The 63458-nt window shown below is 29.4% G+C and overlaps 1 protein-coding gene and 1 pseudogene across 1 annotated transcript; both read left to right on the top strand.

Moving 5' to 3' along the window:
* Positions 1-22174: 22174 nt before the first annotated feature.
* On the top strand, positions 22175-35704 carry LOC105846238 (uncharacterized). Its single transcript, XM_065804293.1, has 2 exons — positions 22175-22301; positions 34560-35704. The coding sequence occupies exon 2, from the start codon at positions 34564-34566 to the stop codon at positions 35578-35580; it is 1017 nt and encodes a 338-aa protein (XP_065660365.1). The 5' UTR covers positions 22175-22301; positions 34560-34563; the 3' UTR covers positions 35581-35704.
* Positions 35705-38301: 2597 nt separating this feature from the next.
* Positions 38302-40158, top strand: LOC136082989 (histone-lysine N-methyltransferase SETMAR-like; annotated as a pseudogene).
* Positions 40159-63458: the final 23300 nt, after the last annotated feature.

The following is a 63458-nucleotide window of genomic DNA, read 5'->3' as shown; positions in this document are numbered from 1 at the left end:
CAGAGAATTTCTTATAACCTTCACTACATGTTTAAATCATTACATTTTTGCAGGCGATATATATATGTTTTTTTCTACTTTCTAATATACTTGATATTTAGTTATGATTTTAAGTTGCGCGGCTTGTTTCATTTTCTTGCACTTTAGATTGGTTAACAAAATTCGAATGAAGTATCTATGACAACGTTAGAGTTTTTTGAATACTCTATTATGTTTTATTTTATTTTAAAAGGATTTTTAATAGGGTATATTGCCGTTTGATTGTTTTTGGTTTATTTGTGCTGGAAGTACCTATGTGGTTTGAATGGTCTTAGGGAAAATTTATTAGCATTTTCTGTTTACACACTTTAGTTGTTTTTAGTTTTGTTTCTGGCGGTTTTTTTTTTTTTTTTTTATTTGAATTTTAATTTATTGTGCGTAGTTTTTTCTACCGTTGGTATGGTAAGTGATTTATTTAATTATTTTTACTTATATTTTGCAGTAGATTAACAATTTTCATATCATTAAAAAAATATTAGTGCTTTACAAATTTGGGTATGGTTGGGTTTTGGCTATTTGTAGTGAGTCCTTTTTTACTGCAGTATGGAATAGGCGTAAGGCGGGGTAAAGCATAAGTGGCGATGATGTTTGTCTGACGGGATAAACTAGTTATAAGTGCTGATCCTCATCGAAACGCCAGTAATAATAGACGCGACTCTGAGGAGATGTTTATTACTTAATCACTACACAAATTATGTTTACACATTGGCATTAATGTTTTTTTTCCATTCTGAGGCCTTTCATTGTTGTATGCATACTTTTTATTTTTTAATGTATTTTTTGTTTTATTTATTTTTTGTTTGGTGATATGTTTTTTTGTTTATCTTATTTCATATTAGTATTTATATAACAATTTCTTTTTTTATTATTATTATTGTTAGTACTGTTTAGATGCATTGTCTGTCTTATTTTAAATATTCCTCTATTAATCTTTATTTTTGTCTTGACAACTGTCAAAATATGCTTTGTTTGAGGAATAATTCTCCTTTATTCTAATGTATTTCATTTCTTCCCTCAGGCGTTCACTGCTCGTGTGTGACCATTCGGCGAATTTTATATATGTCAGAATTATATATATGCCAAAGTTTATGAATAAACAGTATTTTTACTTATTTAAACAGTATTTTTATTTATTTAAACAGTATTTTTACTTATTTAAACAGTATTTTTATTTATTTAAACAGTATTTTCGCTAATTGAAAAACAATAATAAAAAAGTTAGAATTTTTGATGGTTTCATGAGTCAAGCATAAAGTAGTTTTGTCTAATGGAACTAGACAAAACTACTTTATGCTTATATGATATGATTTGGGCAACGGGTATGGACTTAAATGTTTTAGCAATATCATAATAAAATACACAAGAATTCTAATAAATGCAATTAAATAATTCATTAAATAAAATTTTCAATTTTTTTTATTAAATTACTGTGAAAAACAATAATAAATCTTAGATTATTCTTTATTATTCGTTTGTCTCTAATTTGTAACTATTTTTTAATTTCTTTGTTATTAATATTATTCATAAACTTTGGCATATATATAATTCTGACATATATAAAATTCGCCGAATGGTCACACACGAGCAGTGAACGCCTGAGGGAAGAAATGAAATACATTAGAATAAAGGAGAATTATTCCTCAAACAAAGCATATTTTGACAGTTGTCAAGACAAAAATAAAGATTAATAGAGGAATATTTAAAATAAGACAGACAATGCATCTAAACAGTACTAACAATAATAATAATAAAAAAAGAAATTGTTATATAAATACTAATATGAAATAAGATAAACAAAAAAACATATCACCAAACAAAAAATAAATAAAACAAAAAATACATTAAAAAATAAAAAGTATGCATACAACAATGAAAGGCCTCAGAATGGAAAAAAAACATTAATGCCAATGTGTAAACATAATTTGTGTAGTGATTAAGTAATAAACATCTCCTCAGAGTCGCGTCTATTATTACTGGCGTTTCGATGAGGATCAGCACTTATAACTAGTTTATCCCGTCAGACAAACATCATCGCCACTTATGCTTTACCCCGCCTTACGCCTATTCCATACTGCAGTAAAAAAGGACTCACTACAAATAGCCAAAACCCAACCATACCCAAATTTGTAAAGCACTAATATTTTTTTAATGATATGAAAATTGTTAATCTACTGCAAAATATAAGTAAAAATAATTAAATAAATCACTTACCATACCAACGGTAGAAAAAACTACGCACAATAAATTAAAATTCAAATAAAAAAAAAAAAAAAAAACCGCCAGAAACAAAACTAAAAACAACTAAAGTGTGTAAACAGAAAATGCTAATAAATTTTCCCTAAGACCATTCAAACCACATAGGTACTTCCAGCACAAATAAACCAAAAACAATCAAACGGCAATATACCCTATTAAAAATCCTTTTAAAATAAAATAAAACATAATAGAGTATTCAAAAAACTCTAACGTTGTCATAGATACTTCATTCGAATTTTGTTAACCAATCTAAAGTGCAAGAAAATGAAACAAGCCGCGCAACTTAAAATCATAACTAAATATCAAGTATATTAGAAAGTAGAAAAAAACATATATATATCGCCTGCAAAAATGTAATGATTTAAACATGTAGTGAAGGTTATAAGAAATTCTCTGAATAATAATAAAAGACGAAAATTGCGTCTGTGAAAATTAAAATAAAGCCGAGTAATGAACGCACGATAATATAGCACAAAAACTCCTTGATAACAGCAACAACATGAAAATCAGCGGATAAATTATACACCGAAGAATATTGTAATAAGATCAACTAAATACTAAAATAAGACCAGATAAAATTAAGCCAAATGAGTGGTTAAAAAATTATTTTGGGTGATAAAGCAATGATATTAGTCGTCATATAAAAACGATGCAAGAGGCGGGAAAAATGTTGTTGAAGAAGTCAAGTCTTCTCTACAAAGTACAATTATTGTACAATAATAATAATAATAATAAAGTATTAATAATAATTACAAAGTATTTTTATTATTTTACAGCGGCGGCGCTAGGTAAATCGTGGACGTCGGCGAAATTATCTTTGCGAGATATTTTCTCCTTTATGTAAAAAAAATAATAATAATAAAAACAAACCTTGATTTGGCCGATTCTCCGTGAATTTTTATTGAGCACTATATGTTATTGAAAGTTACAAACACAAGTCAAAGCTGTTATTGTTAATTATTTTAAACATATTTATTTTACACTTAAACTTGGTATATGTATTCACACTTATTTGTTCTTAATATTTAAATATTAGGTTTCAATATAAGTTTAAAACTTTAGATTGAAAAATTTAAGAAGAGCATACAAGTTTTATTGTTAATTATGATATGAATTATTAACAATAATTACACGAACAATCACATATTAAAAAAGACAAACTTTTCGGCTTTTAGCCTCGCTGAATCTTTTTTAAATTGTGTCATAACTAACACCCGCTGCTATTTTAACAAAATGGATAAAGCAGATAGCCTTTTTTGACTCATCTTGCTTCTAAAGAAAATAATTAAGCTTAATCAGTTTCAACTTTGAGAAGCTTCTCTCAGCAAAAGCTGTATTCTGGAGCGGTAACAGTTGAAAGGGGTTTCTCAAAAAATTTCATCATACTGGAACTTACAGCTTGGTGTGATCACTGTTTCAGTCTTTCTTATTCTTTTCGATGCATCAGATTTTCATGTTCTTCCTATATCTCTGACTCTCGTTGGTTTTCCAAACATGATTTTGGACTTATATTTGGACAAATAAAAAAAAATCATTGTTAGGTACTTGCATGAATTTTAAGTTTTGATTTTAATTATTTTTTTATGGTATTAACTTTAGGTCAAGATCATTTTTTATTAACTTTTTAATTTTACGTGTAATTAATTAAACAAAGAAATAAATTTTATTTATTAAAGTTTGTATTATTCACTTACTTCGTTATTGTTTTTTATAATTTTTATAACAGTTTGTAGTCCTAAGCAATAGCTGCACTAAATGCTTAAATAATTGCACTATATTTAATTTTTAAATTATAACTAAATAAACTAAGTTAGTTAGATTATAATAAAAAAAAACTTAAATTTGAATTCGAATTCATTTTCATTTCTCGTGGAATAAAAATGCTGTATTGGAATAAAAAACTTAAATTTGAATTCGAATTCATTTTCATTTCTCGTGCTGTAATGGAATAAAAATGGAATAGAATGAGACAATCAAATTTTTTATAGATCCAGAATCGAATATTAACATTTCTTGTTAGTTATATAGATAACGATATGTAATGCCTCAGAGCCGGTAAACAGTAATAAACAATATTTAGAAATGCATTTATGTTATCAGAAACAGTTAGAATAAGATTGATACTTTGAAAATAATATTTATTTAAAGTTGAAGTAATATAATACCGATGATAAAACCGACAAATAAACATATTTTTGTCCAGCAAAGCAAATTAAGATATGTAAAAGTATCATCAGTTATAATTAAGATGTAATATTTAATCATTTTGGTATATTTTTGCAAGGTCCCTTCACACGCGAGGCCTTCGGCAGTCGCCAACGCCTAACGCCGCCACTGTTATTTTATTATCAAAGTATTATTATTATTGAACAAAGTGGAGACCCAAGGCTACTTCTATCCAGGGACTACTAAAATACCGGGACTCAACAATCTGAAAAATTTTCTTGATTATTTGATATTTTCAGTTGGTCTTCTCTTTTCTTTTTTTTTTACCAGAATTGGTGCTTATAATAAACACGCATAATAAACACGTCAATTGAAGTGTATTATGTGATAAAGTAATCTATAGCCACATTACCGGTAATGTAGCTGTAGATTTACTTTATCAAGTCAACACACATAATTCACTTAAGTTGAAGTGTTTATTATACGTGTTTATTATAAGCACCTATTCTAGTAAAAAAAAAAGAAAAAAGAAGATCTACTAAGAATATCAAATAAAAAGATAATTTACAGATTTATACAAATATTTGTAGAACCAATCTAGTTTTGGATTTATTAATATTTTTGTTTAAGTTATAACAAAATGCAATATTGCTAACCGTCAAAGTCAGCCCTCTCGTCAAATTCACATCGATTTAAAAAGTTGAGTCCCGGTTTTTTATTAGTACCTGGATAGAAGTAGCCTTAGGTCTCCATTTTCTACAATATCAAGTTTGCTTTGTTAAAAAAATGACTCACTGCACTAAATTCAGGTAAGATGATGAAAAGTCTAAAATGAATAGCTTTACTTTTGCCCAAAACTATGGATACTTTTCAACAACTTGAATTCAAAAATTACTCAACCCCATCTTCTGAATAATCATTTTAAACTCTTCATTATTCTGTATTTCAATCAAATCTTCTTGCAACTCTATTTTTTGCTCTTCGTTTCTTGAATTTCTACCAAATCTTTAAACCTGCGTTCAAAGTCTTTCTTGAATGTGTCTAAATGTGTGCAATAAGTTTGTCATTCACTGTCACTAAAGTGTTGTACCGTTGCTCTGGACTGCATATTTGGAAATTGATGGTATTCACTTTGCCTTATGTTTTTTTTTTAATACTTCTAGCTTTTTCATAGATGTCAATACTGCTTTAATTAAGTTGAAATTTGGGTCTTGTATCTTCAGATTTAGTTGGTTCATTTTCTCAAATATATCTGACAAATATGAAACATCACATCTAATAGAATCAATATCTTTTGTCAAATGATCTTCACCTACAGCAAGTAAAAACTGAACAATTGTGTCATACAGACTGAAAAATCTTTTGAGACATGACCCTTTTGACAGACGTCGAACCTCTGTATGTAAAAGCAGTCCTTTAAATTGTTTATCGTTTTCATTACATAATTGTCTAAACAGCCTTGTATTCAGTGCCGGAGCAGTGTTTCTATTTTGTTTACCACACGTATAACCAAAATAAGACTGTCTGATAATTTCCCATTGAGGTTTTTTTGACAAAGATGAAGAGCGCAGTGTATTGAATAACACAGTGTATTGCAAAAAAGTTTGGTCTTTCTTCTTTAATACAACTCACAAGTCCTTTACGACAATCTATCATACTTGGAGCTCCATCTGTAGCACTGGAAATTATATTTGCAATAGGTATGCCTTTTAAATTCAAATAGTCTTTGAAATTTAAAAATATATTTTCTCCTTTGCAAAATTTTTCCACTTGATGACAAAAAACATTTCTACCTTGATTTTTTTATCCTTTACAAACCGAACATAAGCTATCAACAGTGGCTGATTTTTACAGATAGTGGGCTCATTAAGCTGAATACTAAATTCCGTTTCTTGAAATTTTGGGCGTACTTGAGACTCAATATAATCACTCATCTCAATAATGCGGCGTAATACAGTGTTATTTCTGAGAGGTACTAGTATTTATACCGTTGACATTATTTCAGACATTACTGGTAAAATTACCTGCTTACCAATTATATGTGTCTTACTACATTTTCTTATTAACTTAGAAACTCTGTAGGAAGCAATGAGACTGTTTTTAATATGATTGTTTGCTTTTTGAGCTAACACTGGCAGTGTCATACGCTTTTCAAAAATGTCTTTCATTTTCTGGAATGCAGCAATCGTCCAGTTGACCTTAACTGGATTTTTTTTAGCACGCTTTATTTGTGGCACAAATCCATACTGTAAATATGTCACATCATACTGGCGTAGGTCATGTTTACGTTATGTCATGCTTTTATTTTTTTTTGTAAGTCGAAAATCGCTGTCAGTATCTTGTTCATTTTTAACCATTTGATAAAGTTTAAATGTATTTTTAAAAACACAAAACTCAATTATCAACCTTACAGCGTTCCCGGTTTTTTTGTATTCTACAACCTGCATTTACTGTCATGTGTTTTGTTTGCAACCGAATCCAAAAACGATGAATTAAATGACAACCATAATATCCTAAAATAGGACGCTTGCTAATTTGTTATCGCTCCTTTTAGACTTGGTTACTTTCGAAATTGCGGAAATGATCTATTTAATTAAAAAAGCTGTAAACGCAAGCACCACTCTTTTTCTTGTAAATATCGCACGGTAATAAGGATTTAGCGCCTATCTATTTTAAAAATATTTCTACCGCCCACTAAATCAGCCCCAACGCTCACCTAGTAGGCGCTGTGAACCAGGATGGGAATTACTGTACTATAACAAATAAAGGGGCGAGAGTTTTTTAATAATCTTTAAATTTCTATAAACATCAAACTAGAAATTAGTTTTTACATTAGTGGAAACATTTTTCGTCTATGTCGCGATAGAGATACTTATGTTTTTAATGGTGCGTAAGTAAGTCCGCGCGTTTAACGCATAAGGCGTTAAACGCGCGGACTTACTTACGCACCATTAAAACTTTTTTTTGTTTAAGGAAAAAAGATTTTACATTCAAACTTTTAATTTGAATATGCTTTAAAAACTAATTAAAAAAGGGCGAGGGTCCCATTATGCTGCATATAGTCTAAAAAAATTTAATAAAAACTTAATAGACGCTTAGTAAAGAAGTCTGCTGTCTTTTTTTTATAGAAGTTTGCAATTTTACAATAAGAAGTTATAAAGGATTGAACATTAAACGTTAACTCAAAACAAAGATTATAAAGGTTTTTAATTTTCTACGATTTACTTAAGGTGGTAGCCCTATAAAAAATGATGAAAAAAATATTTTTTTGAAATGAAATTTTATTATTAAAACAGCATCATGTATACCACTACTTTCATTCCCAAAAAAAGTTAAATCACCTACCATACCTTTTATGTCAGTTTTGATAACTTTTTAGACTATCTTTATTTGGAAATTTACATAGCAACGCCCTTAGTTACGGTTCAAAATAATTATGGTCTAATATAATCCCTTCGTATGGTTCTTTAAACTCTTTTTTTTTCCAGGTAAAACATCCACTTTGCTCTACTCAAATATAGTTCTAAAAAGTATATTTTAAAACTACAAACAGCATGTGGAAGTTACATCGAAATTCATTACATAGTAGTCATACTTTTATAGCTTCATATATATGTTTACTATTTTGTTTGGTGCATCCTTTATGTATTTATTAGTATATGCATGTGTGTCTTTATACATATAGATAATATTTTTTAGATTTTAAATATTAATAGAATGCCAAATAAACAAAATTCCATAGTTAAAAAAAGAGAAAGTGGAATGGTGCAACTGCAAATAAAAAAAACATTGGGGATTCATCTGTTCTTGGTACTTGTTCTAGTCAAAGGAAATTAAATATGAATAATGAAATGTCTGCATCTATAGTAAAAAATCCTCTTGATAATGACTATTTTATGTTGGTACATTTTGCAATGCTTGAAAATATATTTTGTGAATTAATGTGTCCGAATTGTGGTAGTAACATCATATTATAAGACGAAAACTTAAAACCCGGAGGGTATTCACACTTTATTAGTGTCAAATGTTCCAATTGTGACTGGATTAAAACCTCATATACATCTCCTGAAACAAAACCAAAGGAAATTAAAAAGATTCAGGGTTGCAGAGCCTTTGACATAAATGTACGAGCTGTTGTTGCATTTCGTGAAATTGGATGTGGTTTTAGTGCTATGGATACCTTTTCTTCGGTAATGAACTTAAAATGTTTAACTAAAGGTCCATTCATCCAACTTAATAAAGTTGTTAAAGATTGTTACTAAAAAGTAGCTGAGTTTAGTATGAAAACTGCTGCTGGAGAGGTTGTCCATATTGACACTGTTAATAATATACCATGCACTCGTAATTCTGTTGATGGGACGTGGCAGAAACGCGGCCATTCTTCACTACATGGAGTAGTAACAGCCATTTCAGGTGACAACTGTCTAAATGTGGAAATAAAGTCAAGGCATTGCTTTGGTTGCAAAATGTGGGAAAACAAGCATAGTACCTCTGATTACCAAATTTGGAAACTTAACCACATATGTAAAATTAATCATACAAAATCCTCAGGTGCAATGGAATCAGCTGGTGTTGTTGACATTTTTTCCCGATCATTACTAAATTATGGCCTGATTTATAAAGAATACTTGGGAGATGGAGACACCAGTTCGTTTAATGATGTTCTAAAATCTAATCCATATAAAGATCATAATGTAACCCCAATCAAGCTCGAGTGTATTGGTCACGTACAGAGGCGCCTTGGGACTCGTTTGCGCAATCTTGTGAAATCATATAAAAACACTAAAACACCTTTATCTGGTAAGGGAAAACTTACCAACAAGTGCAATGACTCTATGCAAAATTATTATGGTCTGGCCATTTGTAATAATATTGGAAATTTATATGCTATGAAGAAGGCAATATTATCGATCCTTTTTCATTTTACTGACCTACCAGATCCTTTCGATTGTCATAAATTTTGCCCACGAGATGCTGGAAGTTGGTGCAAGTATTGGTCAAAAGAAAATAAGTCATATAGGTCACTAAATTCAATTCCTATGTGGATAAAAAATCTCATCTTTCTAACTTTTAAGGCTTTAATGGAAGATGAGCGATTGGAAAAGTGTATGCATGGCAAAACACAAAATGCAAACGAGGCTTTGAATGCAATCATATGGTCTCGTGTACCAAAATCTATATTTGTTGGAAGAGAAACCATAGAAATGGGTACCTATTCAGCTGTCATACATTTTAATAATGGCAGGAACGGAATCCTTGGCATATTAGAATATTTCGGATTGAAAGGAATAGTTTTGCACCAAATTGCAAAGAAACTGGATATATCACGTGAAAAATGCATGACCCAAAAAGCTACTGACAATGTAAAAAAGCGAAGAAAATCCATCAGAGCAAAGCAGAAGGGTTACTGTGACATTTTAAAAGAAAAAGAACCCATAGACTCTTATGCAACAGGAAATTATTAGGATTTAAAAAAAATATTTGTTGAGATTTTTACTATTCAAACTTTCTTTTGTATTTTTCTCAGCTTCGCGTTTTGAATGTTTCTTGAAAACTTAAAAGATGATAACTTATTATTGGATAGAGTATTTGCTTTCAAATTTTCAGGATATGTTCACAATATATATGCACTCCATTTAATCGTCAGAATTTTTATGAATCACTCTAAATATTGATTTATAGACCTAAACGTTTCCAATCATACCACAAAACTATTGAAAATCGATAGGTCCATCCAAAAAAGTTAATAACTTTTTTAATATTCTGATTTAGGAAAAATCTGGCGGTTAAATGGAGTATCTAGGTGTACTGCAGAACGTTTTAAAATTTATTTGAAAACAGATAAAGACAAACTGACTTAGAGCATTTTGAAATGTGATCAATTTCGCTGATTTTATGACACTTTTCCCCCATTATGGATCAACCAAATGTAATTTTTTTTTTTTTTTTTTTTTTTTTGAATCAACCTAATTCTCTCTAAGAAACTCTATAAACACTTAAATATGGTAGATTTCTTTTTATTTGTCAAAATCACCTTTTTTATAGGGCTACCACCTTAAAATTGTCGAATTAAAACGATTATATAAAGAATAAGTATTGAAATGGTGTGGAATAGACCATGATCCCTATTATACGGGTGATGTCAAGTTTTAATTTCACATATCTTAATGTCTAATTCCAAATGTTTTTAAAACTTTTTATACCGATTGTAAATAATCACAAATTTCAAGCGGGTATTCTAAATATTATTTAGAGTACCCGCTTCGCGTACTAATATAGTAGCGCAACGACTACTGAAGCGTTAAAAAGTTTTTAAAGTTAGTTTAACTAGAAATTATAATATAAATATATATTATAATTTTTTTTATTTGTTCATAACTTTAAAAGGTAGACAATATGTATAGTTTTTCTACCGCTGACTAAAAAATATTGAAGTATGGAATAAGTGTAGAAGTGGTCGGTGTAAAATTGACTTACCAAACCCGCATTTTACGGGTTTGGATAGCAAGTATGTTCATAAAAAAAATAATAATAAATAAATAAAAAATAAAAATCATTAATAAAATTTTTTTATGAAACATTTTTTAAGTTATTGCAATATATGTGATGAAAAAAGTTACACATACCTTTTTTTTTACTGCCGTATTTATTCAATGGGCCGAAATTATTGAATCGCCTACTGTGCAGTAAGTAATTTAAACCAAGTATTTTCTAGTAATATCAAAAATTTTCTTTATAAATAAAGATTCCTTAAAAACGTTAAATGCTGCAAAAAATTTTAAAACAAAATCTCTTTAACTGTCTGAATAAAAAAGTTTCAAAATGTATTCAAAAAAAGAAAGGAAAAAAGTTTTTTCTTTTCTTAGTGTATATATTTTGATAATCTATCGCTGAAAGTCGATAATCTTTCCCTGAACGTTGATAAAAATCTTAAAAATGAGTTTTAAGGTTTAGCATAAACTAATATTTTTTTTTTTTTAAAAAAAGTACAACTTTCTGAAACTTAAACAAAAACTTATTAACGATATTAATGACTTAAATTCTTTTTAAGATTTTTTAATCTTTATTTTTTTATTTAATTTTAAGTTGTTTTTTCTTAACAACTATCTTATTAACTTGTCTCTAATTTAAATTTTTGTTAAATTTTCGTATCTTTAGTTTTTAAGTGTGATTATTTTTTATTTTTTTTTTTACGATTTTCTTTTGATTATAGATTAGTAACTGATCTTAACATATTTGTAAATATTTGAATGTAATTTTTAAATAGTACTCGGTGTAGTTAAGGCAATTTTAAAATATTATAGCGTCTGTATGATATATTGTTGACTACAACATATTTCCGTTAAATGATCAGGTCTGTGAATTTTGAAAAGACGAAAAAAAATGAAACGATAAATTTTGCGATATCATAAAAATATAAATGTTTGTAGCGAAAAAACCCGGACCGAAGAATCTTATTTAAAAAAAAATCTTCTTAAAATCCAAATCGCATGTCTAAATTTGAATAGGATTTCAAATAAATACGTTTTTTAGGTAAAATGAACATTATAGTTTAATAATATGATCTGTTCTGATCATTTATTAGCGCTTTTTCTTTATTATAAGCTCTTTCTTGGTCTGAATTCTAGTATTTTTTGTGAAAATTGATAGAAATATTGCATTTTGACAACTATATATAGTTAATATACATCAGAACCAATTAGAACTAGGATCTATAGTGAATTAAGAAACTTTTTCAAAAGATTTTAACTAAATTAATGTTAACACCGATGGGCTAAAGTGGTCTAAAGACTCCAAAATAGTGTTCTTTAGATTTACTATAAGGGGTAGTAAAAAGGTTTTGAAATTATATAAAAAAGATAAAAGTTTCTTCAAATATTAAAAAAACCTAAAGTAAAAAAAGTTATAACATCTTAAGCTTTTGTTTGGACATAATACGCTTATAAAATCATTCTAATTTCAAATAAAAGAATTCAAATAATTTGTAAACCGCCTTAACTTCACCGATTATTTGCATTTTTACCTTTTAATGGTTGTACACGCTTGTTGATGAAAGCACGTCGGGGCGTAGTGATAAGGTAAATATTGTCTTTCTTTAACCCTGATCATGTAGATTTTATTTATATAACACGTTTTAAGCATTGTACTTTTTTTTCTTTTTAATGATGAATTAAAAAGAAAATAATACAATGCTTAAATAGATCCACAGGTATTAGGGAAGCCTAAATACGAAAGATTGCGGTTTTCTATTCATTCCAATTCTGTCAACTGGGATTATTTAGCTTACATAGAACCTCTTTTTTTTTTTTTAATAATTTATTTTGTCATTTTCATAATAAGTTATTTACAAAATATTTTGAGTTAAAATATGACCGGAGTAGGCAGAAGACAAAAGTCTTATCATCTCAACCTCAAACCTTTTGCTTCTGAGGTAGTACTATAACCACTGCGCCACGGCAGCTAAAGTAAAGTTCAAATATATACGTTAAGTTATATTAAGTTTTGTAAATCAGTTTTTGTTAAAGACATGAATTAAATCTTTTGTATAAACATTAACACTAACTGACAAAAAATGATGTTTAAAAAATGGGCCTTATCTTTACTGTTTTCTTCCAAAAGCTCTAACAAAGACACCGTAAATAAACTAAAGCTTTTGGTGTGAATTTTTTAGTTACATTTTTTACCTCTTTGAGAGCCTCTTCTGAGAACCACAGAGTTTGATAAACATTACTATCAGTCAGCCTAAAAACCATTTAACTAAGTTTTTAATCTTAAACCAAAATTAGGAGGTAACAGGTAGATTTTTATAACCACTATTAAGGACAAGCAAAACCCATGAGAAGAGTCAAGAAGATCCATTATTAATCATCCTAGACAGGAAACAATGCAACACAGATTTACATCTACGCAAGCTTAATAGATGAAAAAGAAATGCAAGACTGATCAACAGAATGCTTCTGCTTCCCTCTAAACATTTTTCTAGCATCTGAATGCAATAAAACCTGCCCAAGGTGATTTATTTTATCAACACAATATCTTTAGTATTAATTCAAGAAAAAGCCCGAAGATTTTTGAATTTATGTCAGAGTTTACTATTCTAATACTTGCCTACCCGGAAATTTTCAATGGAAAATCTATGAAAAAAAACCCATGGAATATCCATGGATATTTGAAACACGTTTTCATGGAAAAAACATGGATTTTCCATGAAATATCGATAGTATTTCCATGAAAAAAATCAAGGGTTTTCCATGAAAAAAAGCCATAAGTTTTCAACGAAAAAACAATGAGTTTTCCATGAAAAATCCATGGAAAGTTGTTTTAAATACCCACTGAAGTTCCATGGTTTATCCATGAGTTTCCCATGGTAAAATAGCATGTTTTATTATAAAGGTTTTTGAAATCTAGTGCTATTTTTAATTAAATAAAACCATAAAACGCAAATTTTATCACGCAACTTGCTAATATTAATGAGTTCTTTTAATCTATGGAATTGCTTTCGTGGAATAAAATCAATAAACAAAATAAAATTTATATCTTGTTGAATTCTAAATTTCTTTAATAAAAATAGCTATAACGCACCAAAACATGAAAAATTGACTTCACCACAAATTTAACGCATTCATATGTATAAGCATACTGAAAATAAATAAATTTTTTCAAAAAATTTAACAATGTTTACATGTTTATAATTTTATATAAACTATTTGATAAAAATAGTATATATAAATTTGATTATTATTACCTTTAAGCTTCAAAAGATTAAAAAAAATCATCCATACAACATATTTTAAGAATAGCACATCACCAAATATAAGGATTCCAACACTGTTCATTAAAGATGTTAGTAAACGTCTATTCAACTTGGAAATTAACAATGCTCCAAAGGTCGATAGATTTTACCCTTGGACACTAAAAACATGTCAATTAGAATTTTACAAGCTACTTTTTATGATATCCTCAACTCTTTACATGGAGGAGTTATCCCTGACATGTGAAAATTAGCCAATGCGACACCGTTACGTATGAGCGGTAATTGTTGGAACCCGGCAAACTACCGACCAAGTTCCTCGACTTCAATTCCATGTAAGATTTTGGAATGAATCATAAAAGAAACAGTCATGAAATATCTCAACTTAAACAAATTCATAGCCACACAACAACACGGATTTGTTCGCAATAAAGGTTGTGTTACTAATTTATTGAAAATATTAGATGAAGTTACAACAATACTCTTGAAAAAACAGTGGACTGATGTAGTTTTTTTAGGTTTTGCCAAAGCATTCGACAAAACAGGCAACAACGTGTTGTGCTTGGAGAAATCATTTCAAATTGGGCCGATGTGCTTGGACCACTGTTGTTTATAATCTACATAAACGATCATCCAAATGTCTTAAATTATTATTCCTGTAAGCTTCATGCTAATGACAGTAAATTAATAGCCAAGATATCAAATGAAGAAGATTCCCAAAAATTACAAATAGAAATAAATGAAATTGTAATTTGGAAAGAAACTTGGCTTATGAAACTAAATGTTGATAAATGTAAAGATATGCATTTCGGCTACGGTAACCCTTCATTTAGTTACAATATATCCTATTGTAACTAAATGAAGGGTTCACTGAACACGGAACAACTATTCGTGCTTTAGTATCATCAGAATCTGAATGTGACTATGGTGTGCCAATTACATCTAACCTCAGTTGGAAAACGCGTGCAACATACTTCTAAAGCCAACAGTATCTTGGGATGGAAGAAAAGCGCTTTCCTGAGTAGGGATACAAACCTCTGGAAAAATTTATATATAACCTGCATTTAACCTCATCTAGAGTTTGCTGTGTCTGCATGTAATGCTTACTTAAAAAAAGACATTAAATGCATTAAGCTTGTTCAACAAGAAATTCTCTCACTCGCTTAAAAAGTTTGATTTCGAAAAAAATTAAAAATTTTAACTACTTTGAAGACACGTGCAGATTGCATTCAACATTACAAACTTGAGAATAAATTAGACCATGTTAACTGGTACCCTAACCAGAAACTATTGCTCCACAAAGAGGACATCGTAAACACCAACATTGTAAAAAACTGTGTACATCGACACAACTATTTCACTAACAGAGTTGTCAATTACTGGAATAATTTGGACAATTCGACAGTGTTTTAGAAGAGTGTTGAAAGTTGTAAGAATAGTTTTGACAATCAACCTAAGATAAAATAGTTAACAAAAAACAATCAACCTAAGATAAAATAGTTAACAATGACCGGCACTGAGCCCCTGACCTGCTTATAGCGGAACTTGTACTCATGTTCTGTTCCAGAAGTTCCTTGCAATGTAATAATAATAATAGTTGTAATAATAATATAAATGTTACCAGTATATTGGTAAAATTTATATAGAACAAGGTAGCAACATTCTTTATCTGATCTGAACAACATTATTTATATCGCCAGTCAAACTTGTCGGCTTATAATACAGAAATTTAAATAAAATAATAAAGTAAGAATAAAAAGATTTATACACAAACTATTACTTTATTTACATATTCAAATAATTCTGATATTTAATGGTAAGAGAAAAATATGAATACCCTGATATATCTAGTCACTAACTAAATCCCTACTAGAATGGTCGCGCCAAAAAAATACAAAAACAACTTAACAGAACTGAAATCAGGCACGCCGGAAGGGCCTAGGGGCAGTGGTGGCAAACCAAAACCCAAGGATACTTGTCAAAATATAAACATAATATTATACTATATATAGTAACTAATATAAACAAACCTTTTAATTAACCCTACCGTTCTCCAAAAAATACACAAAAATTGTCACTTTGTCTACTACTTTTATTATTACGAATCGCGTGTACAGTGTCATTAACACTAAAGGTTATATGCTATTAAACAGTCAACTAGATAAATCAACTGTTTCTTAGATACTTTCTAAATGTCAATAATACATTTTATCCTATGCCATTCTTAGCTTAGTTTAAAGTGCATTTGCCGAAATAATTCATTTCATTTTTATTGTCACTCATTTCAACGAACTGTTCGGCAATTTTTTTAATGATAATTTTGTCGATTAATATTTTATGTATCTTAGCAAACATGATGTTGTTCAGGTGATTGCCTCCAGTTTGTAACCTAACCCATGTTTTTACTCTCCTCATTACACTAAAGCTTCTTTTACATGATAATGTTGATGGAGACGTGGTGTAGTAATGCTTCATTAATTTATGTGCTTGTTTATTTGCAACTTTTGCAGTTGGCATGACATTGAAAATATCTGCAATTGTTGCCACTCTGGAAACACACTGTATTTTGATTGATGCAATAGTATTGTACAGGTTAACAATTGTTAGTAGCCCCTTCAACTCAACTTTTAGTTCCAAGATGTCTACATCATTAAAAAATGGCATTCCAAATAAAAATGGTCGGGAATCTAGTTTATTCACAAATGAAATCAAAACTTCATCTATATTTTTTTACAGCTGTTAACCCATCACGTTCAACTTTCTCACTCAAACTGTTCTTAATACCTTCAATTGTTTCAATATAAGATTTTTGCTCTGATTTGACTGGACCAGTCATTGCACCGCCCAACGTAAGCTTCTCAGTAATTATGCTTGCTGTTCAAAAATATTTTTCAGTTTTGCTGCCAAACATTTCATAACTGATGCTCCATCAAAACCAATTCCGGTGACTTTTGCATATTCCAAGTTGCACATCAAAAGGGTATCTTCAATATATGTCACCAAGGCATCTAAAGAAAGACCGTTGACGCATTCATATACTCCGATAAAATCATCATTCACTTTATAGTTGTCACTGCAAATTCTTATATTAAACGACATTTGTTCCTTCTTAGTAATATATGAGGGTTCATTGGTAAGTACCAAATAGAAATATTTATATTTGATCAGTTCAACAATCTGCTTTTGTACTTCTTAGATGAGAAGTTGTTCTTGCTCTTGCAAGATGTCATAAGTTAAATATATGATAAATATAAGATGTCATTAGATGTCATAATGGTTTTCAACCATCAACATTTTCTAATGCCTTTTCGCTTTTACTCTTATCCAAATTAAACTGATAATTATTGAATTCTTCATCATTATCACCTATTATAGCTACAGCCTGTCGAAGCAATGCTTTCAATGTTTCGAAATGAGCTAGCAAGCTTTTTCTTTGAACTGCTTGCTTCTCCATTTGATCAATTTGAACATTAATTGTTGTAAACTTTATATTTTCTTTCTCAATCTTTAGAGCACTTGCAGCCTTATCAACACTGGAGTCCTCGTGATCTTTTAGTGCTGCTGCAGATTTGTTCCATGTTTTGAACCCTACCTCGACTCCATGCTTCAACACTCCACCATGACATGAATAATATTTTGAACGGGTTTCACAAAAGACAGCTTTTAGAGATCGATCATAAAATAACTAACAAAACTCATTAAACCAAGCCTTAATATAAATTCTTCCATTTCTGTCACTGTTCTTTTTTTATCAATTTCTCTGAAATCCTCCGCACAAGATTTTCCGTTAGAATTTCACCATCTTATGCTTCGTTTTTCTGTATTGTCTATTTTTTGACTGCCTATGTCAACTTTATTCTTATTCTGTAGTTCACCGTGAGGGTTCTCTGGCTCCACCTGTTCAGTTGCTTTTTTTTTCAACAAAGTAGTAATTTTGATCTGATAAGGTGATGTTGCTGCTTTTGATAATTCCTTAGTTTTCTTTCTTTTAAAGTCTTTCGGCCTTCGGCATGACTGTTCAGTGGTTAAAACCGTTACATCTAAGTTAAGATTACGATCAAGAAATAAAGTACTAAGAGAAATAAATTTGTACGCAAATAATAGTCGAAAATAATCACCACTCGAAAATAATCATCAAAAATAAAAATACTAATAGAAAAAAACTATTGTTATATTTGTTTTATAACTGTATATTGTCTTTCCAATGTGTTCTTTTTTTTCTCTTTTTCTCTAAAATAAAATTACAAACTCAAAAAACTATTGCATTTTTGCAAAACATCAACTAAAAACATTTGGAAAATATATAAAGAGTTAAAGCGTAATAACAAAAAGTTGTAACCTGTCGATAGCAAAAAGAATAAAATTTAATATGATATATTTTATTTAATTTCGAACTGATTTTTGGAAACATATTAGTTGTAAACGTGATTGCGATTTACAAAAAATTCTTTAACGTCGGTTTATTTATCTAAGTTGTTTCTGAGTTGCGCCACTATTGCTAATTGATTCTGGGCCTTTTTTTTTTCGTCAATAAAATATTTTTTAAAGTTTTGTTTAAATAAATTTTAAACTGTTTTCTCTTTAAAAAATTTGAAAAAAAATTAATCTATTATCTATTACCAGTTCCAGTTGGTAGGTATTGATAATTGATAACAAAATATTGATAATAAAATGTTGGATAACAGTGGCGGATCCAGGTCATTGTCCTAGGGGGAGGGAGGAAGGGGGTAATTTGACCAAAAAAAAAATCCGTTTTTTTTTCTTCTGATAAACCACTTTTTCATTGATTATTTAGAATACTTTTAGAAAAGTTTGCTAATAAATATATTGAATGTATCTGCATATAAATATCTTGAAAAAATCAAACTTTGAAAATAAATATTTAGTCTTTTATAAAGGACGAATTTATACCCTCAAGGGCCCAAGGCAGAAAAAAATGTGGGGGCTCTAAATACTCCTAAATACCACAATTTTTTTTACACGACACCCCATTTAAAAAGTGAGCCCGATAAAATTACGGTGCACAAGCTGCAGTAAATCTAGCTCAGTCTGTAATGTGCAACAAAAGACAAAATAATATCTTTAGTAAATTCTTTATTTCAATAAAGACTTTTATAAACTTAACAAACTACAATATAAAATTGAGCTTTCTAGTTTTCGAGTTTCTAGTTTTCGAAGATGCAAAACTATCAATAATTTTTTCGGCATTTATGATGCAACCTCTATGCAGTTGCAAAATACAGTGGGTTGCATAAATATAGAGTTTGTACTTTGTTTGTGTGAATTTTTTTCTCTCGAAAGCGAAGCAATTCCCGAAGATTGCCATCATTATTTACTGAAGAGTTTTGATTTATTTCAAAGATCTGCCCATCATCGCGATGACCCCGCAAAGCAATATTCTGTTGACAAAGAAATATTATAGATTCAATTATAGGCTTTAATCGTTCTCAATTTTCTTTAGCTTGTTTAAGTCTTCCTTCATTAACTAAATTACATACATCTGTAGACGGACATTCATATGTTCTGATGAAATCTGATGCTGCCAACATAGTAACTTTGTGATACACATTGCAATCATGTAATTTTAAGTCTCCATCCTTACCCAAAAACTTTGAACAACTTTTAAGAGGTAAAGTAACTATCTTGAGTAATTGCACTTGACCGTGTATTCCCCCATCTTTTGCAAAAAAAAAGCAATACTTGCAAAGAATTCCATAAAGGCAATCTGAAATCATTATCCACGGAAATTTATGTATATGTTTCTCGGACAAAAAAGCAATTAACATTCTTACCCTTCTTTAAATGCACAGAATACGGATATTTGTATTTTGGGCAAGGAAACCAATTGCATTTCAATATTCGGTATCTATCTTGTTCAGTTACCTGACGTGTTAAAAATGTCCCAATGTCTATAGGCAAGCAGCTATATCTTTTGTCTTAAATACCACAATTTTTTTTCCACGACACCCCATTTAAAAATTGAGAAAAAGGACTAAATTTCATTGTAATTTGATTATTTTCAGTCCCGCCAATAAATGTACAATTAAATCGTTCGGATGATGACACCGAAGATAAAGGCAAAACGATTGGACCACCATGGTCCTGTAATGGTTGAATTTTTATTCTTTTGACATATTAGTCATCTAAAGAGCTTGTCCTCTTTACCCTGTTGTTCATTGTCGCTAATAAAAATAATTTCATTAAAGATAGTAAAAATCAATTGTCATTTATTTAAAATAGTAACAAATACACTTTTGTTTTCTAAATAAGAAACTAATTCATAAGAAATTTGTTCAGTTACTATTTAAAACAAAATTCTTCGTATCTCACTTAAATATAACTTGAAGTGTATATAAGTGTAATATAAATTGAAGTGTTGCAACTTTAATTGTTGAAAAATAAATACTTTTTTATTGAAATTTTAACTACCAAAAACGGCATCGCGTATATAAATTATACTACAATTTAAATTAAAAATAAATAAAAAATTTACCATTAAAATCAAATCTATATTTTTTTTTTGTAAGTATTTAAAAACAGCTTTTAAAATTTTTAAAAATAGAACGATAGTAATTAAACTGTTTTTTATTGTTACCCTAATTATATAATAGAATGAATTAATGATGATGACGTTCAAATGTTTCGAAACTTTCATCGTTTTCTTCGATATCGAAAAAACGTTAAAAATGCAACAATAGGTTTTTTTTGTAATGCTATGAAATAGTTTTAGTTTTTGTTTTAGTTTAAAAAAAGTAAATAGTTGGCCGCAGAATAATTTTTGTATTTTTTTTTTTTCTATTACAAATTTTTCAATAATATTTTGAAGCGTGACATTTCTTAGGGAAGGGAGGGGGGTAGTTACCCCTCTTACCACTTTCCCCCTTTGTATCCCCCACTACTAACAAACCATTTTAGGGGGAAAATTTTCAAGGAAAGATTATTAAATAACTTAGAGTGATTTAAATAGATATTTTTTCCTGCTGTTTTTGCTGTTTTAACTCCATATTGTTGAACAACGGACTTTGATCGCAGAAAATCTGACATGTTTTTTATAAAATCTGAACAACTTAAAAACTCTTTTACTACATATAAAGATTCAATAAAAATCTTAAACAAATTTTTTTTGTTAAAATTAAAAAAAGGGTTCCTCCCTCACAAATTTAAATATAATTTACCTTAGAAGTTTAAATAAGATAAATTTAAAAATAAATAAATAAATAAGGTTTCAATATAAGAGACATTGTGGTCATGACCAACATGTACGCGTGACCACAACGCTTGTGCCTTTTACGATGCATATAACTAATAGCCTGCTAACTAACCTAATTAAGAAATTAGAAGTTTTAATACTTTTTTTTTTGACAAAATGTTAAATTTTTTAACAAGTTTTTATTAAATTAAGTAAATAGTAAAGCGTTTGAAAATGTTTTAAAATAAGAGACATTAAAATCCTAAAACTAGATTTTGATTCTATGCAGCTACAGTAACTATTTATGGCGCAGCAGTTAGAGAACAGCTTTGAAATCAAGAGGTATAAGGTTCTTTGTCTACTCTGGACTTATATCAATATTGGTAAAAAAAGCAGCTCAAACATTTTTGCAGCTCTTCTTAGACCATCTCAACACACACACACACACACACACACACACACACACACACACACACACACACACACACACACACACACACACACACACACACGCACACACACACACAAAAGCATAGTATCTTTTTTTTTTAATTAATTACAAGGTTATATCTAAAGATTGGTTACATTTTCTATTGATTAGTTAATTATTTCGATGACCATCTTAATGTTAGAGTAGTTCTGTTTATTAAATAAAAATTCAAAAATAAAGTCCTTAATTTAACATTCATGACAGAACAAACAATGAACAAAGCTTCGTCAACTCCACTTAACGTAAGATTATATTTGACAATAATGATTTCGCAATCACAAAATGGGGTTTCCCATATAGTTACGAAACAAAACAAATCAGAAAAGTGTTATAGAATTCTTAGAAAAATTTCAAACAAAAAAATGAATTTCTTAAGAACTTGTTCGAATATAGAAGTCAGCTAAATTAAGGTAAGAAATTAATACAATATCAATTAAATATCAATTATGTAAAACATCATATTTTATCAAATTTAGTGGAAAGTTAGTAAAATTAATAAATATCAATAATTTAAAAAATGTATCATGTTTTATAAAATTTAATTACTATACATTTAACAGTTATATAGAATCTTATATAAACACGCTCGTTTGTTTTTTGCATATTTGTATTTTATCATTTTTATTTGTTTATACATTATTAATATGAGTTGGTTAAATATATTATTATTATATTATATATATTATTTGCGGCGATAACAAAACAAGGAAAATACTAGAATAAAACTTAGCGAAATAAATTTCGATCGAAATCTTTAGTTTTGTAAGAAATAGCAAAAGAAATTGAAAAAAAAAAGTTTATGTCCGTTTGAATAACTTGAATAGAAATATAAAAACATTTACTTCATTCGATGTTTTTTAAAGTGAAGCTCATGATTTACTTTTAGAGCGGGTTGAAGTTAATTTACTTACTGAAAACTCCAATTTTTAAAAACGTGCTTGTGTGATCAAAACATGTTTTTAGGTCATAATTTTTTAAAATATTTAAATTTAAATAAAGACAACGTAGTAAGAAATCCGAGAGCTGTTTGGACAGTCTGAATATTTTGTAACAATTGCGTAAAGAAATTACGCGATTTTTTTCATTGCACAATTTCTAACTAATAGTGATTTTATGATTTTGTAAGTTGCATCCAAAAAAAATCCAGCTTAGTCACGCACGCACACACACGCGTGCGCACACACATTCACACACGCACAAAATCTAATCACTGATTTTTAGTCGTAAAGTTATTTTACTCGCTAATAGTCTTCTTTTGAGAGAAGTATTGTCTTTTAACATTAAAAATAAGTTGCCTTGCATTTTGAACTTATTATTATTTTTAAGTAACAATAAGTTCAAAAAAATATTAGTTATGAGGTTGAGTGATGTACTGTTAAAAATTTGGTTTTCAAGAGAAAGTGGTTCCAAAGACCCACTTTCGGAGCCCCTGACTTTATAAATTGTTAAACATTAGATTGCAAAACTAATAGAATCAAGTTTTAGTATGATACAAAATTTAGCTGACTAGCTGGAGAGATAACAAAGTCAAAAATTGTTTAAAATTGTAGTACATCTTAGTAGTATAATTATTCCAGCGGTTAGCCAAAATGGCACCTTTGCGTTAAAAACCTGTGAAAGTTGTAACCTGTGAAAGCTGTAATCGAAGTCGATTACTCTTTTAAAAGTTGACTGGATGTGTTACTACTTACTTGAATCTTCTTTTTTGCCTGCCCATTTAGCTAGGTTTGTTACATTTAGCTAGGTTTGTTACATTCTTAAAAAACGTTTTTTTTTTGGCAAAGAACTAATTAAATTTCTTTTTTTTTTGCAATGTAGTATTTTTTATTTTATTAGATTTTTTTTTTTTTTTGATTTTACTTATATATATTATTATTTTTTATTTTTTCCAGTTTTCCCAGTGGGCACGGTACGTTTTTAAAACGTTTTTAAAACGTTTTTTAGACGTTTTATAAGGTTTAAACCCAATAAAAAACGTCCAAAGAACGTTTTAAAAACGTACTTAGCCCACTGGGTTACATTTAATTAGTCGTAATACAATAAAATCCGTGATATATGCTCTCGTAGTGCAATAAAATCCGAGATATATAGACTAATTTAAATAAAAACTTGGTATCTGATAGAAGATCTAATGATCTTGTCGCCAGAACCATAAAACGTTATAATAAAATATAACTTAAGCCGTTAATAAATATAAACAAATAAAAATGATAAAATACAAAAATACAAAAAACAAAAGAGCGTGTTTATATAAATTTCTTATTTTTAAAACTATTTCAAAATATTGTCATTAAAAAGAATGAATTTTTTTAATTTCTTTTTAAAGGTATTTGATAAATCAAAATTAGGTAAAACGATTTTATTTTAATTCTATTTATGCGTTGTAGTAATTTTATTTTGCGTTGCAGTATTTTTGCTGAATTTAAAAACAAATTGATATATTTTAAATATAGAGATATAAAATATTTTTTTGTAAATACATAGACCATAAAGAAAGAAAACAAGAATAAATTGAGAAAGAAAAAAGAATAAAAAATAAAGAAAGAAAAAAAGAAAAAATTAATTTAAGTTTTGGAAAGAGAAGGAATAGGGATTCCTTCTCCTTCCAAAACTTAAATTAAAAAAAAAAAAAAAAGAATTTTTTTTTTAATTTGTTACTCAAAATTTTTTTGTTAAAGTTAATTTTTAACATCTTAAATCGAATCAATGATATATTCTAAAAACTAGATGTCTAACTTCAATCCGAAAAGTGAAGCCACTTTTTCCCTTTACAAATGACAGATTAAATTTGTAAATAAATATTATTTAACTTTTCTTTTCTTAACAGAAGTAAATATATTTTAAATATAAATACTTATTTTTATCAATTTAGAAGTGTTAAAAAAAAATTAGTTACTTAAAAAATAATTATTTATGCTTCCTAAATTTATTTCCGAAAAGAAAGAGATTAAGGTTTTAAATAGAAAAGTGAAACGACAATTTTTTAAATTATCATACCTTTTAATAAACCTAGGTTCAAATAAACCTGGGTTTAAATAAACCTAGGTTCATAAAAAAACTTTTATAAGTATTTTATAATTATTAAAACGTGTTTTTGAATTATGTTTAACTTATTGGTAACTAAACTTGCATTTTTAACTTTTATTCCACACATAGGCTTCAGGTTTTGCTGTTTTTACAATTGGCCGAAAAAATAAAGCCGCTTTTTTTTGTTGATAAATTATAAACCAAAATAAAGCAGCTTCGTATTTCATCCAATAAAACCCGCAAGTTAGACATCTAGTTTATTTAATATATCATCGGAATGGATATTCTTTAAGCTTCCTAAAAATTAACTGAAAGAAAAATATTTAGATAAAACTGTTACATTGGTTTATTTTAATTTTTATTGCAAAGTCATTTTTATTTTAGTAATAAAATACTAAATAAATAAATACTTAGAAAGATGAATGCATCATCAAAATAAATAAAGACTTAGAAACATGGATGCATTATCAAAATAAATAAATACTTAGAAAGATGCGAGTCAGCATGTGGTGCTACTAAAGTCACGTTTAACTTTTTTTTTTGGCTAGTTGGGCATATACTTCTAATAACTGATGTGTTTAATTAATTGGCTATAAATAATGTTCCCTAAAAGTTCCCTTCTTAAAAGTTTTATAAAACGGTGCTCAAAAAGAAAAATTCGTCAGCATATATATATATATATATATATAGAATCTTTTCATTTTCATTCTTCATGATGAACCTACTGATGGTGAAACACAGTGTTGAAGTAACCAAAAATTAGATAAGTGTTTTTACTAATTTTTTGCTCTGTTCTTTTAGAACATTGAGCACTCTGTTTGTAGAATACACTAACATAATTTATATATATATATATATATATATATATATATATATATATATATATATATATATATATATATATATATATATATATGTATATATATATATATATATATATATATATATATATATATATATATATATACATATGTATATATATATATATATATATATATATATATATATATATATATATATATATATATATAATATGTATACAAATTCCACAAGGAGAGGGGACCAAGGGGCTAATATCTACAATTGCAGATACGAGAACTTTATTTTTGGAAACAAACTTTAGTTGACATTTTTAATCTAATGAAGCCCATTATACATGCAATTCCGAAACGGTTAGGAAAACATACGATCATTATATTTACCCATAGTAGCTAATTCCATAATATCCACAATCCAATGTTTGATACTTTAAAAGTAATTTTCATAGTATAGCTTTTATAATATAAAAATGTTAAAAAAATCTTAGTATATATTTGCTCAAATGAAGAGTTTAAAAATTATCTTTGGTTAATGATATTGCAGTAAGACTTTGCATTAATGAAAATATTTTACAACAAGCAAATGAGCAGCACTCCTACGTTATGTAGAAATTTGGTGGGGAAAACGGTCTCGTCAATTCTTTCATACTAAGTAAAAAGTTCTTAGAAGTTTTATAATAATCATTTATTATTATAAAACTTCTAAGAACTCTTCTGAATAAAAGCTTTTTTATTTATTTTTTTAAATTTATTTTCGTCGTTTTCATAATAAATTATTTACAAAATATTTTGAGTTAAGATATGACCGGAGCAGGCAGAAGACAAAAGTCTTATCATCTAGCCCCGTTGTATCGTTTACACTATCATAAATCTATTATAAAATTTTACAAAATCAATTAAATAATATAAATACTTTTAAATAAACATTTTACATTTTTTTATACATAAAAAAAGAAATATTTTTACATACATAAAAATATATATGTATAGAAAAAAGGAAATAAATACAAATTTAGATAAATAAGCAAAAAAAAAAATATGTTTTGCTTTTTAGCAAACGAAAGAAAAGTTAAGAATTAAAAAAAGAAGATATTAAAAATAAAATAGAGTTTGAGATATGTCATAATCAAGTAACCGTTTTTTTAAAATAACTTTGAAAGTTTGAAGTGAAATTATAGTTTTACTTTCAATTGGAAGGAATGAGTACCACAAATGTGGCCCTCGGTATGTTATTGAGAAATTAGACTGTTTTAGTAAGGTTTTTGGTACCTGATAGTTATGCAATGAATGCTTTGTTTGATATTTATGATTTTTAATAACAAAAAGGTCGTCAAAAATATTTGGCAGCATACGATATTTAAATCTAAACATGAATAAAAGAATACTGTAAATATTTAACTGATAAACATTAAGCACTCCAAGCTTTCTTAGCATTGGATTGTCACTGGTGTATTTATTAGCATTTAATATAAGGCGGCTTGCTTGTTTTTGTTTATTTAAGATACGCTTTAATTTTGATGGATAAGTGCTGGCCCACGCAATATTACAATAACTGATATAGCTATGGATAAATGAAAAGTAGATAAGTTTTAAGCAGTTTTTATCCAATATATGTTTTGTCGTGTACATAATTCAAATACTCTTTGAAATTTTATTTTCTAATAAATTAATGTGGTCTTTCCAACTTAATTGTTCGTCAAGTAAAACGCTTAAAAATTTAATGCAGAATGTCCGTCGTAAATTAGTTTTTTTCTATTGAAATATTTGGGAGTTTTAGGGGCAAAGTTTCAGATTTGGAGGATTTAGAAAAAAGAATATATTTGCTTTTAGTTTTATTTAGAGATAGTTTGTTGGCTTTCAACCATTCATTGAGGTTGTCAAGCTCACGATTCATAGTGATAAAGATTGACTCTATGTTTGAGTGGGTATAAAAAACCTGAGTGTAGTCAGCAAAAAGATTTAAATTTAATACACTAGAAGATAAGTAAATATCGTTTATATAGATAATAAATAATAAAGGCCCTAGAATAGATCCCTGTGGAACTCCGCAAGAAATGTTTTCTAGTTTAGTACAGGTTTTGTCATAAGATACACATTGTTTGCGATTATTAAGATAGAAAAAAAACCATTTATAATTATTATTTTTGACTCCATAATTTCTAAGTTTGTAGAGAAGAATATTATGGTCCACAGTATCGAAGGCCTTTGAGAGGTCAATAAAAACTCCAAGAGTATATTGGTTGTTTTCAAATCCGTTTAAAGTTTCTTTAACTAATTTAATTACTGCATGTTCTGTCAAGTGCCCTTTTCTAAATCCGTACTGATTATTATTAAGCAATTTATGTTTTATAAAATAATTGTATAGCCTATTATGCATTATTCTCTCTAGAATTTTAGAAAAATATGGAAGTGTTGAGATAGGTCTACAGTTAGATAATTTAGAAATATCACCGTCTTTAAAAATTGGAACTACTTTTGCTAGTTTTAAAAGGTCAGGAAAAATTCCATTATTAAATGAAAGATTAAAAATAATTAGTAAGGGGTTTTCAATAATATCAAAAACTTCTTTAACAACCCTTGGGCTTATGTCATCAAGACCTGAGTTTTTGTTTGGTTTTAACATATTAAAAGCAAACCGAAGTTCATCAGGAGATACTTCAAGCTCATCCATCACACAGTCCTCTTCTTTAATATATGATTTAAATTTTTTATTTCCGGGAGTTATTTTATTTGTTAGGTTTTGACCGACGTTAATAAATAAAATTATTAAAACTCTCTGCAATAACTTTTCGCTCATTAATTACTGTAATTTCATCTTCAGTGAATACATATTTTGGTAAAGTATTACCATGATCTTGTTTATTTTTTCCTATCATTCCCTTTATTATATCCCAAGTTTGTTTGTTATTACCAATATTATTTTTGTAGTGATTTTGAGAAATAATTTTTTTTTAGCTTTTCTTTTCAGGTTTTCAAACAGGTTTTTGTAAATTTTATATTTTTTTTCGTTTTGATAAGTTTTATTTTTTAAGAATTTTTCATATAATCTTTGCTTTTTCTTTGAAGATTTAATAAGCCCTTTTGTAATCCAGTGACTTTGCAGGCTTTTAAGCTTAATTTTTATTTCCTTCATTGAAAACGCTTTATTGTAAGCATTAATGAACTCATTGTAAAAAAAATCTTAAGCTATATTAGCATCTTTGCAATTATTGAGTTGTTTCCAGTTTACTTTGAGTAAATAATTTCTAAACGCCTCAATATTAATTTCATTAATCTGCCTTTTTACTTCCCTTTGTACAACGTTTTTTTAAAAATAAAAAAAATCCGAAATGAAAAATTGGAAAGTGGTCACTAATATCGCTTTTTATGATTCTGCTTTGAATGTTGCATGTTGTAAAGTTGTTAGTAAAAATATTATCAATGAGAGATACGGTTTGAAGAGTTACGCGAGTAGGTTTGTTTATTAAAGGAGTAATGTTTTATTGAAATAGAGTGTTTGAGAAATGTTTTACATCGCTGTCAGTTTTAACATTAAGAAGATTTAGGTTATAGTCTCCCGTGATGTAAATTTGTTTGTGTTTTACTTTTTTTAAGTAGCATTTTAAGTGTTTTAAAAAAGATTTCTTATTTCGGCATGGCGGTCTATACAAAGCAGTTATTAAAATGTTTATTTTTTTTTGTGGTTTAATAATTCAATAGTTAGAAATTCAAAGTCTGCGTTTTGAATACTTAAAATTTCTATTTTCTGAAAATGGATTGAATCATGAACAAAAATGCATACGCCACCACCGATGCCACCACCGATGCCACCACCTCGAAATTCTTTTTGTAGATCATTTTTTGAAATAAACAAAATACGTCCGCGGTTTTTGAAATAAACAAAATACTTCTGCGGTGCTAATAAGACATTAAGGACTTCTGCAAGCACCTCAAAAAAAAAAAAAAAAAAGACTGTGAATCTTGAAATTAATAAGTTGGGCATTCTCAGATGTAAAAGCACAAATCCAGCTCTGACTAAAGCGCACAAACGTATTTGTCTTTAATAGGCCAAGGACCATATGATTTGGAAAAATGATTTTTGAATTTTGTGGTCCGATGAACAAAAGTTTCAATCTTTATGGTCCAGATGGCTTCACTTATTACTAGCGTAACATTAGAAAAAAAGGAAATATTTTCAAAATAAAGAGGGAAGCAAGGGAGTAATGATTTGGGGTGCGTTTGGTTATTTTGGAAAAAATACGATTGACTTTATTACTAATAAATTAAATGCTGAAGGATAAAGAAATTTGTTCGATGATCATTTGAAAGATATTTCACAAAAATTTAAAAACACGAATTTTATTTTCCAACAAGATAATGCTCCAATTCATAGTGCAAAGAAAAATTCAATTATTGAAATGGCCAGCGCTCTCACCTGATTTAAATCCCATTGAAAACGTGAGAGGCATTTTAGCAAGACGTGTTTATGCAAAAGGGTAACAATATTCAAATTGAATACAAACAATATTCAATTGATAAAGGCAATTGTACCTGTTTGGAACAACATATCTCTTGCTGATCTCAAAAAAATTCGCAAAGTATGGCAAGTAAAGAAAGTTTAATAATAACTTCAAATTAAGATACAACACATCTATAAATTTTGTTGAACAAAATTGAAATGAGTTTATAATTTTACACCATTTTTCAACAATTTTCAAACCAATTCAAACCACGAGATTTCATTACAACGAGAAACCGTTCAAATTGAAGTTGATGTTTTCAAGACGGTTAACCAAAGCATCAGTTAATGATTTAGGCCATAAAGCTGCATGAAAATATTATTCTAAAATGCTCTCTTGGGATATTTTGAGCACTAACAATTTTTAAACTGTTTTTAGATTTTTGTTCAATTTTACTCGTAGTCTCACGATTATCAATTAATTATTTTTATTTCTGTATAAAAAAAAAATAAACATAGCTTACTAAATTTACTTACAAATTGTTAATGTATTATAAAATTAATCAAAATAAAACTTTACGAAAATCTTACAAAACATAAAGTTAATCTAAAAATTTATATAAACGAAATAATATATACAATTTATATAAAAATAATTTTTGTCAACAAAAACAAAAATATAAATATTTTATTAATAAAAAAAAAAATGTAAAAAAAACTTTTTTTTTATATTTTATTGTGATACAATAAAATATAAAAAAGTTACCTCATTGTTAGAGAAAAATTCAACAAAAGAAATAAATGAAACGAATAAAACGAAAATGAAATAAAGCGAATGATCAAAAGAAATGAAATGAAATAAATTACAAAAATATGTATGATTGAAAAACATCAGTTTACATAGCTCCGGGCATAATAAGATACACTGCTCAAGCAAAAAGCATCTTAAAACTTCTGGGTCAAACGCAACCACCTAGTCCGCATACTGTTAAATCCGCCCTGAGGTAAAGCTAATATAACAGAGAGAGAAAGTTTCAATTATAACACAGTACTCCAATCTTGGAAATCTGACAAAGTTAAATGGTGTAACACTAGTTTTCAACAACAACAACAACAACAAAAAAAAAGATAGAAAAAGATAAAAAATCTGAGTGGATTAAAGGTGTACTTTAAAAGCAACTTTTACTCATATTTACAGCCTATGCAGCAAGAGAAAGCTTCTTTTTATATTTTCTGCCTAATTTTCTAAGTAATTTTGCATTACTAACTGTGCCTGAAAAGTGCTTGATTTGACGCCGAAAATAACTTTTGTAAACTTTAGTAATTTCTAAAATAAAACCACCAAAAAAATCTGTGTAACTTGTGATCTTAAGGTAAACTTAGGTTTTTTAACTTAGTTATAAACTTATTACAAATTTAGTTTGCAAATAAATTTCTGTGAGGTCGTCGAATAAAGCAATTGGCTTAGTGTTTGATTTAGGATTGCTTTACTTCAAAACTTACAATTAATATTTCCTATAACAAATGAATTTTTAATTTCCCAAAAATTTTTAGTATTTTATAAACTTTTTTCAACTTTAGTAATGTTTGTATTGTGCGCTCTAGTGTGGCTAATATATTATTCTTTTGTACGCTAGAATGTCCGTATGCATTTCAGTGCTATTGCCGTGAAGCCGGTTGTAGGCTTTCCAGAGCGCCTTTTAACTTCTTTTTTCAATAAGTAAAGTACTGTGTTGTTTAGTCCAATAAGAATATTCGAAATTAATTGTTGTAAGAATCTAAAAAATGGTTTAGCTCTTTGATGGTTCAAGTGATTTTTATATTTAATCAAGTTCACTACTTTTATGTTACTCTTTGCTAAGTCAACTGTTAATGCTTTTTTTTTATCAATTAACAATAAATCTTTCCAAATAAAATTCAAATAAGCTCAAAATTTTCCAAATAAAATGCAAGACGCTATTGATGTAATTACATTTTATTTCTTACATTTTATAATTTAAGTTCTGTTACTACATCACTAAACAAAGTTTTCAAACTACAACTTGAGATTCGCAAGGCAACTTTGCGTTGCTTTTTTCCGTAATTTCTTTCTAGACAATATTTTGCACCCGCAAAAATTTCCAAACCCGCGCTTTAAATTTTCCAAACTTTTAATTACTATTTAAAAGCTTCTCTTGAAAAACACTGGGTAATAGGTTTATACTCTTAGTATCTTAGTAACTGGAGCTCTATCAATGTAAGATTCAGGGGTTGCTTTACAATTTTTGTATTAAGCTTTATCATATGAGATGTGATAAAGCTCAATACAATACGGACGTGAATCTAAAGCCACTCTAATTTCTTTTTTTATATTTAATATTTTTACTTCGAGATTTATACCATCATCATTGTATTCCTTTCTATTTGTTGGTTTTTTTGTCAAACCATTTCCCAAAAGTTGTGGTTTATAAGTCTTCTTCACCTCAGAGTTTTCAACTAGCGTTTTGCTTGATTTCCGGTTTATCACTTTCCAACATTATTCAAGTCAACTTCATAGACTTTAATTATTATCTATCATGAATTCTTCTTCTATAAAACTATTATGCATTATTAATATTTCCATTTTTTCCATATTGCACAAAGTAGGTAATTTTCATAATGTACAAATTAGTATTGCTAAATTTTAATTTTCATTTTTTGACAGATCTTTTTAAGTAGTTTTTTTGGGTTCACCGCTGTATCCTGTCGTGATGACGATATTTGTAAAGACTAAACAATAGCGGACCAAGAACGAATCCTTCTGGGACACCATTTGTGACTTCTAGCCATAATAAATTAACATCACCATATATAACTCTTTGACTTCGGTTAGATAAGGAAGATCTAATCTAAATTAACAAACTCGATTTTATACCACAAGCCGATGACTTTAGTAGTAATCTTTCATGTTCAGTATCAAAAGCTTAATCAAAAGCATAATCGATGTATAAAACATCAATTTGTTTTCCATTTGAAACTGATGGCGTAACAATACCCATTTATTCTTATAAGTTTGTGGTACAAGTTAAGAAGTTTACTATCCGGACCCATTAATTTCGTTGTATTTAAGTTTTTTTTAAACATTACACTTATCAAAGGATATATTGTCAATGATTTTAGTTGTTCAATCTTCAAACCTTGGTAACAACTCATTTTCTACATTTTGAACAAAAACTTTGTTGAAAATATTGATTTATGTATTCTATAATATTTTTGGATCTGTTATTAAATTTCTTTTGAATTTGATGGCTTTAATGATTTTTTTTTATTTGTTGCTTTGATTTATTATATCTGTTCAAAAGTTTTTGGTTTGTTCTGGAATTTTTTGCTATATTGTGTTTAAAATTTTGTACTGCAGTCAAGTTTTTTTTTTGTAACATTACGCCTCACAGCCTTGTACTTCATTTTAACATCTTTATTGTTCGAACTTTAAGATAAGAACCATAATTTGATTTAAAAATGTTTTTTGACTTAATATAAAAATTTTAATTTTTTAGTTATCCAACTTTTCCTACTTATTTGTAACGGATTTTTATATGGTATTTTTTCTCGACATATTATTTTATAATATTTAATAAAAAAGTTTAATAACGTGATGACCTTAGATTTCCTAATGGTGGTAATTCGATAACATTTTTAACACAATTTTGATCGTCAACAATCAATAGATCTAAAATATTTGTCAATTCTTTATTAAATTTTTGAAAAGTTAGTTTTTTGATAATCTAAGACAGAAAAACTCCAAACATCTAATAATATTTTCTGCTTTTTCTCTGCTTGTTTGCGTTTGATACTTTGCCATTAAACAACGATATTGAATTGTAATTAAAATCTTTAATTATTATTAAATTTAAGAACTGCTTTTGTTGAACTAAAATGTGACCATTATATCGATTTAATAATTTAGTTATTTGTTTTCTCATTTTTTAAAAAGCGAGTTAAGAGTTCTGTAAATACAACTAAAGTCTATGTCGTTTCGACATTCGGTTGTATTTACGGACCTGCAGAAGTGAGGTCCGTAAATAAAAAAAACTACATTATATACAGACCTCCAAAGTATTTAGTTAAATATTCTATATTTGCTCTGGTGCATTGTAAAATTATTAAACACAGAAAACTGTGTTTCCTGTGATTTATAAAAAAATCTTTATATAAAAAAATTATATTTATTATTATTAAAACAAAATTATCTAAAAAAAGAATTAGATGTACAAGAAAAATGGCGCGCTTTGTCTTGAGGACGTCTTTTTTACGTATTGTACCCATTGGGTTATTATAATATTTGATGCTTTGTATTTATTTAAAAATATTTAAATATTTTTTATTGTCATTGCTTGCAACCTAAAGCGTTTACACATTTTATTTAGAGAAATGGCTGTTTTTGGAAAGGTACTATTAACTGTGATAAGTTTTGGAATCACGGGAATTTTATTGAACGGAACAAGTTTGCTTCTACTCGCTAAATTAAAAAACTCTCGTACTGATAAAACGCAGCGTTGGATAATTAGCAATCTTTGTTTTTTTAGCCTTTGTCTAAGTATTACTTACACAGTCACTAACTCTATAGAAATAATTCAATCTGTTAACAACAAAGAAAATTACAAAGACGAATACGAAAATCTTACAGTAGCTGCTCGCGAAAGTAAAAAAAAGAACAATTCTTTCATTTTTCATCGAACTGATAATGTTATTCTTTATATAAAAGAAGAAGGACATTCGCCAAGTATTGCTTATGTAATAGAAGACGCTCTAATTGCAAGCTTTGTAATTGGCAATTACTTAGCAACTCTGTGGCTTGTATTAGATAGATATTTGCATATAAAAATGATCATTAAATACACATGTTACTGGTCGCACAAAAAAACTTTGTTGACAATGTTGATCATGTGGATTTTAGCTTTAACAATCGGATGTTTAATGAGAATATACTTGAGAGGAAATCTGGCATATATATGCAATATAATTTATATAACACTTGATTCAATCATTATTCTTGTATCCTTCTATGTTTACTCTTATGCGTTGATAGTTATTAAAAAACAAAAGCAGCTTCATTTAAAAGGAAACGATAACGGCATTACAAAAGGAGTGTTTTTGTCTGCTTGTATTTTATTAACATTTATAGTAACAGTTACAATACCCGATATTATTTCGATATTGAACGAGAAAATGGAGTTAAATGACAACTTTGCTTGGTATTCATTTTTGTGTAACTCAATTTCTATTTTAACTGATGCTATTATCTATATATTGTTATCTCCGAAAGGTCGTTGGTATTTCAAAAAAAAACTACACACTATTTCTAGTAGAAGAAACAGTTCTATTGTTTTGTCTAACATGACAGTTGAAACCTTTCGTTCTTGTTCTATCGCATATAATATTAGGTAACATAGGTCAGGTAACTCCAAGAGAATGTAAAAACTGCTAAAAAATACCTTTAAATGGGATTAAATGACCATTTTTGTAATTTATTCTTATTTATTAACTTCTATATATTTAAATTTTACAGAAATTTTGGTTGTTTTGATTTCACAACATAAAACTAACGTCTGTTCACAAAAAATCCGGAATGAAAAATTGTTCTTAATTGAATAGAAAATTAATCGATTTTTGACAAAAATTTTAACTAAAATGAGTGACTGGACATTGTTAACTATTTTATAACCGAAAGTGGTCCTAAATCAGCGGCTTTTCGAACTTTAGTTTTGACTGAATCCATTAGGTTGAAAAAGTAGTCTAGATCAAACTCTTTCAACTTTAATCGAATTCTATTCTTAAGGTGGTCAAGATTTTTCGCAGTAAATCCATTTCCATAAACTTTTGCTTTTAAATGTGCCCAAAAATTTTCAATTGGCCTTAACTGCGGTACATTTGGGGGGTTATCTTTAGCGTCGACAAAGTTAATACCTAAAGTGTTGTAAGTTTCTAATGTGTGTTTTGCATAATGACATCTCGCTCCGTCAGGCCAAAATAAAATTTTCATGTTTTGATGCTTGGAATTTATAAATGGAAGAAGTCTTTTTGTAATACATTCTTTAGAATAAGTTTTTGCATCCAGTGCACAGTTTTTTACAGCAAAATAAGGCGATGAATGACCAAAACGACTGATTGCAATCCAAACGAGAACTTTCTCGTCAAACTTTTTTTTGAAGTTGAATTTAACGTTAGGATCAGTTTGAGAACTATCCTTTGTATAGTAGCCAGAGTTTTGTGAACAATTTGCACCATTTACACAGAAATAAGATTCATCGTCCATGATGATTTCAAACTCATTTGATGGCTTGAAAAAAGTTTTTGAAAGTTTTAATAAGTTTTTCTTTTGTTTAATTTCTTGCTTTTCTGTTGTTTTTGGTGCATTTTTTCTTTTGGTATACTTTAGTCCATGCATACTTAATAATCTATTTACGTATGAAACGCTTATCTTATATTTTAGTGCCAATTTTCTTTGCGAAATCCCGATTCTCTCTTCTGCTCTTGCAATCATGGACTCTATCTTTTCTGGTGTAATTTTAAAAGGTTTTCTGCCGCAACCGATTTTTCTATTCATTGGCAAATTATTTTCAGACCTTTTCATTATGTCATAAATTGTAGATTTAGCGATTCCCATTTTCTTAAAATGATCCACTGTAAATTTCTTTCCACTGTTTATGTTTTGTTTATAAAAATTTCCAATCACATTTCTAACATCGTTCTCTTTTAGATGCTCCATGTTTATTTGAATTAATTATTTAAACTCAATTTTGCCACAAAATGAAACTGTTGTTGTTGACCGATTAAATTTAAAAATTTCGAATCAAAAATTCGAAATTTAGAACAATTTGTGTACATTTGAAATCAGTCCGGATTTTTTGTGAACAGACGTTATAAAACAAATAATAAACATTTAAGTTCTTCCGCTGCGCGTATTAAAAATGCCCAACGGATTTATGACGTCCATAAACCGTTGTATAGACGTCCCACAGACGTTTTTGCCCACTGGAAAATGTTTTTTTTTTAAGGCAGACTTTAGACAGTGGAAGTCAAGAGGACCACCTGACCTTGCCTTCCACTTCAAAAAAAAAAAGTTTAATGATTTTGATAAACAGTTTTATCTATTACATCCTTTTGTTTTAAACTGTCTTGCTGGCTAATGAAGACCACCGAGATCCTGAATCTCAAGTCGCACAAGAGGAACCTGGAAACAAGAAGAACACTGGAAATAAGAGGAACACTGGAAAAAAACGTCTTGAGCTCATTTTAGATATTATTCTATTTTATCTTAACGTGTTTTAGCTTCTTCTGGTTCAAATCAACATATTGATGATTAATTTTAAATGATTTTCTTCTTAGAAAATACGACCCTCTTTTATTTGAGCACGTTAAACATCGGGAAGAATTCCAAGATTAAAGAAAAATGCAAGTTCATACTTTTTAGAAACAAATTCAATAATTTATGCTGCTACTAAAGGAAATTCTTTATAAGATTTTCAAGACCAATTTTTTTTTTTATTGTTGCTGAAACCAATCAACCATTTTCCACCATTGATTACCAATTGATTGTTGATTGGTTTCACAAGAAACAAACAACTTAAGTTATTTGTTATGCTAAGATTTAGCACATTACAGCAAAATCACAAACAAGACTGAAAGAAGCCAGCCAAAAAAACCCGGAAGAAAGCCAGTTTTTTAAATAAAATTGTTGGATTATTTTTACAGAAAATGCTTAAATAATAGAAAAAGAAATTATTAAAATAAATAAATAATGTAATAGATTATGTATAAATGATAATTTTTTTCTTTAAAAAAACTTTTTACTTAAAAGCAATATAAACGTTCATAAAATCAAAATCAAGTTTTACCAAATAAATAAGTTGTGAAAATAACAACAACAAATCGCTTAATACAATACTTTTGATTGTTTTAGAATTAAAAGCAACAATATCGTCTTTTCTTTTTCCACCATTGATAACCATTAGCTTATCATTTACTGATGAAGCATACGCTTTATATTATTAGTAATTTTTTATAGCACTATTAAAATGCTCTCAGGTAGCATATCTATCATCATTTAAAATAAGTTCTTTAGCCAAATCTAGCTTAGCAAAGCCAAACTAAATTTGGCTGAAAATAATGCAAAAGATTTTCTGGTAACCGAAGCCCCCTCTAGAGAGCAAACTTGTTTACTTAATGCTTATTGCGATTTTCTTATGATTCAATAAAGCTTCACATTTGGAACAAATAAAATTTTAGAGAATTCTTTTTAAACAAATCTTGCAATGTAGGTTGCCAACACTTTAACGAATTCAATCTCTTGGAAACCTCTTGACTGGACTCTTCAAGACTCAAGTCCCAGTAAGTTATATTTTTATTCATTGAATATTTAAATTAAAGTAACTTCACTGAAGACTCAACTTCACTTAAATCAACAAGAAAACAACTTTATGTAAATGAACAAGAAAGCAACCTTGACTCATTTACCTATATTTTGAAATTCGACGTTCCAAAAGGTTGCCTATAATATTCATTATAATTCATTAATCATCGAACCACATGATTTTTTTAATAATTTAACCGAAGTTGTTTGTTTGTTAAGGGTAAACTTTCCACAAGCCATTAACTGCATTAATTGCTATTTTTGATTAATGCAATGCGAAAAACAATTTAAGAACTTTTATATATAGTTATTTGAATATTTTGATTCTGAATGTGATATTAGGTTGCTGCAAAAATAATCTCGTTTTTCATATTTTATATTTTTGGATGAATTTTTGAATAAATTTATTATTGGCAGATGTCATGCTATATGTTATTTAAAAGCGCGTTTATCGCTTGATCTAGTTATCGTATTGGTTTTGTTTTATAATAATTTAGTCATTTTTTCCAGGACGTCAAAAATATCATGGACAAGAGATAAATTCGCACGATTTTTCTGTTCCAGTTCAAGATGGGCCGATAAGCTGCCGAGACAGCTCGCGATATCAACACTGCATTTGGCCCAGAAACCACTAACGAACGTATGGCACAGTGGTGGTTCAAAAAATTCCGCAGCGGTGAGGAGAGCCTTGAAGATGAAGAGGGTCGCGGACGCCCGTCTGAGATTGATGACGATCAATTGAGAGCCTTAATCGAAGCCGACCCGCGCAAAACCATACGAGAGGTTGCGGAAGATCTCAACGTTCATAACTCGACAGTTGATCGCCACTTGAAGCAAATAGGAAAGTCAAAAAAGCTTAGCAAATGGGTGCCGCACGAACTGAACGAAAATCAAAAAAATCGTCGTTTTGAGGTATCGTCTGCTCTTCTTCTGCGCAACAAAAACGATCCGTTTCTCGACCGGATCGTGACGTGTGATGAGAAATGGATCCTCTACGACAACCGACGACGTTCCGCGCAGTGGTTGGACCGCGATGAGGCCCCACAGCACTTCCCGAAGCCGAATCTCCACCAAAAGAAGGTTATGGTGACTGTTTGGTGGTCTGCAGCCGGTCTCATCCATCACAGCTTCCTGAATCCTGGCGAGACGATTACGGCAGAGAAGTACTGCCAGCAAATCGACGAAATGCATCAAATGCTCCGATGTATGTGCCCGAGATTGGTCAATATGAAGGGACCAATTCTCCTCCACGACAACGCCCGGCCGCACGTCGCACAACCGACCCTGCAGAAGTTGAACGCATTGGGCTACGAAACTCTGCCTCATCCACCATACTCACCGGACCTCTCGCCCACCGACTACCACTTTTTCAAGCATCTCGACAACTTCCTCCACGAGAAATGCTTCAAAAGCCGAGACGATGTCAAAACGACCTTTGATGACTTCATCGCTTCCAGGACTTCGGAATTTTACGCTACCGGCATAAATAAACTTGTTTCTCGTTGGCAAAAATGTGTTGATTGTAATGGTTCTTATTTCGATTAATAAAGTTTATTCTATGCTGAGTTATGTTTGTTCAAAGTTAACGGTTGAAAAACGAGATTATTTTTGCAGCAACCTAATATTAACCATATAAACATATAACGGTATTAACCAGTAGTTATTAATAATCAGCTATTGTGAAAACTATTAACGGCAGCTGACGTAAATTTATGAAAGTTTAAAGCAAGTAGAACATATTTGTATTTATTTTCTAAATTACCCGATGACGCGAGCGTTTGGAGCCTCTAGAAATGCTTCATGCGAACCACTTTTACCTGTGCTCGGTGCTATAAATGTGGATAAACTCAAATTACACCAAGTATTCTTTATGTTTAAAACAAAAATTGGATTGTACCCGAAAATCTTTCAAACTTATTTTAGTAAAATTATTCATAAGTATTCAACAAAGTTTCCAGTTAAAAACTTTGTTTTTCCCAAATGTAATAACATATATGTAAAATAAAATTTCTATTCAATTAAATACTGCAGATCTTAGGTCAATTGCTTTTACTCAGTAATTGGTCAGCTTTACGTAAATAAAAACCTTTTCAAATTTAGTTAAGTTTTTATTCACGTAAAGCTGAACAATAACTGAGTAAATTGCTTAGCTTCACGTGAATAATAATTTCGGTAAAACTGCCGAAGCTTTTATTTACGTAAAGCTGACCAATTGCTAAGTAAAAGCAATTGCTTGTTTTTATTCACCCAACGTCTTATCTGTGGAAAAAAATCGATATTTGTCAATAATCTTTTTTTACGGGCAGGACTTCGTAATATATAATATTATACCGGCAGAACTTCTGGAAGATCGTTATGACCTTATCACGAAGCCCTCAAAAAAATTCTTTTTTCTTCTACAATAAAAACATCTATATACTAAATAAAATAAATATATACCGAGAATATATAATCACTAAATATATCATAAATATAATACTCTACATACTTCAGAAGTGAAACTCAAAATAAAACATAACAAATCAATATGCAATATAGCAACTGAAAATATTTTTTAAAAAATCAAAAGAAAAAAATTTTAATAGGTTGTTTGAAAAAGGAATAGGTCAGTTTAGATGAAAAAACAAAATTAGGCCGTACTATTTCATTCCAGAGAAAAGGTCCACGATAAGATATAAAAAATTGAGCTTGTTTATTATTGCAAAAAGGTTTTTCTAAAATGCAATTATTACGTAGGTTATATTTGTTTTGGTGTTTAATTTTGTAAAGGTTTACAAAAACATCGGGGGACATAAATACTTTATATTTGTACATAAAACACAAAACATTAAATACATTTAGTTGATAAACATTTAAGGCGTCCATTTCTCTAAAAAGCGGTTAAGAGTTCGAAAAATGATTTTTAAAATTTTTCATGCGAGTTGCGTGTTTCTAATGCCGATAAAAAGATTTAAGTTTACTTCCCCATATAATATTTGCATAATTGATATGACATTAAATAAAAGAGTAATATAACTGTGTTAATTGCCTTTTGTTTAAAATACCTCCAGATTTGTATAGAATTCCAATGTTTTTTGCAACTTTATCAGAAATATTATTGATGTGTGATTTCCAAGACTAATTTTCTCAAATAAAAACTCCTAAAAATTTTGTCACTTTTTCTCTTTTTAGGATGACATTGTCTATAAAAAGATCAGGTGTATTTACAGGCAGTATCTGTTTTTTCGGTATTTAAAGATTATTTTTTTTGAACCAAAACGAAATTTTTTTGAGTTCATTGTTCATATTGTTAAAAAGTTTATATTTTCATGTTTATATTTTCATGTGACTGAAACAAGTTGGTGTCGTTTGCAAAAATTATAGTCTTTAAATTGGATGCTTTGTTAAGATCATTTATATATATAATGAAAAGAAGTGGTCCAAGTATGGATCCTTATGGGATACCATATGTTATGTTCATTAATGTTTGAGGTTGGGAATCTTTGCTAAAAACAAATTGCTTTCGGTTAAAGAGATAACTTTTGAACCAACTTAGAGTTTTACCTGCTATGCCATAACGTTCAAGTTTTTGAGCAAAATATTATGATCGACCGTGTCAAAAGCTTTTGACAAGTCAATGAAAACACCAAATGTGAATTTTTGATTTTTTAAAGGATTCGTTAATACAACGTGTTAATTGAAGAATAGCATGTTCAGTTGAATTTTTTTTTTTAAAACCGAACTAATTTTCAAAAAGGAGTTTATTGGTAATTAGGTATGTGTACACTTTTTATACATTATTCTTTCTAATATTTTTGAACTACTGGAGGAACAGAAATAGGTTTGTAATTTGTTATATCGGTCGGGTCTCCTGTCTTAAAAATATGAATTACTTTTGCTATTTTCAGAAAGTCTGGGAAAGAAACTTGTTTAAAGATTATGTAATGAATATCTTTCATGACGTCATAAGAGTCTATCACAATATTTCCATTTATACCGTCAGGTATAAATGGAAATCTAAAAGATCTAAAAGCTATATCAAATTCCTCAAGCGTTAGGTTTGTAAAAGGTTTGTAAGCGTTAGGTTTGTAAGGAGTTTGATGTTTGAAGTTCATCTGTTAATTTATAATTTGTTAAAGGGATTTTGATAAATTTGCTCCTATAGTGGAAAAAAATTTTTTGAATGCAGTCGCAATTTCATTAGTATCATTAGTTATTTTATTTCCAACTTTTATTGCGAGTAAAAGAAAGGTTGAAGTTACTTTTTGCTTTTCTTTTCTTTATTTCCCAGACGCGTTTTAAGTTATGTTTGCGCTGAGTAAGCAAATTAGAATGATATTTTTTTTAGCATTATTGCGGAGTTTTTCAATCAGATTTTTGTAGTTTTTGTAATTTTGTTTATGTTTTTCAGATCTTGTTTTTCAGTATTTGTTATACAACTTTTGTTTTATAGATTTTAAATCATAGATTTTAAAGAAAGTTTAAAAAAATGTGTTATAGATAATGTTTATGTTATGATTAAAGTTAACGTAATAGAAAAAATAAAAATTACATAATTACGTAAGTCCTGCTGTAAAACTTGATCTTTGAATGATTTTAACAATTGTTAACAATTCGCTTTTTATTGCCCTCGTTTTTCATTTGATAATCTGATTTCATAGAAAAAAATATGGGTAAATGATCAGAAACATCAGTTTCTATAATTCCTTTTTTTTAGAGATTTATTAAAATAGTCCGCGGGTAATGTATTATCAATTCGACGAACCAATCAAGTCAACGAATTGGTTCAATTGTTTAGATCTCTTGATCCGTATCAGAAACTCTCATATCGCTTCTAACTTTAAAGAAAATATTCACTTTCGTGATCACTTTCAAATAAAAAAAGTACTCCTCCTCCGCGCCTATTGTTCTTTCGTTCTAAAAAAATTTCTTTAAACCTCAGAGAAGGAGATTAGAATTTGATTCAAAATTTATTTTAGAACACGTCGTTAATTAAATTTAAAAAATTGTCAAAATTCTTCAAACTTCTAATATTCACGTGAATGACATTAAAACAATTTTTGCACTTTTCTGCTTTTTAAGCAGAAAAGTGCAAAAAATAGAATTTGCTTTACACAACTTTATCCAAATTTCATGTCACTTTGAAACAGCCTCCTAAATTTAACTACGTTTTTATACAATGTGCTCATTATCTCGAAAAAAAAACAACATCTAAGGAAGAGGGCGGGGGACCAGAAGGAATAATCAAACTAATAGACTTCCCCTATGTATCCTATTAAATCTTCCAGCCATTAGGCTGGAGAATTAATTTAAACTCTTTCCATTGCAGTGATAAGCTCATATCTTAGTTTTACTTGGAAACTTTTTTTACAAAAACTATTTTTTATTAAAAGAGTATAGAGCTTCTACAGCTCTAGATACTTTTCTACCATTTTAGTATAACATTTTTTTTTTTTTTTTTAAGATCTTCACTTCTAGCAAGGCCACAAGCAATCTCTAATTAAAGTTGGAAGTTACTGGAAGAGAAAAGATGAAGATTGTAGAGCAAGATAACGATTAACGGACGACTTAAAGGATTGCAAGTTAAATGAATCAGGAAAACAAGATGAAGAAAGCGAATTCCAAAGAGCTTCGAGGAAAAAAACTAGACGAATAAGCGTTTTCGGAGCAGTTAGAAACAGTCACAGAAAAAGGATGAGACTTAATTGAATGACGAGTAACACGAGAATGAATTTTAGTAGATGGCACAAGAGACGCTAGCTTTTTAGAGCAGAGTACATTATAGTATTTGTAGAAAAGAGAAAGAGAAGCAACATTACGACGATGTGATAATGGTTGGAGGTTGGCTGCAAAAGCAGGTCCAACTATGTTTACAATGCGTTTTTGCACCTTGTCTAAAAGAGAAAGGCCATCATTAGAAGAACCGCCCCAGATATCGCAACAGTATTCCATACAAGACCGGATTTGAAATATATAGAAATATAGAATAGAATCCGAAGTAAGAAAGTGTCGAGGTCGATAAAGAGATGCAACCTTAGCAGATGCTAATTTGCAACCGATTTGATATATGTTTTCCAAGAAAGATTGGAAGTAAGAGTTAATCCTAGAAAATGAAGAGTAGATGAATCATCAAGTACATTTCCGTTCATAAATATAGGAAGATATAAATTATTGCAATAACGATTGGCTGAAAAAAATTGAGTTAAATATGCCCCCTCCAAGCAATCAGAGAGTGTTGGTTTCTTATCAAGACAAGAATAAATGGTAGTATCATTAGCAAACAATGCCACCTTAGATGTGAGAATATCTGGAAGATTGATGATGTAAATTAAAAAGAGTATAGGGCCAAGGATAGAACCTTGAGGAACCCCTGAAGTTACAGAATAAGAAGAAGAGTACTGTCCGTCGAGGACAATTTTTATTCTACAATTAGAAAAGAAGGATTCAATAATTTTAAATATGTTGCCAGATACACCATAAGAAGAAAGCTCATGGAGTAGACCAGCATGCCAAACTTTATCAAAAGCTTTTGAAATGTTAAGAGCAATGGCCTTAACCTCTCCACCTTTATCTAATGTACGATAAAACCTATCAGTTATTACTGTTAGCAAATCAGCTGTAGAGCGAGAAGATCGAAATCCATATTGATGATCAGAAAGTAAGTTATTAGATTTAAGATGAGAAACTAAGTTTTTGTTAATTAAAGATTCAAAAACCTATCTTATGATAGGAAAAATACAAATAGGACGGTAGTTAGACAAATCAGATCGCTCTCCAGAATTTTTAAAGATAGGGATAACAGATGCTGCTTTCCAGCAGGCTGGAAATCAATACTCTGATAAGTACTTGTTGAATAGTTTTGAGAGTATATACGACAGCTCCGGAGAACACTTCTGCAAGATAATAACAGGTATGTTGTCCGGGCCACAATGCTGTAGAAGAGTCTAGACAGGAAATCACTTTAGAGACAGAAGCTGGAATGATACAAATGTCAAGCAATGGATCAACCTGTTTGTTGGCAATATCAGGTAGAACGCAACTAGTGGAATCAAAAGATGATATTGATGAAAAGTTTTTAGCAAACAATTCAGCTTTTGTCTTCAGGTGAGGTGACAAAGTCTGAACCATACAAGAGAGGTGGAATTAAAGATTTGCTCTTATTATTAATACTATTAAAGATTCTCCAGAAGTCACGAGAGCCTAATTTTTGAGATAAGATACAAAATTTTGGCTTTGGCGTTAGACAAACCTTTTTACAATGGTTTCTAGCAGTAATAAACAGACGTCTGTTTTCTGGAGAACTTTTTTGCTGATAGATAAGGAAGTAACGGTTTCGATTGGCAATAGCAGCAGCACAGAGAACAAAAGATTCCATGCCAGCCTGAATCCACGAAGTTATGTAAGAAGCACATTTGTCGACAGGAAGACAAAAGATTTCTACCCAAGGGCTATCACGAAGAAGATCATGGAAAGAGTCCCATTCAGCTTTAAGGTAGTTGTAAGAGGTACGATAATAGGGGGATTCAGGTCACCTAAGGGTGAATGTGGAGAAACTGAGCACTGACTAGGATCAGAAACAAGACATAAGTGGAGTAGAGAAGGTATATGATTTGGGTTGCCTGGAAAGTGAGTTAGAAAGTTGACTATTAGGGATTGAGAAAGGCATAAGCTGTGGGCTTTAATGCCTGCAGAATCACTAGAGCCAAGCCATTCAGAGTGGTGAGCATTAAAGTCACTGACAACAACAATATTAGCTGATGGATATAAAGAGAGGGCTTGGTCAATATGATCAAAAATAACATTAAAAAGAGTGCAGTCTTGAGATGAAGAAGAGCGATATAGAACAAAGAGAACAACAATAGAGTGAAGTGGTGCTAAATGAAAGCACATGAAAGAATAGTCTGTGGATTTAAACTTAGTTTCACGACAAATGGGTGAATTCTTACGAATGTAAATGCCCAGGCAAAGCATGTGACTATTGGAGTCTTTACGAATTAAAGGAAGATGGTTAATCAACACTAAGATTGCAAGATGAAACAACTGAACTCAAATTAGTCTCACAAAGAGCAAGTAGGTCTGGTAAACTTTGCAAGAGATAAGACTCAACAGAAGAAAAGTTACTTCGAAGATCACGAACATTAGTGAATGATAGGTTTAGAGAACTTGGTGATGATATGGCTTTTTGTGTTTTATAGTTTTTGGTACTTTATTCATTTTAAATTTGATTGAAGAGCTTGTCTCAAAGCATAGATAGTGCTCAGAACACTGTTTAGTAGCCCAAGCAATTGCCTCATTACTGTTAATAAACCCTAAGCCGTAACAAAAAGCTCCAAATGTGGCCTCCGCAATGCACACCAAAAGTACAAACAGGGACACCATTTATGCGCAACATGGCACTGTTAACACTGATATTTTTCAGCTGTTGATGGAATCAGCCTCTCTGAGAGCTACCACAAAGTTTGTGAAACCTAACTATCAGCCGGCCTCATAACCATAAAACTGAGTTTTAGAGCTGTACCCTCATTAGGAGATCATAGAATGAGTTGCCTAGTCATAAAAACAGAGACACAAGCAAAACCCATGCATTGAGTCAAGAAGATCCAGCATTCAACATCCTAAGCTGGAAACAATGTATTAAAAACACATCTGCGCCAGCCTAATAGATGAAGAAGGTGTGCGAGGCTGGTTAGCAGATAGAATTTGTTAACCCCTTAAGTCTTTGTCTAGGAGGCCTTCTACAAGACAGTAGCCGGATGCATTTAACATCTGCCCAAGATGAGTATTTTTATAGAGACACCATCTCTAGTCTTTACTCAACCAAGAGCCCCAAGGCAGGGTGTGTTTTAAGTCGGAGTTGGCATCTCCTCGTCTTTTCCTAAAAAGGCGTATCCTACAAGGCAGCAGGACATGAAGCAGATTGTACTAGGTTACATGTTACCAGTAGCATGATAACCTGAACTGACCTGTAACAGTATTTAACTAATAACAATTTGATGACCTCTATATAAACATATTTCAATAATAAATATATAAACCAACAAATGATTGTTTCGCCCAATATCAGGGCTCATCAGTATGTCTTGGAACATATTTCATTCCAGACATGGACAATCGGAAATAGAAAAATTAATATTGGAAAAGAGAATGACACAAATACAAATAGATTTATATACATAGTCAAATAAAAGATTATATGTATTTTTATATTACAAGATTAAAGAAAATTTTTTTTCAGTGTTTGCCAGAACAATGACCATTAATCATATATATAATCCCAAACAAAAGTTTGGGGTTACATATAAACCATTCTGCTAAGGACACCATTGATGTCATAGTCTTCCAAGGGGTTTCCATGCATATTTGTTAGCTGTTATACGAAGAGCGGTGATAATGGAAAAGAATTTTTTAATATAAAGTAGTTAGTGTGTGTTAGAATAAACAGCATAAACACTAATCATTGAAATAAAGTCGTCAATTTTTTATAAAAAATTTGTTAATAACATTATTAATACAAGAAACAATTACTTGATGGATATACATTAATGCAAAACCGTTAAGTCGATCTTCTGATATTGTTGTTCTTGTACAGAAAAACTACTCTCACATTAAGTATCTTTAAGCTATATTATTATTTTCAAATCCAGGAAATAATATTGATTTAAGAGTTAAGGATATTGTTAATGATGCTTCGTAGCAGCTATTTTGAAAATTATATATATAGATATATATATATATATATATATATATATATATATATATATATATATATATATATATATATATATATATATATATATATATATATATATATATATATATTATATATATATATATCATTTCTGATAATAACAAATTTATTTTTAAGAGCTGTAATAAGGTGCAAACCGTCTAAGACATCGATAGTTTTTGATTGCAGTAACAGAGTAACAGGTAAAGTAAAATCAAAGACACGTGCTGCGAGAAATAAAGTAAAATTTAAATTGAAAAATTCTAATGGAATTTTAAAAAGTAGAAGATATATTTTGTGTGTCTTTGTTAGCAGAACTCTCAGGGAAAGCCATGATACATAAAGCATGGAAAATTGATGAATAATGTTCAAGAAAAGTGTTTAAACCATCTATGCGCTCAATCCACCTAGTTCTACAAACATTCTTAAATTTTTCTTATGCGTTTGAGGTTCAAGCTCTAAAATAAGCTTCTAAAAAATTTATCTATTTTCTGAATAATTAATTCTGAATAATTAGAAAAATCCTCTAAGACAAGTTGGGCATTACACGATTCACAAACAAATAAGTTCTGTCGATGGCTATGACAATGTGTATACAGAGCCTTTGAATTTATAATTAGAACCTGAGCAGAAAGACCATTTATATACTCACAGAAAGAACTGGTTTCATTATATCCTAAACCCCTACAGTTTTTGATATGAAGATTAAAGTTGCTTACACAATTAACACAGATTAACTTATGGTACTAAAATAAAAAAAGATAATTATTTTTGAAGAAAAAGTAAAGTGACTTACCTCAGAGTAATACAATGCTTTTTATTGTTTTTTAAATAAGACGGGATACAAACTTCTGCACATATATTTCTTCTTATTGTGCCATCATAGTGGCACAATAAAAAGATGTTGATATTGGCAAAGCGACTTAAAAGATCTTTTTTATTAACCATTTTTGTTATTGTTATTAATAAATTTATCCAAAAAAGTTTCATAAAACATATTTACAAGATCATCAATTAACAAAATCCTCAAACAAGATTGTCGGTTTTTTATTTTTTTTGTATCGATTAAGTTATAGGCCATGCTTAGACAGTAAAATTTGAAAATTCTATGTTACGATTTAAATGAAATACTTTGTTGTATATTTGCAACCAATCAAAAGACTGTATTGTTTACACTTCAATTTTTAAAAAAGTTTTATTTTTAAACGATTCAGATTGCTACTTTTAGAAGCGTAAACCTTTTATCAAGCATATTACCTTTTACCTGATTTTCTCATATCCTGCAAAGTTTAATTTACATTAGCAAGTTTTATAAAATAATTTTCTCATATCCTCCAACATGAGCTATTTTTATAAAACGATTTTTGCAACCTCTGCAAAGCATAGTTTCCACTGTGAACTTTTTCCTGATAGTATTTTCTAATAAAATATAACACAAATATAATGATCGGCAATTCGTATTAAGCGGGTGTTTGACGTCATAGTACCAATATTTATATTTATTTTTTTTACCACGTCACTTGCAGCATTTGACGAGGTTTAAATCCGCCTCTGATATACTTTGTTTTAAGATGGCTGTGATTATTTTATTATACACAACTTTAGCGAATTTACCCTATGCTCGTAGATCTTTAGCTTGTCGGAAAAGTTGTTTGCGAATACTAGTTGTCTGCTCGCTGAAATCTTCGTTTACATACATGTTTTCCTTCCTTAATTTCTTTTTTTTGTATTTTTCGAGAATGTTTTCACGACCTTTAAAATTGAGAAACTTGACAACAATAGCTCGCTTTCTACGCTTACCTTCTTCGTGTTCTCTACTTCCAGCACGATGCGTTCTTTCAATTTGTGTATCCTCTTTAATATCGGTTTTTCTCTCAGTAGATTCTCAATCAATCTCGTCTATAATCTCAGCAATATTCTCGTCAATTATTTCAGCAATAATCATCGGCAATAATCTCGGTAATAAGGCAAAATGTGTCTTCTTCTTGCTCCAGCCATTAATTTTGACATATGTTTATGCTATGTAAACACTTTTTAACAGCGAAGTAAACAACACACAAAATTTTTTTTTGTTTTCTTGGTATAAAATCTTCTTTATCTTTGTCTTTTCCATAGCATGGTTTCATGATGGGTCTGGTATAAACAATAAAAAAGAAGGTGGATTTTGTTATTGACTTTAGATATTTTAGACTTCCTTAATAAAATTGCGTTTAATAACTTGTGATCTTTTATTAGGAGATTTACTAAACTATAAATTAATTTCTTTATATATATATATATATATATGTATATATATATATATATATATATATATATATATATATATATATATATATATATACATACATATATATGTATATATATATGTATGTATATGTATCCATACATATATATATATATATATATATATATGTATATATATATATATATGTATATATATATATATATATATATATATATATATATATATATATATATATATATATATATATATATATATATATATATATGTATATATACATATAATTTCAATAAATAATTATATAAACTATATATACACGGAAATATATAAACTAACACGGAAAAATCTTGTTATTATACATAAATTTATAAAAGTGTTATTTACCGTACCAAAATACCAAACAGCAAAAATTCAAAATTATTCCCAAAATATTAGCATCAAAATATCTTAAAAAACAGTTATCTTTAATAAAAATACAAATCCCCGCAAAAAGTTCTTGGGTATTAAGAGAAATAAAATAAATCGTAAACTCACTGCTAAGGCCTACACAAAATTTCCAGCCCTCCGTGACAAGCTCACAAAACAAATAGACGCATTCACCACAAGAGCCATAGCCGCTGAACGCCAAATAGGCAACCAGAAGACCGAACTAGCAAATGTGAACTCTATTATAAACACCCGGAACTTAACAATCGCAAACTTGAAAGCCATCATAACACAATACGGCACCAACACACATGCAGGTACAACACTAACAGCTACCATGTAGAACTAACAGCCACCATGTGGAACCAGGTTGTTAGCAAGAACTCTAAAACTCCCAAAAAAGACCAACAAAAAGTCAACATAATAGGTACCATTGCTAAAGAATTTAAAGAACGCAAAAACCGATCGAAGAACATCGTCATCCACGGAATAAGGAAATCAATTTCATCCGATCAGTACTCGAACTTATCGGGGCTAACAAAGACAATTACCTTACTTTTTCCCGCCTTACACCTCGCGACTCTGCGGGTAACCCAATCAAAACGGGACCGCAAGTCATCACACTTCCTAATGAAAGCGACCGCAACCATATACTGACATTGTCCAGCTTGCTCTTTTGACCTAGCGAACCTAGCTAACTATACCACACTCTTTGTTAACCCCAACTTAACGGCAGTCGAAAAGAACTTAGCATGGCAACTAAGCACTGAATAAAAAAAACAAAACGCATCTCTACCGGCAAAAGCAATAAGATTGTTCGTAATACGAGGCAACAAGATCAAAGAAATTACCAAAACCAGATATCCACTAATCAATCAATGTCTGCAATTGACCACACCAATAAACGTCCTAGCACTCAACTGCAAACCATCTTTCAATACCCAGTACGCTCCTGTACCCAACTCAACAAATACTAAATGGCCAACGAACTCAACATCAAACAACCACAACAGACAAAATACGGCAACATCAATAGCCAAAAATCTTTTCCGACAAGCCAAAAACTAAAACTACAACAACCAACACAACCAAAAGCGAAGCAAGAACAACTTATCTACTGGGTTAATAACTCTTGCTCACTTAATGGTCACATAATTGATGAACTGAGAGCTAAAATTACCTCAATAGACACTTTACTTCTACCACACATAATTTTGATTGCCAAAACTTGGTTTATCCACAAATCCAACACAAAAATAGCTGGGTACCAACTGTTTAAAAAAACAGAATCGGAAGATGAGGAGGGGTGTCCATCTACACAAAGGAAAGCCTCGATTATTCTTTCACCAAAATTGACCAACTTAACCGCAACACTATTAAGCAAGTCTAGATCAAATTAAAATTTTACGACAAATCAATTCTTATAGGCTGTCTCTACCGCCCTCACGACGTGAACGACTCACGACTCACGACGTTAACGACATGAACGTTCGATGATATAATAAGCTCAATAAGCACTGCTTCTGACAAATGCAACTCAATTGGCTGCTCAACCTTACTTGCGTAAGACAACTTCAACTTCAGCAACACTGTGTATTTAAATGTTGACGTAGGAGGTGGCATCGCGACTGTTGCATACGTACAAAACGATTGGCCAACAGATAGCAAATTTCAATACTGGGGCAAATTTATCGCAGCCAGCCGAATAAACAAGCCAACTCTACGCGAACAGCATAAAAAAGCAGGCAAAGCAGTAAATAAACTAGTTAAATCAGCTGTTCTTGCTAAAGAAATGGAACTGGTAAATAATAGCAGGCATGACTCAAAAATCATCACTCATCCGTCAACTTGATACAACTAATAATCAAACCACAACAGATTCTAAAGTAATCTGCAACACACAAAACGAATATTTCCATTCAGTTTTTGAAATCGAGCCGCTTGGGTCTATACCAACATTCAACACTCGTTCTACTAGCATAAATCAACCGACCACACTTGCATCATTCGAATCCGTCAAAGAAAAACTGTCGAACCTAAACAAAACCGAACCAATGGGCTTCGACAGCATTCACCCACGCGTCCTGAAATAATGTGCTGCAGGCTTTGCTATCCCACTAAGCATTATATCCTTTGAATCGCTCAAGCTGGCGAAGTACTGTCTTAATGAAAGAAAGCCGAAATTACTCCTATCTTCATAAAGGCTGCAATTCGAACCTCTTAAACTATCGACCTATTTCACGTACTTCTGTCCCTTGCAAGGTCCCTTGCATACCTACTCGAAACTTGCGACATCTTGACTAAAGCTGCCCGTAAGGGTTATCCAACCGATATCATATTCACAGACTTTGCTAAAACATTCGACAAAGTTCCGCACCGTCGTCTACTGCATAAGCTAAAATCTTACGGAGTGTCAGACAGTTGCACGATTGGATTAAGAGTTGGCTAACCGACCGCCTACAACGCGTAACCATTGGTAAAAATAAATTTGAATAGAAAAAAGTCTCTAGCGGTGTGCCACAAGGATCTGTCCTTGGAACACTTCTGTTCCTTATCTACATTAACAATTTGCCAGACAAAATACTATAAAATATAAAATAATCGGAATTATAGAATGAAACCATGACATCATAAAACTCCAAGACAACATTAACGAAGCAGTGAAGTGGTTGCACACATAGCTCATGTCATTTAATGTCGACAAGAGCAAAGTCATGCACAATGGGCGCAGCAATAACAAAAAATTGAATGCGAATTTTACAATGAATAACCTGGACGGCCAACTGCACCAGTTATCATGCACGTCATCTGAGCGAGACCTAGGTGTTTTTATGACTAGCAATCTAAAAGTTAAAAGTTAAAAAACAAGTCTACGTGGCTGCAATATCTGGCAATCGAATGCTTTGCAGGCTCAAGATGGTTTTTCAAGGTTAAAGTTCTGCATTATGGCGCACACTGTATATTTCGTAAGTTCGCCCACACATAGAATTTGCAGTACAAGCCGTTTTTAACTCAAGACATATATTTTTGAAAATTTTTTTTTATACCAATTAAAATTAATTAAACTAACAATAGTATAATTACCTGAATAAAGGCTATTCAAAAAAATTAAAGTAAATAGCATAAAGCAATCGTAAAATTTTTTTGAGAGATCGTGGTATAATATATATATATACATATATATATATATATATATATATATATATATATATATATATATATATATATATATATATATATATATATATATATATATATATATATATGTATATATATATATATATATATATATATATATATATATATTTATATATATATCATCCGTTATATATATATGACAAAAAAAAAAATCTGGGTTATAAATTCCCCACAAATTTATGGTATAGTTGGGTGTCTGTTTTGATCACCAAATAAACCAATTAAAAGCTTGCAGTGAAACGAACAAGATTAGAAAAATATCAAAAAAGTTGCGTGTCATTGACTAACAGATTTTTTTGCTTATAAATAATGAATATCATTTGCATTAATAAAAGTGTTTTTTCTTAAAAAGAAAAAGAAAATGAATTTTTTAAAACAATAAAAAAATTAGATTGATATAACAAATATTTGTGGAGATAACTAACAAATAAAAACGCGCCATTCTTTTTAAGATATCCGTTATATATATGCATTAGCTATTAATATCAAACATCTTTTTATCAGAAAACAAAGTTCATGTTGTATTTTTTCCGAAACTGTTTTGTACCCAATTTGCAAACATAGTTCTTTAGGTCTTTTGAATCAGTAAATAATGATTCTGTCTTTTTTATGTATGCCCAACAATGTAAAGCACTTTAAAGTATTGGATAAACGTGTTCCTTCGAAGTTTAAATTTCTTCGGCTATGCTCTGAGGCAAGTCTTTTTCTTCTGATTTAAACGGGCTTTTATTTTATGAATATTTGTTTTTGTATGTGCAAATTTGTGGTGGACAAGGTGATTGGTAATATTTGATAGCATCTTTATCCTTGATTATTTTGCACGATCTTTTGACTGTACGAAAAGTGACTGAACCGTTTAAATATTTACAAATCTTTGATGCTATGTCTCCTTTTTTAATACTTAAAAAGTACTAATTTTTCATGTCAATATTTTTAAATTATTTTTTAAGATTGCATAGTAACACGTGCTGGTTTCTATTACCCTTATTGGTTAAAAATGTACTAATATTAGAAGTTAAATCAAAATTTCATATAAATGTCGAATGTAGAACGAAAAAAATGCGCTTCACTTTAAAAACTAAATAATAATAAACATATAAGTTATAAAGTTATGCTTACGTTTCACGTAAAATGCTTTAAAACTGCACAAAATTAATTTTTTTTTGTATTGAATTTATAAGTTAAATAATTATTTTAAGTGCACTTGTTAATGTGCATTTTATTTTTATTAAGCGACTTAATAAATTCCATAGATTTTTGATCATTTATTTACATTTGTCAGACGTTTTTAATGTATTTTCGAGTAATTTCGTGTAAAGTTTTTTAAAAAACCGATAAATGTAAAAAGAAAAAAATCATAAGCTTGCATGAATAAATCATATTAAAATGTATTCTAGTTGATTCACTGAAATAAATTGCAGTAATTCGAATTTAATGTAAAAAGTCACTAAAAAAAAGTTACTCGAAAACTCGATTAGTTTTATTCGTTTAAATTTGCTCAAAACAAATCTTACAAAAAAAGATCATAGTTTAAGCGCGTTTATGACCTGGTTTCGTTACCTGGTTTCTACTGATGTAATTGACACATTCCTACTAATTCGCACAAAAGGGCTCAACAAGTGCAAAAAAATAAAGTTTTACAATCAGTAATCATTAGCAATTTTATAAAAATTGAGGACATGAACAAAAAGCGCATTGTTTGAAAAAATTAAATAAAAATAAAATATTTAAAATGCATTTTTAAAATAACCTATTTATATATATTATAGGCACTTTAAAATTATTTTCTCATTAGAAAAGATAGCGGCAAACCTACAATTAAAGAACCACTGAAAGAAAATTCGGAACTTTTAATAAACTTCAGCTTTATAAAAACAAACCAATACTAATAACTCGCTCAAGCGAGTTGTTTTTTGAACAAAAGAATTGAGTTAGATTATGGGTTCTATAGGGTTAAAGGGCAGTCCTACCCTAAAAAAACACTTGGACAAGATGGACCAGAGACTCTTTTATAAATTACCACCAAAAAATATTTTGTAACGCCTTTTTTCATTTGTGTCAAATATCCAGTTTTGAAGCAATTCTGCCCCATTGGGCGTCGTTACGAAAGATTTATAAGCGGGGATGAAGGTTTTTTTTTAAAGAAGGTTTTCGAACCAGATTTTTTCTTTTGTTGTTTAAAATAATTTTCAATAATTTTTTTTTTATTAAAGAAATTATATTTTGGAAACTTCTTATGGCACAAACTTTTTTAAATTTCCAATTTAAAAAAATTTGTATCACTGAGGTGTTTTCTTGCTTTGGGGAACTAAGCAAGTAGATAATATATAAGATATTGAATTTTTTTTTTAATAAATGTTATAAATCTTTTTTTTTTTTTTTTTAGCATAATAAAAAGAGTTTATGAAAGTCTTAAAAAGTAAAAGAAAAGCAGAGAAGGACCAAGAAGCCAAAAAAATAACTAATTTAAAAAAAAAAAAATTACTTGATGCTTTTTTTACAAAAGTGGAATCCAAAAAAATAGCTTTTTTGTATTCGACAGCTTCAGAAGAGGAAGAAACCAAGTTTCTCAAAATCAAATTGAAATATCTGCATCGAGATTAGGAGTATAATTTAATTGTTCAAAAATGTCAATGTTTTGGAAACAAAAATAGACTTGCAATTAAATAGAGGTAACGGTATTGAATTATTAGGTTGCCTATCTAATGAAGATATTTCCCTGATAGAGCATAGACCAAAAATATTCAACACTTAAATGACAAATTTCAAGCACCAAAACAACATTACAAATAACATGATTGATTCTGCTCAAAATCACTTTTTATTGGAGAAAGAGCGAATGGTGCGAAATGTATTTGTGAATGGGTAAGTTTTTTGCCTTGTGTGTAAAGTTTTTAAGGTTTCCAATTACTACCTTGCAACAAATGGATTGAATAATTGGAAAAATGTGGTGTAGTTTTTAAAAAGCAATGAAAAATCATGCTAGCATAGAGAGGCTTTAATGGCTTCGATTTGGTTCGCAAAAGCGATTATACATTAGATAATTAATTAGTAAAAGAAATAAGAAGTGGACAGAAATATTGGCGAATAATTATGAAACGATTAGTAGCAGTTAACTGTACATAAGTAAAAAAAAATCTTGCATTTAGAGGATCAAACGAAGCGTTTGACGAAGAGTATAATGGAAATTTTATTGGTCTTTTTATGAAAATAAAAAAGACCATTAAAATCTTTCTTTTTTTTCAATGAAAATAATTCCATATTTTAGGTCCTCGAAATGCTATTGAAAACTCTGTACATTTATTTAATTTATTTTGCAATTTAAAGAAATTTGATTGATTTGTTCTTAGGAAATACTTTTCATTTACACTTTTTTCAAACTTACAAATAAAATGTGAGGTTATTTGTATATTTATACCTGAAATTTAAGTGTTGATAAATATTGCATAAAAATTCAGCAGTTTTAATGTCTCTCATTAAGGGTTTAGTGTGCTCCCCTCGCTTTTCTTGTATATAAATCTACACGCATGTTATTGAACACAAAGTATTTTTTTAAGTTTGTAGATTGCCATGTAATATTAGCATAATTAGTAAAACGATGTAAAATGTAATATTAGCATAATTAGTAAAACAATTAAAGAAAGTTTATTAATTTAAGACAGCGTTGGCCAGAATTTCGGATGCGAGAGCCGCATATAAATAATGACGTGTGCCGAAGAGCCGTTGTTATGCCAACTTCATCTTTAAAAATAATAATTGGCGAATGTAAATTTAGATTTTTTATGCATCAATATTTGCTATTTTATACATCAATATCTGCTATAATATAAGCTATTCTTTAAATGTAAACTTGGCTACATAAAATCTGATTTCTTTTAATTCACACAAGAAAACCATTTGTAGAAAAAATTGAGAAAGCATCTCCAAATCATAATTTTTTATTGAATTAACACAATTACAACAACCATAAATTTCCTTGTAAAAGTAATTGTAAGCAAGAAAAAATCTAAAGATAAAAAGGTTTCTTTGAGAAAAAAAAATATTTTAATGTATTTGAATTAAACTTGCTTTTATTCGAATTGAACTTGCTTATAACCACTTAGCATAAGTTACTAAAAACTGCAAAATATCAAATAAATAAACGAATACGCAATAAAAAAAAATTTCAATGAATTTCAATTAAATTCAAATTACTTTTATTTTTACAATTGAAAAAATCTTTTCATCATTCAGCAAAAAATTAGACATAACAAAGATAATTGTTTTTATAACATCAATTATTTTTTGTATAAGACCATTAGAGAATTCTTCTTGTATGATAACTTGCATAATTTACTATAAATTTATTAGGCACTAAGATTTTCAACACTACTGGTAAGTTTTTTAAAATCTGGTTTCAAGCTTGTAGTTGATATTCTAAGCAACTGTAACAAATGTTGACTAGTTAGATTGGCACGATACTTTGATTTAATAAATTTCATAGTCAAATATAAAGATTCACATGTATATGTTGAACCAAAAATGAAATAAGTTTTATACTAATCCTTTTTAGTTGAGGATACTTAACTCCAAGAACCATTTTCCAAAAATCTAAAAAGCTAATGTTTTATGCAGCATTTGAAGATTTTGATCTTCTTGGAGATCTAGTAATTCTATTTCAAATTGAGATGTTTCTTTAAGTATATTTTTTAGTTTTGGACAACCATCACTAATAATATCAATTAAAAAAGGGTTTACTAAAAATGCTAATGATGAATTAAGAGCATACAAATCTTTAAACCTGTTTTGAAGTTCTTCAGATAAATTCTGTAGTTTTTCCCAGTATGATTCAATCTTATGACCATCATACTGAATTATAGGATTAGGATTATGAATCATCTTCTTCATTTGAGGAAAATGATTAAAAGTTTTTAAGGTAAGATCTTTCTGAAATAGAGCAATTTTTATTTTGAAAACTCAATATAGTCTAAGCAAGATCAGATATATTTTTTTTGAAAGCCACTTTACAGCACAGTAAAACGAAAAGTCACTTGGTTTGTCCGCAAGATCCAATTCACTAATGAAATTTTTAAACTGTCTGTGATTTTTTGCATTAGATTGAATATAATCCCGAGCATGATTTAAAAACAATTGGAAAATTAAAATGTTTTGCAGCAAAATGTTCTTGAGGAACCACACAATGAACTGGGATAAACTCTGGATACGTAGGATCACTCTTTAGTAAATCCATAAGCCAAATGTGTTTTCCAACCATCGCTGCTGTGCCATCTGTAGCAAAACTAACAAGCTTGTTCTTAGGAGCATTGGCTTTCACCAGAACAGTGTCAAGGGCTTCCTTTAAATCAATTCCACGAGCTGTGTCTTTTGGCTCTACTAAATCTAGCAACTCTTCTTTCACAAGTACATCTGATGTTACATATCTAACAAATAATGCCATTTGAGATTTATCTTGAATATCTGTTGATTCATCCAATGCTCGATTTTATTTTTTCTATGACATGAATTTATTGGGTATTCTTCAGAAAAACACATATGTTTTGTTTTATAGTGACGTTTAACATTACATGTCTTATTATGAGCAAGTTCAGTATTGCAAATTAAACACATAGGTTTATTTTCTTTTTCAATAAATGCATATTTTTCTGTCCAATCAACATGAAATGATCTGTTTTCATCTTTAATTTTTCTTTTCTTACTTTTATAATTAAGTGCTTTATTGTCACCTTTTGCTATATCCATTTTTCAAACAGTATGTCTTCCGGCTATGTATAATTAAAGTTTTTATAAGTAAATCAATAAAACTCTCGAGAAGAGCCGCATGCCGCCCGCGAGCCGCAATGACGTTTTACGAGTCGCAATTTGGCTATCCCTGATTTAAGATATAGTATATTAACATAAGGACAAAATCGGTACTCTTTTTCATCTGCGGCATGGTAAGAGCAAGACGTGTTTATCAAAAAAATTTACAATAAAAAGTTACAATGATAAATATTGAAAAACTAATAACCACCAAACTGGAAGAACAAAAAAAAAGTATTCTTAGTGAAACTATCAACCTTTTATAAAAACAGGAAAAGATATTCAGCGATATTATAAGTGTTAATCTAAAAATAATAACAGATCGGCTTGACAAACTTGAAAACGAGTTCAATAAAAGCAAATTGAAGGTTATAATAATTGAAAAAGACATCAATGATATAAAAGAAAGTATCAACTTTCAGGAAGAAAATTTCTTAAAAAAAATTTCGGAAACTAACAGTCTGATGGCCATGGAAATTAACAATTTAAAAAAATATATATTGACCTTGAAAATCGTTCACGCCGTAATAACCTAAGGATTGATGGCTTAACTGAGCTGCCCATGGAATCTTGGAATGACTGTGCAAAGAAAGTTAAAGATTTATTTAGAAACAAACTTGGAATCTCTGAAGACGTAATCATAGAAAGAGCTCACCGCATTGGGAAAACTAATGAAAATAAATCTCCAAGAACTATAATTATTAAACTACTAGACTTTCAAAATAAAAATAAAATCTTAACGCTATCAAAAAAACTCAAAGGAATCGGAATATTCATTGAGGACTATGCGAACGAAACGATGGAAATAAGAAAAAAGCTTTATGAAAATGTTAAAAGATTTCGAAAGGAAGGTAAATTTGCTGTTATCAAATGAAGAGCAGTTTTCCAAAACTTGTTAAGTCCATTTTTGTAGTTTTGAGATATTTAGGTTTTTTTGTTTATGAAAAAACTAAAACTCACATGTAAATTTTTATAAGTTGAAAACATTCAAATTACATACACTTCATTTATAATTAAGCTTTGGTAAATCTTTGTTTATTATAAGCCACTTTTTTAGCCCTATAAAATGTGTTGATTTTACCAAAACTGTGTAAGTCCATGTGACTTAACAAGTTTTGGTTGAACTATAAAATGTACTAGGTAAAAAACTCTTCTATAACTGTTGGTTGTTGTGTTGTAACATCTTTTAATTTTACATAAAGTAAGTATTGTCTTTAAAAAATAACTGAACTTAGACTAAAGCCCTTTAATGATAATCTTAATTGAAGATAATCACATTAAACTTTTTATTTGTATTTATTTACAGTCATTTATTCTTCAAATGCAGTGATTGAAAGCTTAATATTATTACAAAATACTTAATTTTAAACAACATTATTACAGAATAACATTAATAACAACAATATACAATAATTTAAATCTCCAATATATTATTTTTGGCTTTTTATTGAAAAATTTTCCAAAACACACTAAACAAGAACACTAACAGTTGCAATAAAATATAAAGTATCTACATGTAATAGTAGATGGCAAAACACACGTCTTGATAGTGAAGTGATAATATTAATATGTGGATTATGTCAAATGAAGCAAATTTAAATGATACAATGAACAGAAAATAAAAATACATTACATTTCAAAAAAATATAACAAAAAAAATTAATAATAGAACAAACATCAGTTATAGGAAATTTTTACAAAAAAGATTCAGTGATATCATCATAGATCTGAACTTCCTCTCCTTCTCCTTCAACATTCGCTCCCAATACATCATTATGAAATGAAACTGCATTAGCTGGAATAGTAAAAAATGACATAAGTTTTCGCACATCATCAGCTTTAACTTTTTTAACTTTGTTTTCTGGGGTTAATTTAACAGCCTTTTTAAGCGCCTCGATTTTCTTCCCCTTAGCCAAAACTGTTACCATTGTTGGTTCAGCATTGTAGGTTGTCTGAACAAACAGTGCAGTATTAGTATAGGTTAACACTCGCTGTTCTCTCATTAAGAATGGTAGCTTTGATTTTAAAATATTTTTGGTTACCAACTGAAAATCAAACATTTCCCAGTTTATTCCAAATACGTGTAAAGTGCCATATTCAGAAAAAATATCATAATATTCCTCTGGGGATAGAATATTTTCTCTTTTCCGAAGCATTTTCTCTATTCTTCCAAACACTCTATCTGGAGGCATATAACTATGCCCTCGAATAGGGAAAAAATATTCAATTTTTGTAAAAAATTCACTTTTTTTTAATGAAATTCATCAGAGTGCTCAATACAACAGAGTTTTTATTTTGCGATGAGCAAGCATCTGAAAAAAGGCGTATAATTTTAAGACTCACTTCATTTTGACTGCACTCATCTTCAATCTTATCTAAGTAGTTCAATAATGCAGAAGCTACTTGATTGCTTCCGCGTCCACTTTGAGTCTCAAGTCATGTTTTTATGTCCACATTTTGTTTGTCTTGTTGTGTACCCTGCCTTACAAATGTAAGGTTGTACAGCCATACCTGGCGAGCATAAAAAACTTCACCTACACTAAGCTTGGGAAGTGTTTGATTTTGCTGCATATCAAAGGAAATAGTGATTGTATCAGGCTGAGTATTTCTTAACAGATCAAAAAACTTTGAAGCACGTAGTTTGTGGACTCGCAAGTCAGTAATAAGCTTTTGCTTAGCAGCTGGTGTGCTTGCACTCTTAATTTCCATCTTCGTTGTCTCGCAAAAAGAGCAGACATCAGTTCGAGGATTTCCAAAGCCTAAGTTGAATTTGGAAATGAACACTCGAGTAAACTTTGATAACGAAGCTTTTTTATGTTGCTTAGATTTCCACGCACGACACATTTTGGCAATAGGCAGCTCTGGGGGAAGATACGACCTCACACTTTTGCCTCTCCCATAATGACTTTTTCTGCATCGATAGGTAGCGATGAAGTCTGTGATGCTTTTTGTTATCCTTATTATTATTTTTGTTATCGTTGAGACTCTGTCTGGATCCACCTCTGGTCTCTTTAATAACAGAGCTTTCATTCTGGGCGTAGTTGCGCTGTATTCTCTGAATACGGTCAGCAGAACAACATGTAATCGATCTAAATGATTTAGAACATACAGGCACTAGGTCACCTGCACTGTTGCGCACAGTGTAGTTAAGTATTTGCCAGCGTGTTTTAGTCTGCAATGCCTTACAATGTCTTGTTCTTGATGGCATTTTACTCGACACATGCCTTAGAATGAACTTGTCTTGCACAATCTTTTCTCCACATTGGTAAAATGCATCGAAAAATCCTAAAAACAAAAGAAGATATAATTAAATATAATATAAATTATATTACAATTTTATTATATTAAATTTAAATATTAACATTAAAATATTATAAATATAAAACCATTTTTATAATAAACAATAGTTCTTTATTAAAAACTAATAAAATATAGTCTATATTAATAATAAAATATATAGGTCTAATCCTTAAAACAAAAAGTTATTTTTTTCAATAATAACTAAACTCAATTATATTACTATAACTATAACTATTAGACTA

This window comes from Hydra vulgaris, chromosome 08 (assembly GCF_038396675.1).
Source record: "Hydra vulgaris chromosome 08, alternate assembly HydraT2T_AEP".
In the NCBI taxonomy this organism is placed as follows: domain Eukaryota; kingdom Metazoa; phylum Cnidaria; class Hydrozoa; order Anthoathecata; family Hydridae; genus Hydra; species Hydra vulgaris.
The sequence above is the reverse complement of the archived record's forward strand: the minus strand, read 5'-3'. Positions and strand labels throughout refer to the sequence as shown.

Bases quoted from the DNA above. Each gene is read 5' to 3' on its own strand.
- LOC105846238 (XM_065804293.1), top strand. From the start codon at position 34,564: ATGGCTGTTTTTGGAAAGGTACTATTAACTGTGATAAGTTTTGGAATC.